The sequence below is a fragment of the Salvelinus sp. IW2-2015 genome, linkage group LG18 (assembly GCF_002910315.2).
Source record: "Salvelinus sp. IW2-2015 linkage group LG18, ASM291031v2, whole genome shotgun sequence".
In the NCBI taxonomy this organism is placed as follows: Eukaryota; Metazoa; Chordata; class Actinopteri; order Salmoniformes; family Salmonidae; genus Salvelinus; species Salvelinus sp. IW2-2015.
This window is the reverse complement of record NC_036858.1, coordinates 30,407,185-30,479,273: the sequence shown is the minus strand read 5'-3', so window position 1 is coordinate 30,479,273 and position 72,089 is coordinate 30,407,185.

Sequence of the window (72,089 nt, the reverse complement as noted above, 5' to 3'; positions counted from 1 at the left end):
ACCCTTTTTCACTTACGGTCAGTATGGAAGAGTTTTGTTTATTTTCTGAAGGGATGTAGTGTCTCCAACAAATTGTCAGTCAGAGTTCTCAAGTGGACAATTGGACACGAGAACCAGGCCCTTAGGTGGCCACTTCTCCGAATATTTCAGTATAATATGCTCAATCTGCAGGTTTTCTTTGAGTCTGAAATTCCTCTGTTGGCATAGTGGAGGCATTAACCCCAGTAAGACAGGTTCTTGTACTGCACCCTGGGAGTCGTAGGCCTATCTGCGGTTCTCTGCCCATGCAGGCCTTCTCTAAAGTTGCACATGCGCACWCTCATGCATGCACACAAACAGCAATGTAGTCCCTCATCACCATATCCTGTCTACACTTGTGGAGGCAGAGTATTGTATGCAAGCTCGTCTGTTCAGCATAGACAGGTTTGGATGGAGACATGCCAAACACACCATCATCACCACAATGCACTTGTCTGTCCAAACATTTCCAGGAATGTTCTTTTTTCTCTCGGATGTTTTATTTTTTCTCTCCTCTCCTCACACCACATTTCACTTCTCATTCAACTCAAATGTGCCCTTGGGTAAATTAGGCATGGGTTCTTCACTAACATATTGTAGCGACCTTCAGGAGGTAGGGTGAACCGACCCTGCTTCTGGCAGCACCAGTCACGTTCCTTGTTTATTATGTTGTCATGGTAATAGAAGAGGGGGAAGCTGCACATAGGATTGAGGATATAACTAGTTGGGAGAGCACCATTTTCTCTCTCGTTATTATCTCTCTGGGGAGATACCTCCTGCTGTAAAGTGATTTATGGGTAGCTAGTTCAGGCTAGGTTTGTTATTTTGTGCAGCTCCCCGCTACCCCATGCAGTGTAACATTAAAACGCCTGTGCAGTGTAACATTAAAACGGACGCAGAAGGCGTAAACACCACATTGGTTGTCAGAAGTGGGATTGTGCGGTGAGGCCATCAGAATGCACAGGTGGATGTGTGAAGGGGCTTGAAAGAAAGTCGAAGCATGGGGAACATGCCATCCTCTCTATATGAGCCACGTTACAATTCCCACCAAAATGGTTAAACCTATTGGTGTAATGTAGGGTGATTGCCTTTTATGCCAGAGACCTGAGTTTGTTTCTTGCTCCCTCCGTTCGCTACAATATTTTGCGTGGGTTGTGTAGGCTAAATGATGAGCAGGACTGTACTGAAGCACTGAATGTGTGTTTGTGTTGTTCATGTAGTTGTTTGTGTGTACTTCTTATGTGACACAGGTATGTGTTCCAGCGAACTGGCACACATAGTTTTCCCATTCCAGAGTTTTATCATGTTGGATGTTGTTCTGTCGCATTGATTTCACAAAGTCCCCATATATCAAAGCTAAATTCCTCTTAAAATCACTTTTCTCAGTCTGAGGACTAAATATGGAAGGATTTAGGCCTAGCAGCTTATGTAAAGGTTTGGTTCATCAATTTATTGGTATTTAATAAAATGTTACCTTTATTTCTACCAGGTTAGTCTCATTGAGTTTAAAAATKATTTTTTTAAGACAGACCTGACCAAAATACAGTAACAACACATTAAGTTTAATACAAAGACACATTTAAAACACAGAATACAAAGCACTACAGTTGAATAAAAACCTAAATGTACACATTGAGCAGGCAAGATGCTTTGGAGACATGTGGTGCATCCAGGGGTCAAACAGAAGCTCTACTCAGACCCTTTTCGGGGGTTAGACCTGTGAAAGGGCAAGACAGTGGTGAGACTTGAAAATAAACACCGTGTGAAGCGTTTTTTTTTTTGCGTGGTGGTTGGGCCTGTTTCTTTATCTCCTCATTCATCTACCCTGGGGTGACCGACCAATCATTCAGTGGAAAATCAATCACTCTTTCTTAGCCTACTCATCTTTAAAACCCTTTAACACTAAGAATACTGCAGTAGTGTAGTAACATAGTCATGGGGAAGACTGGATGCCGTATGACTGTATGTACACACAACGTTTAAGAAGAGACAGAGCAGTCAATATTAAGTTTCACATTTTTATTGTCACGTGCACTGGCGAAATGCCTTTCCTGCTAGTAATGTAGTGAAGCTTTGAACAAAGATGAAATCTTATTAGTATTTAGTTGTAGTTATAGATGCTGGAAATCCTTTAGATATAGTTGTTTAGTTTAGTTGTCACGATCATTCCTTTATTCGAAGAACAGATGGTTGAAATATGAATTTCCCGATTTTATCTGAGCCCAGCATCAACACTGGATTCAGAACAGCTGTTTTCACTGTGCGTTTGCCAAGACTAGTGAAGTAACCGTATAAAATGGATGTGGGAAATACATCCACTCTGTAAAACAGAATCATTATCGCATATTTTACAGTCAAATGAAACAAAACCCTTTGCCGTACAACAATGTCAGTCAGTTCCTCTAATTGTCGAGAGAAGTTGTCCCGCAACTCTGTGGGACATAATGCAGGRGATTCAATGTTTTTGAAAGGCCTCATGCAACTGTACGCCAATAATCTTTAGATCTCGGCCCCCTCGTGACTAACGACAGAGCTATGTGTCATGAGCTATAATTTACGTGTCTTTGCTTAGCACCGAGTGCGAGGCGTCTGGGAGCAYTGACAGCTCAAATAGCCCGGCTGTTATGTATAGTGGCCCGTGGGGCTGTACTCATTATGTGTGAAGGTATAATTATTATCATTATTTTGATTTCCTTCCCACAGAGCTCGCACCCCGGGCAGGTTGGTGATGAAGAGCCTGTCAGAGCGCCAAGGGGAAGTGATGTCATGGCGCTCTAGGCAGAAGAACAGCAGACTGGAGGTCAGAGTTTGGGGATTGTCAGATTGTCAGAACAAGTTTTCTCTTTTTGCTGTAACTCGGGGACAGGGAGGATGAGTGAGTTGTAGTGCGAGAGAGAGTTTCTGCTTAATTTCAGTTTCTCCTGAAATGTGAACGTTCTTGCTGAATTTGCTCGGTTCTCTGGTTAGACGTCCTCAGGTGTGTGCTGCCGTTGTAGATTCAAACTCAGCCCAAGTATGTTAGTCTTTAGTATAAGACTTTGGGAAGTTTATGGGTTGTGTGTCTCACTAACAACTTGGTCAAATGTAAAACCTAATTACACTGTATATGTGTTCCTAAATACAATAAACAGTATATGTTTCAAGCCTCAAACATACTCACAATAACACGAAAATAACAGTGTGTGTGTGTTTGTGTTCCTCTGTGAGCTAGATCCTAACGTGGCTATGAAGGCTCTCTGATAACGTAGCAGAGAGTAGCAGCGAGGCAGTGGTAGCTTCCAGAGGACTCTGAGCCTGATGAGCTCTCAGTGTTGAACACTGTGTTAAGATGGAGGAGCCAAGTACACTTTGGAGATGGATGAGGGGAGGGGGGTGTCCAGAGAATATAGGGTCCATTGGCTCACCTCCCCCTGCGCCTCGTTAACCTAATTAAACATCACTCCAACAGTCTTGCTTCTTTGCAAACTCAGTGGCGGTTCTAGACCATTTCAACTGGGGGGGGGGCCAAGCTGGGGCCAGTTGTACTGTTAGAGGGGCCAGTTTACATTAGACGTCATCGTTTTCTTCATTTTCTTCACTTCACTTTTAGCAGGCGAAAGACCATTTTCATAATCATCATCGTTGCCACTGTCTAATAACGGATGTAAAAAAAGAACGATAGCAAAAATTTGTTATGTAAAAATGATTTCATACTCCACATTTAGGGGGGCCACAAGGGGGTCCAAAATTGTTGTCACAGGGGCACTGGCCCCCCCTGCCCCCCCCCGAACCGCTAGTGTGCAAACTCCCATCACACACTCCACTCCCTCTCTCCTTGTCTCCTCCCCTTTCTCTTTGTCTCTCTTTCTGGAAAGTACACTGGATTGACAGGATTTATAGCACTTCAGACTTGCTTTACTACCCCTCAGGTCTCTAACAAGACCTCTTTGCGTGCATGCGTGTGGGTACGTGTGTGGGTATGTGCTTTCCTGTACAGTGCCTTGCAAAAGTATTCACCCCCCTTGGTGTTTTTCCTATTTTGTTGCATTACATCCTGTAATTTAAATGGGTTTTTATTGGGATTTCATGTAATGGACATACACAAAATAGTCCAAATTAGTGAAGTGAAATGAAAAAAAATTACTTGTTTAAAAGAATTCTAAAAGAATTCCAAACGGAAAAGGGGTGCGTGCATATGTATTCACCCCCTTTGCTATGAAGCCCCTAAATAAGATCTGGTGCAACCAATTACCTTCAGAAGTGACATAATTAGTTAAATAAAGTTCACCTGTGTGCAATCTAAGTGTCACATGATCTGTCACATGATCTCAGTATATATACACCTGTTCCGAAAGGCCCCAGAGTCTGCAACACCACTAAGCAAAGGGCACCACCAAGCAAGCAGTACTATGAAGACCAAGGAGCTCTCCAAACAGGTGAGGGAAAAAGTTGTGGAGAAGTACTGATCAGCGTTGGGTTATAAAAAAATATTTGAAACTTTGAACATCCCACGGAGCACCTTTAAATCCATTATTAAATAATGGAAAGAATATGGCACCACAACAAACCTGCCAAGAGAGGCCCACCCACCAAAACTCACGGACCAGGCAAGGAGGACATTAATCAGAGAGGCAACAAAGAGGCCAAAGATAACCCTGAAGGAGCTGCAAAGCTCCACAGCAGAGATTTGGAGTATCTGTCCATAGGACTACTTTAAGCCGTACATTTTCGGAAGAGTGGTCATAAAAAAATAAGCAATTATGTTTGGTGTTTGCCAAAAGGCATGTGGGAGTCTCCCCAAACATATGGAAAAMGTACTCTGATCAGATGAGACTAAAATTGAGCTTTTTGGCCATCAAGGAAAACGCTATGTCTGGCACAAACACAACACCTCCCATCACCCTGAGAACACCATCCCCACAGTGAAGCATGGTGGTGGCAGCATCATGCTGTGGGAATGTTTTTCATCGGCAGTGACTGGGAAACTGGTCAGAATTGAAGGACTGATGGATGGCGCTAAATACTGGGAAATTATTGAGGGAAACCTGTTTCAGTATTCCAGAGATTTGAGACTGGGACGGAGGTTCACCTTCCAGCAGGACAATGGCCGTAAGCATACTGCTAAAGCAACAATTGAGTGGTTTAAGGGGAAACATTTAAATGTCTTTGAATGGCCTAGTTAGTTTAAGCCCAGACCTCAATCCAATTGAGAATCTGTGGTATGACTTAAAGATTGCTGTACACCAGCGSAACCCATCCAACTTGAAGGAGCTGGAGCAGTTTTTCCTTGAAGAATGGGAAAAAATCCCAGTGGCTAGATGTGTCAAGCTTATAGAGACATACCCCAAGAGACTAGTAGTTATGCATGCTCACGTTTTKAAWTTTTTTTTGTCTTATTTCTTGTTTGTTTCACAAWAAAAAATATTTTGCATCTTCAAAGTGGTAGGCATGTTGTGTAAATCAAATGATACAAATTCCCCCCAAATCTATTTTAATTCCAGGTTGTAAGGCAACAAAATAGGAAAAATGCCAAGGGGGGTGAATACTTTTGCAAGCCACTGTATGTGCGTAGCTAGATACCTCAAATTTTGCACCTGGGAAACTTCAAGTTTTCTCTGTGTAACACTCTAGTTGCAGCACCACACATACAGTGCATTCGGGAAGAATTCAGACCCCTTGACTTTTTCCACATGTTGTTAAGTTACAGCCTAAAATTAATTAAATGTGTTTTTTTCCTTATCAATCTACACACAATACCCCATAATGACGAAGCAAAAACAGGTGTTTAGAAATGTTTGCAAATGTATAAAAAATTAAAAACAGAAATACAGTATTTACAGAGGTATTCAGATCCTTTGCTATGAGACTCGAAATTGAGCTCAGTTGCATCTTGTTTCCATTGATCATCCTTGAGATGTTTCTGCAACTTGATTGGAGTCTATATAAGGTCCCACTGTTGCAGTACATGTCAGAGCAAAAACCWAGCCATGTGGTCGAAGGAGTTGTCCATAGAGCTGCAAGAAAGGATTGTGTCGAGGCACAGATCTGGGGAAGGGTACCAAAAATGTCTACAGCTTTAAAGGMCCCCAATAACACAGTGGCCATCATAACTCTTAAATGGAAGAAGTTTGGAACCACCAAGACTCTTCCTAGAGCTGGCCGCCCAGCAAAACTGAGCTATCGGGGGAGAAGAGTCTTTGGTCAGGGAGGTGACCAAGAAACCGATGGTCACTCTGACAGAGCTCCAGAGTTCCTCTGTGGAGAAGGGAGAACCTTTCAGAAGGACAACCATCTCTGTAGCACTCCACCAATCAGGCCTTTATGATAGAGTGYCCAGACGGAAGCCACTCCTCAGTATAAGGCACATAACGGCCCGCTTGGAGTTTGCCAAAAGGCACCGAAAGGCCTCTCACACCATGAGAAACAAGATTTTCGGGTCTGATGAAACCAAGATTGAACTCTTTGGCCAGAATGCCATGTGTCACGTCTGGAGGAAACCTGCCACCGTCCCAAGCACGGTGGTGGCAGCATCATGCTGTGGGGATGTTTTTCAGCGGCAGGGACTCGGAGACTAGTCAGGATCGAGGGAAAGATGAACGAAGCAAAGTACAGAGAGATTCTTGATGAAACCTGCTCCAGAGCACTCAGGACCTCAGACAGGTGAAGGTTCACCTTCCAATGGGACAACGACCCTAAGCACACAGCCAAGACAATGCAGGAGTGGCTTCGTGACAATTCTCTGAATATCCTTGAGTGGCCAAGCCAGAGCCCAGACTTGAACCTGATCGAACATCTCTGGAGAGACCTGAAAATAGCTGTGAAGCAACGCTCCCTATCCAACCTGACAGAGCTTGAGAAGATCTGCAGAGAAAAATGGGAGAAACTCCCCAAATACAGGTGTGCCAAGCTTGTAGCTTCATAACCAAGAAGACTCAAGGCTGTAATCACTGCCAAAGGTGCTTCAAAAAAGTACTGAGTAAAGGGTCTGAATACTTATGCAAATGTGATATTTCTGTTTTTTATTTGTAATATATTTGAACAAATTTCTAAAAACTTGTTTTTGCTTTGTCATTTATAGGGTATTGTATGTAGGTTGATGAGGGGAAAAAACAATTTATTAAATTTTAGATTAATGCTGTAAAGTAACAAAATGTGGAAAAAGTTAAGGGGTCAGAATACTTTCCGAATGCACTGTAACTGTCTGTGGCAGTGCTGTTGCTAGGTTTACTACTGGCTTTTAGGGAACCGAATTTCCAGGCCATTTATCAATAAAATATTGTTTAAAACTGTGGGCCAGAGATTCTCTCTCCCACCCACACCCCTCTCTGTCTGGCCAGTGAGTCTGAACCGGACTGCAGACCACATCCTCTTACCGCCACAGCCCATCCAGATATATGTCACGAATAATGGGTTGTTCATTGGAAGTAGCTGCTTGTGATTTATGTGCGTGCATGGCCTCTGGCAGAGGATGTGTGTGTGTCCTGATGCAGGTCCAGGATCCTCCGGAGCATTTTTTCTCCTTTCCCGGAGTGTGTCGGTGCCAGCTCCCCCCAAACGGACCTGAGCTCATCTGAGCAAGGCCCCTGTTAAATCCTGTTAATACCCGGATGGCAGGGTGACCGTCGGAGCTACCTCACACAAGCATAGGTACACATACACACACACACACACGCACGCTGAGTTTGATTTTAAACATCTGCTTTGACTACGTCTGAGTGAAACAAACAGACCCCCTCTGGTCAGTATAAATTGTGTGTTTGCTGCTGTACCATTTACGTTTTGTGTTTGAAACTTTGTGAATGTGACAAACTTCCCGATCATCATTATGTCTTGCGCAGGTGCGTTTCGTAATTAAAAAAAAAAAGCTCAATATTATCTGAATGTATCATAATGTATCCATTGCATCCACATAAATATCACACAATGAAGTGAAACCAGATTAGGATGGTCTCACAGAATACAGAATGTGGTTCACGGCCATGTGTGTGAGTAGGAGAAGATGCAGTATCCAGACAACGGAGGCTGTACGTGCCAGCCTGGTAGTATACCTGTACACCCTTCCCAACTAGACTAGACTCTGGTAGTGACGCCAGAGGGGGAGGGAGGCAAGAACGATGGAATACTGTCTGTGTCTGTGTGTGTGTGTGTGTGTGTGTGTGTGTGTGTGTGTGTGTGTGTGTGTGTTGTGTGTGTGTGTGTTGTGTGTGTGTGTTGTGTGTGTGTGTGTGTGTGTGTGTTGTTGTTGATTGGGTCTATAGAATAGGTCAGGCAGGTTGGTACGGGGGGTAGAAAGAAGGCAGGCGGATCTTTCGGCGCCCATGCTTTCACTCTCCACAGGCACATCAAGGCCGGTATGGCGGTTGGGCCGGGAGCTGCTGACACCGCCCAGTTCAAAGAGATCCTCCAGTAAGATCCTGGCAGAGCAGAGCCGGCCCGGCACAGGGAACAACGCTGCCCATTCAGAGCTCGGCCTGGGAAAACACAGGGCTAAAACCTTGCACAGACCCCCCCCCCCTGCTCTCAGGGCTCTCAGGCAAGTGGAGTTACAGGTGCTGCACACCCCTCTCCACCTCCCCCCTCTCTCCTTCTCCTCCTCTCCGTCCCGAGAGATTCATCCAGTTGGAAGGTTCGGTGGCCCTGTGCTGCTGCTTTTTCCATTGGCTYCATCCTGTAATCGCCAGAGCATTGCTGTAACAGTGTTATTCCATTGGCTGGTCTAGCGCAGCTGTGCTGTTCTCTACTAATACCTGTTCTTTCTACCGGGACCATCAACTCGTGGTGTGATGTTCCGTGTTATTAGCACAAACTCGCGTTTTGGCGGCTGATACTGTTGCCGTGCCACCCTGTTCTCACCCAAAACGACTCCACAAATGTTTCACTTCTTGTTTCTTTCCACAGGATTATTTATAGGCTAACACCTTGGGTATGACGACTATGACAACACTTGTTATTGGATGTGGCTACAGTATGTATTGGCAGCACCGGTCAGGTGTCATTCATCCCCCTGCTGTTTTATTCATGCTCTTTTATTTTTCACACCAGTCCTACATGAATGGCCTATTCAGTACGCCCACTTCAGCCCAACTCGATCAGGCCCCCAGAGCAAAGTGAAGGAAGAGTGTGTGCTTTTAGTGTCTGCTAAGGTATCCCTCTCTCCCCACTGTCAGCGTGCCAGTGTCTGATCTGATCCACCCTGGCCGGTGGGGTGGAGGGGGGTTGCTGACGCCCTGGCCAGGGGTGAAGGGAGAGGGCTGACATGACATCACTCCTGCCACTGCTGTGGGGGATGTTTTCCCTGCCATACTGGGCCCGGGTGCTAGAGCTAGTGCAAACATTCTGGAGACTTCACAGGGGCTCTGTCATTATGCCGCCATGCCACACACAACACAAACACACACACAGACACACACAGCACAAACACACACACACACACACARAACGTGGGTTCTACATGGGCCCCTGCAGACTTTAATTACAGACCACATGGGACCTGTGGCTGACACTGTTGCATTATCACTCCAAGCAGAACCGCCAATTATGGCAGAGGATGAACTGTAAATCTCCTTGTCTTAATTAACCACTGCTGCTGGTACCAACAACCTGGGCAAAACATGCCTTTATGCGTTAATTAACCATACACACACTGTCACGATCGTGTGGAGGAGAGACGGACCAAAACGCAGCATGTGGAAAATAAGCCATCTTCTTTTATTTTACTACAAAGATGACCATGAAACGAAACACTATTACAAACTATACAAAAACAACAAACGACCGTGAAGCTATAAACATAGTGCACACAAACAGGCTACAAACGTTCAACATAGACAATTCCCCACAAACAGCTAAAGCCTATGGTTGCCTTAAATATGGCTCCCAATCAGAGACAACAATAACCAGCTGTCTCTAATTGAGACCCAATTCAGGCAACCATAGACTTTCCTAGATACCTACACTCAACCATAGACACAGCTAGACTACTATACTAAACATAAACCCAACTACTCTAATAAACCCCCTAAACCTTACAACCACCCTAGACACTACAAAAACCACATACATTCCCCATGTCACACCCTGACCTAACCAAAATAATTAAGAAAACAAAGAATACTAAGGCCAGGGCGTGACACACACACACACACAAGTAGGCACTTGCACATACTGTACGCAGGCACACGTTCAAGGAGAGCTAACGTCTTTATAAGCAGTCACGATTTCATGGATATGCTTTCAGGATAACTAAGTGAACCAAGCCCTTGCTCTCCTGGTACAGAGTGAGATCATCAAATCTGCTAATCATCCACAATGGATTTGAATAAAGGTTCAATTTCAGCACTCTACGTGGGAAGCGAAAGATGAGAGTTAAGATGAGAGCTATAGAGCAGGTGCCTGTTGAGCCGGGATGAAATAGGATGTGTGTCCTGCTATGGAGGGAGACTAACTGTCTAACCTTGTCATGCAAGGCATACCCATRGCTCAGTGATGCAGGAGAGCTGTTCCACTGTGCTCAGCTCCCCTCCTCTGACCTTGGCCCTCTGTCGCTATCTCCCTCTGTGTACTCGACGCTCACGGCGGAGATTACCCTGGCATTTATGGTTTGGATCAAACCCCTGGTCCCTTCTCCTCCTTCGCATTCCTCGCTAAACGTACGCAGGCACACACACGCATGTAAATCATACTCACACACACGCAAGCACACGCACACACACACACACATATTTTCCCCTTGGTCATGGCTTCCACCCAAGCCATGCCCCCTCTCGTTAGCGCAGAGAACCCTTGCTTCTACGCCCTGGGCACCATAAAGGGCCCCAGCAACATATCCCTCAGACCTGTTAAACCAACACTCTCCCGGGCCCCATTGTGCTCCGCTACGGGCCCGAGGTTGGTTGTTGGTTTGGTCCCGCCGCTTGGTTAGGACAACGTTTGGATAGCGTTTGATCCGACTTAATCCAAGAGAGGGAGAGCCCGGTTAGAGTCGTGTCCCCGGGTGGGAGATGTGGCCACATGAGTCTACACCTGCACAGCCCCTTTCACACAATTCATTTCAGCAGGGTGGTTTAGCCTACGTTTCAACCGTAGTCAAGACCAGTAACTAGAGAGTTGAACAGGTCCCCACTTTCTTTATAATCTGCCTAGATCTTATTCTTAGAGCCAAGGTAGGCTAAAACTAGGGCCCAGTGTTTTCCCTGTTCAGGTCACGTGGCCAAGAAAACTCCTGGCCCCACTGGACTTCTGAGTGATTGTTCTGTTACATGGGTATGCATTTACCATCGGGTGTGTTTTTCCCCCTGCTAGTGGTGTTCTATAAGCAGTGTTATGCCTTTTGTGACCTTACCTGTCATGTGACCTTAGTAAACAGGAAGTTTTTGTTTTATTCTGTATTCAGTAAATTTGTAATCTCCATCAATCTGCAAGCCCTTTTGCCTTTGATAGCATTGTTGTTATGTAACACACTCTTAAACTTCTTACCTGATGTGGATGGTTATTTTGGTGAACTTTGATTCATGGTTATTTTGTAGGGATTGATGGCATGATTAAACATGCTTGGCTCTATTGGTTTACAGGCTACACATATTTACCTATTTACCTTCTGTCTCCAGAGTCTTGAACAGTGATTCTGAATGTACTTTTCAATGTAGTCCATCTCTTATGTAATATGTTACTTTCATGGCTTAAAGGTCTTATGAACAGAAGGTTCTTTGAGAATGACTCCCCTCAGGCCAGGCCAAGAGCTACAGTAGAGGCCAGAGGTGGAGTCTGGGTGTTCACAGAGAGGACCTGGCCTGCATGCCATCCCGCTGTACTGCTCTGGGGAGTTGGTGGAATGGATAGATTGGCACACTGTGTGTGCCAGGATATGAGGAGTTCTTTGTATTATGTCAAATACTCTGGAAATCCTAGATAGATTACTGTGAAGTTAGAGTACGTAAATAGTTACAGATAGCAGAATATTTCTCCTTATGGCAGGGCTGCAGGTAGCCTAGTGGTTAAAGCGTTGGACTAGTAACCGAAAGGTTGCAAAATCAAATCCCCGAGCTGACAAAGTAAAAATCTGTCATTCTGCCCCTGAACAAGGCAGTTAACCAACTAGGCCATCATTGAAAATAAGAATTTGTTCTTAACTGACTTCCCTAGTTAAATAAAAATGCAGGGTCTACACTACTTTCAACATCCTGAGCCTCTCACTTTAACCAACTGTCATTCCTGTAGTGTTTTGTCTTGACAACGTAGTGGTGCGCACACTAAACGATGTGGCACAGTACGGAGGTCACACACTACAAGACCCTTCACTTGGTTGTGAGGATTCTCGATACCGCGCTGTGCCCCGGAAACAATAACGTGATTAGATAAGCTTTATGAGGCTGCCTTGAACTGTGGCTCAAGGCAGCCTCATAAACGTTTCAGTCAGGCCTTCACGCTTCCCGTCCAGAGTTGAAATATCAATCCAATAGTCTACATTTTGAATTGAATAACGTTGCTTGTGAACTTCAGAGCTGTAATGACTTTTGGCTTTGGTTTTGTCTAAAAAGGCATGGACAAACGCATACTAGTCGTAGTCATCGATCTTGCTCGAGAGTCTACACATTCTGGGTGATGTTATATAATAGAATTAGGAATCATTTATTAGGATTTCTCTGTGCTTTACAACGTCCTCGTCTCACTGGCTTCTTCTCTTGTCAGCTCTCATTGGCTATTGCTGACCACCATTCTCAAAACGTGTTGTTGCACGTCTCACACTGCAAGAGAGCATTGCCGATTTTGTGCCGATAAAATCAAAAGAGGTTTGAACATATCTGGACGTCTGGGATGGCTCAGAGAAGGGATCGGTGACGGATGCGCCATGACTTGGCAACGACATGGGCATCTTGTCTCTGATCTCAAAAACTTGCCTGGGACAGCTAAATCGTAGCCCAAATCGTGTAGTGTACACACGGCTTTACTTCCTCACATTATCCCCATTGCATATTGACTGAGTTGTGTATTTTCTGATGTGGTGCCCTATCTCTTGCTCCCGTCTCACCTTACCTGTACAGTACGTTAGTGTTCTTCACTCCTGGTACAACATGTATAAGTCTATGTCTCTATTCAACAGATTCATTCTCTTCTCATCCTCACTTCAGGTCCTATACACACCTCAGAGAAGAGGTCTACGGAGAGAGTTAAGACATTGTTCCTAGTAACGCACACTACCCAGTGGATTCTGTTTTGACAGAGGAAAGAGACCCAGAACGCGCTGAACGGTTCTGACTTGCGAGAGCAGACCACATTCGACATTCATTTCCGCAGCTGTGACCAGCTAAAAAAAAACAGCTTGCAAATAGACCGGTACCGACAATGGAACAGTGTAACTCTGTGTGCGTGAGTCATTCCTATTTCAGCAATGTTTTGGTCGTTTGCTGTAGATTTACGGCAGATGTTCCCCGTTTGACAGATGTGTGTGTATATGTCTATAATTATTAAAAACACCTTTTGGTTACTCCGTATTGCGAGGCTTGCCTTGTGTAATCGACGCTGCGGTTTTGAAAAGGGGTGTGGTCCCGGAACTTATTGAAAGCTAGCAAAACAGCCCCGCTATCAGGGTTTCCTGAGACAGAGGGGCTTAAAGAAATATGTTCATCCACACTTGACTGCTCTCTGGACCTGGAGATAGAGAGGGACCAGGAAGGAAGGAGGGATGGAGAGATGGAACAGAAGTGATGATACCCAATCAGATGGAGATTTGGTTGCCTTCAGATTTGAGGAAAGCCTTGCATGATTGCTCATTGTCTGTCCACCGTTTTTGTGCTATACTGTGTGTGTGTGTGTGCGTGCGTGTGTGTGCGTGTGTGCGTGTGTGTGCGTGCGTGTGTGTGCGTGCGTGTGTGGCTGTGATGAAACAAAGATGAAACAATATGATGAATCCTTCATGGACAGACTACCCACTATGTTTACTTTTCATCGGCAGAGGGAAATCTCATATAGCCTACCCCATAAGTCCACATAGCTTCATCTGGAAGCCTTTATCCTAGTGTGCATCTCTATGATGTTGTGTGATGTTGTGTGTGTCTTCCTGTACTGTACAGTCATGAAGCTCCACTATATAAAGTTACTTCTAGCTGGCCTGCTTGATAGTTGTTGAATTTGCGTATGGATATTCATTGACTTCTAGACGGGTTAGCTGTGTGTGTGTGTGCTTCAGTGTTGTGATTCTGGATGGCCAGATACTGTACCTGACAAGAAGCTGCCATGTGAGGAATCGTCGGTGGCTCGTTTCAGCTCGTTTAATATTTTTCTTGATACCTGGTCTTGCGTAGAGGCGTTTTGATTGATGTCAGGTCTATGCTAATATGGCAAAAAAATCCACTAGCTAGCTAACCAACAACTGTAACAATGTATTTGAGAGACTATACGTGCTCATTGTGCAAATGTGTTTATGTTTTCGATAAACATTCGAGACTAAATATAGTTTACATGTTGTCAACAATTTAAGCCAAACAACCAACCTGTCTTTATAATGTCAACGTTGTGTGTGTGTGGCTGTCTGTTGTGTGCGCACGTGAGTATGTGTGGTGTGTCTGTTTGTGTGTCTGTGTGTGCGCGCGCGTGTGTGTGTGTTGTGTGTGTGTGTGTGGTGTGTGTGTGGTGTGTGGTGTGTGTGTGTGTGTGTGTGTGTGTTGTGTGTGTGTGTTGTGTGTGTGTGTGTGTGTGTGTGTGTGTGTGTTGTGTGTGTGTGTGTGTGTGTGTGTGTGTGTGTGTGTGTGTGTGTGTGTGTGTGAGCGAGAGAGAGAGAGATTAGAGACGGGATGGGGGTTGACAGACTGGATGTGATTATGGGTGGAAAGGCGGGAGGGTTTGTGGTGAAGTGCTTTCTCAATAGTACATTCCAGTGTCAAAACAAAGCCGAACTGCTCTGCAAGCTGAGACAGGATCTGCTCTCCCTGGCCTGTACCAGAGGGATTGTGCAAAAGGCCCACCAAGGGTCACTAAGTCAGAAGAACTGTGCTACAGATGAGTCATTCACACTTGGGTTATGTGACACTGATCACAGATGGTTAAAATCTGAGCAGATATTTTGGGAAAGGGAACAATTTCAGAATAATTATTTGTTTTATAGTTTTTGGACAGCATCTCTGGTTAACTTTACCTGCCTTCTGATACTGTGAACCACAGCAAATTATTGGGAATCTCTGAGTGGAGTGGCTGTGTCTGTGCCAGTGTGAGATCATTAAACTGCTAACAAATGTAAAAAGCCATCTTTTAAAAGTCAACAGCTGCTTGCCAGCGGGCCACCCCTCTATCCTCTCTTCTCCCCTCTCGTCTCCTCTCCCCTCTCTTCTCTCCCAGGAGCCTCTAGTTTTCAGCACTGCTGCTCCTTATAGGCCTCACCCGAGCCAGACTCAACTCAACACCCGGCTCGCCCCAAACTGCCCTCCCACGCTCTCCCCCTGTCAATAGATGTCGCCCATGGCTCCCCGTCCTACTCACCTGCCTGTGGGAAATATTTACCGTCTCTCTCTGTCCCTGTCTCTCCCTCTAGTTACCTTTCCTTCTCATTACTACTCTACTGATGTTTGTCCGTCCGTCCGTCTGTCTGTCTCCTGTTCCTACTTGCTGTCAGTAAACGGCTCAACTGACTGTTTAACTCTTCTAATTTGGCCCTCCCTCTCTGTTCTCTCTCTCGTTTCTCTTTCTGTTCTCTGTTCTATGTTATCTCTCTCTCTCTTGCTCTCTCTTGCTCTCTCTCTTCTCAAGTTCAGATCCAGATTTTTACACGAGTCGGTGAACAACACAGAGTTTCCCATGCTGAAAGCTGATAAGGAGGCCTTCCTCTCCCCCATGCCTGTGGCAGGATGGTGTGTGTGAATGCGGGCGGCCATGCGGGGGAGGGGAGGGGGGAGGGCATGCCTTCATCTGGGCATTTGTTCCCTCACCGCTCCTGCTGGTAAATAGCTCTCCGAACTCACAAAAGAGTGAGTGCTCAAGTTTGATTTACTACGCCGAAGGAAATAACATTAACGTGTTCTTTTTTGAGTCTTTGTTCGCTAGGGTTTGTTTACTATACGCTGTATGGAAAATCCTTCAGGAATTTTGAGGAAGTGGGTGTTTCTTCCTGGAGCTGGCTCTTAATGGGGCTGGGGCTGGGGATAAGGCGGGGGGGGGAATCCCAGAATGCCCTCAGGTGTTCACAGTTTTGGGCGGGTGCTGTGGAGGAGCTTTGGGGACTGAGCCTATTTTTAAGATTCCTTCAGCTGCATTAATTACAGAACCGTGTTTAATAACAGAGTTTAATTAATGCCTACAGACTCGAGGAAAATCCCTCACGTCTTTTTTCCTTTAGTGGCCGGATCTCTCATTCCTTCCTCTGTACTTCTGTACTTCTCTTTCTCTCCCTGTACATTTACTCGAGGGCTAACAAGACAGACAGTTATTAAATGAGTTGCAATGCATTATGGTACACTGTCACTGCCTCTTTACCTTTGACCCCAACCTACCTGTAAAACACACCCTTGTGATGATTGCACAACTGCTGTCACCTGCAGCTCTCCTCTTGTTGAACCCTGTGACCCCTAGGGCAGAGACCAGTTTATATAGGGTCATAACCTTTGTAACAATCGACCTAGTGCTCTCACACCCACACTGTCTACTCTGTTTCTCCACTCTCGCCAGGTTTCTCCCCTTTTCTGAGCGTCTCTCTCTCTCAGCTCACCAACGGTCTTTCTGAAAGGGGCTGAATCATCTGTGCTAGTGAGGGCCTGATATTTCCACGCAGCTCTTTCTGACTGCATTTGCGTCTGGATTATAACCACTAAAGAGCTATAGCCGCCCGCAGAAATGCCTGCAAGGGAAATGCCTGGCTCTTTAGTACATGTGTAAGGCGGTCCCAGAAGTACACAGCGTACCTCTGGAGCACTAGGCTGCAGCAGCAGCTGACTCCATGGCGGCTCAGTCTGAATCATGTACCTCTGACTGCAGGTCATCAACTTGTATTCCCTGAGGTTTCAGGTTTTATATGTCTCCCATCTGTACCGTTCCTACTGTAGGTAAGCCTGGACTGTGTGTGTGTGCGTAAGTGCGCATGTATATCTCGGCCTATGTGTGTGAGGAATCCGGCATCTACTCTTCCACCTGCCAGTCTCTCAGCACACATTTAGCAGTAGACCAGAGTCCCCTCTACCACTGGAGAGTGATGCTGTGCCCAGTCTAATCCTCCTACACTTGCTGGCGGTACCTGCCAAATTGGTGCCAATGATAGCTCTACCCCCCGGACCATGACGTCCTACCACTGCTTCCACAGAAACGCTCTAGAAATACATGAGCACATATAAACTTGTTGCAAGCTATGTTGATTCACTTTCTGACATTTTTGTTTTATCATTTCTTATCTTTTCACGTTGGACAAAATGGTGTTTTTGACTGGGGATGCTGATGAGGAAATCAGATGCTTTTGCACATCCATCAGACAGTAAAGATTAAAAGAGGCCAGCAGGAGAACATCAACCCTGTTCATATGTAAGCTAGACAGCCGTACAGAACCACGGCTGAAATGTATGATGTCGTGTGTTTTTCACTCAAACCCAATCTTTATGGGGAGGAGGAGTCTGCAGAGCCATTGTGTACGGCAGTTAGCATTTTCTAATTGAACTCACGAGGCTTTTTCCAGAAACTGGTCATGTATTCATGCAGTATATACAGCCATGTTGGGTCAGGTAGTTTTCTGGAGATAACACTTCACGGTGAGATGAGGTGTCTTGTATTTTTACTGTTAACTGTAACTCAATCGGGAGAAAAACAGCCTGCGTGTCGTGATTGAACAATATGACCTAATGGATGATTGCGTTAAACATACAGTCCACATGTAGGCCTATGTTAGCAAATTGAATTTGGGGAAGGAGAAAACAAAACAACCTGTAATCCATTTTGGATCTAAAACACAACAGGTCATGTCCACGAGGGCGGGGGGTTCGTTGGAGAGGAAGACACATTGAAAACAGACGTCATAGTTTGTGTGTGTGTGTGAGTTCACATGTGTAGTCTGTCTCTGTGTGTGTTTACCTTTGTGTCTGTGTGTGTTTACCTTTGTGTCTGTGTGCATGTGCACGTGTGTGTGTGTGAGAGTTCACATGTGTCGTCTGTCTCTGTGTGTGTTGTTTACCTTTGTGTGTCTGTGGTGCTGCCGTGTGTGTGTTGAGAGTTTCACATGTGTCGTCTGTCTCTGTGTGTGTTTACCTTTGTGTCTGTGTGCATGTGCACGTGGTGTGTGTGTGAGAGTTCACATGTTGTAGTCTCGTCTCTGTGTGTGTTTATCTTTGTGTCTGTGTGGCATGTGCATCTGTGTGTGTGCTGTTCGTGCATGTGTGTGTAGAGGTAATTGGTACCTGGTCAGACCCCTGGGTGGACAGATGATAGCTGCTCTAAAGTGGCGGGGGGGGGGGGGGGGGTTGACTGTAGTCTATGGGGCATGCAGAAGGATTTTTCCATGCTACTGCCCCAGCCATAATGTTCTCAATGCTCTCATTAAATCATTACCCTGCCCACCAAAGTCCCCTTAGCCTAAAGCTCCAGGTGTAAAATGTTTGGCAAATTGAAAGGTCTCAGAGCCTGCAGGTTTAACATGGACATCCTCCCTCTCCTTTCCTCTAGGATGGGCTTCAAGGGATGATTCACTTAAACTACTAATGGATACGATTTTCCACTTTGGGTTGTTGTTGATTGAGTCAGACATTATTTAAAAGGATTGTTCACCCAAATTACAAAATTACATTTGGTTTCCTTACCCTGTAAGCAGTCTATAGACAAGGTATGACAGCAATCCATGCTCTGGTTTTGTTTACCACCAATTCCAAATGCTAAATATTTTTCATTTGTGTCACAAATCCAATGCAAGTCAATGGTACCTACAGTGAAAGTAGAAAGTATTCATATCCCTTGACATTTTCCAAATGTTTTGTGTCACCGGCCTACACACAATGCCACTAATGTCAAAGTGGAATTATGTATTATCATTTATTTATTTTTACAAATGAATACAAAACGGAAAGCTGAAATGTCTTGAATCAATAAGTCTTCAACCCCACTGTTATGGCAAGCCTAAATAAGTTCAGGAGTAAAAATGTGTTTAACAAGTCACATAATAAATTGCATGGACCCATATGTGTGCATTAATAGTGTTTAACATGATTGTTTTATGAATATGTCATCTCTATACCCCACACATGCTATTATCTGTAAGGTCCCTCAGTCAAGCAGTGGATTTCAAACACAGATTCAACCACAAAGACCAGGGAGGTTTCCCAATGCCTCGCAAAGAAGGGCACCTATTAGCAAAAAAAGCAGACATTGAATATCCCTTTSAGCATGGTGAAGTTATTAATTACACTTTGGATGGTGTATAAATACACCCAGTCACTGCAAAAATACAGGCGTCCTTCCAAACTCAGTTGCCGGAGAGGAAGGAAACCGCTCAGGGATTTCACCATGAGGCCAATGGTTACTTTAAAACAGTTACTTTATGGTGACTTTAACACAGTTACAGAGTTTAATGGCTGTGATAGGAGAAAACTGAGGATGGATCAACAACACTGCAGTTACTCCACAATACTAACCTAAATGACAGAGTGAAAAGAAGGAATCCTGTACAGAATAAAAATATTCCAAAACATGGATCCCGTTTACAATACCTCACTAAAGTAAAGCTGCAAAAAATGTGGCAAAGAAATTGACTTTATGTCCTGATTACAAAGCGTTATGTTTGGGGCAAATCCAACACAACATATTGAATGTTCCTGAGTGGCCGAGTTACAGTTTTGACTTAAATGACAAGACTTGGAAATGGCTGTCTAGCAATAATCAACAACCAACTTGAGAGAGTTTGAATCATTTTCGAAAGAATAATGTACAAATATTGTACAATCCAGGTGTGCAATGCTCTACGAGACTTACCCYCAAAGACTCACAGCTGTAATCACTGCCAAAGGTGATTCTAACATGCAAAAGACTCCAGCTTCTACCCCCATAAGACTACTGAACAGCTAATCAAATGGCTACCCNCCCCCCTTTCTTTACGCCTCTGCTACTCTCTGGTTATTATCTATGCATAATCACTTTACACCTACCTACATGTACATATTACTTCAATTACCTAGACTAACCTGTACCCCCGCACATTGACTCAGTACCGGTACCCCCTGTTTATATAGCCTCATTATTTTTATTTTATTGTGGTACTTTTATACAACTTTTTTAATTACATTTATTTAGTAAGTATTTTCTTAACTCTTATTTTTCTTAAAACTGCGTTGTTGGTTAAGGTCTACACCTATTGTAGGCGCATGTGACAAATACGATTTGATTTGACTCAGAGGAGTGAATACTTATGTAAATTTGATATTTCTTCAATTAATTTTCAATCAATTTGCCCAAAATCATTTCAAAAAATATTTTCACTTTGTCATTATGGGGTATTGTGTGTAGATGGGTGAGAAAAAAAACTTTTTTAATTCAGGCTGTAACACAACAAAATATGGAATACTTCAAGGGGTATGTATACTTTCTGAAGGCATTTTTCATCAAATGTATTGTGTTGCTCAATGAAGTTACTTGTAGATTAATTGATGAAAGCACAAAATTAAATGCTAACATGTACCATTGACTTGCATTGGATTTGTGCCACAAAGGCTAGAAAGTTAGCATTTAGAAACAGGGCCAGGTAAACAAAACCAAAGCATAGATTGCTCTCACACCTTGTCCAGCGATTGCTTACGGGGTAAAGAAACCAATATATAACTTTGGAATTTGGGTGAACTCTCCCATTTGGATTATTTAGTTACTTCAACAGCCTCGGCAAACCAAAAGCTAATAGAATCATTGGAGAATATTCTTCATATGGTCTTAAGAAACATAAAGACACAGACCAGAGAGTTCTACAATCCTCAATGCTCCCACCATCCAGAAGCTCTCTCTCACCATGGCCCCCAGCCCATAGTATAGTGGTGGTGGGAAGTTTAGGCTGTCTCTGTCCTGCTTTGTTTTCAACGCCGCTTTCCACAATGACATTAGAGAGCAGGAGAGGTGAAAGGGGAGAGAGGAAGCCAAACCAGCTGGATATCGGTGTTCCACCATGCCTACTTCCTCTTTTAAAATAAAAATATTTCACTTTTCTCCTAACTACTCAATATCATAACAATAACAACAGAAACATAGCTTTCGGCACAATGCCCGGCCGCCATGAACCACAAACACTTTCTCACATTCGTGCGAGTTGTTGTGATTGCCAGTTTTCACCGGCCCATTTCAGGGAAGTTCATGTTCCATTCAGATGTGTCAGTAGTCAGTACAGCCTCATGTGTATGTGCTGAAATGTACCCGACTTCTTTGTTTTGTGCACGTCACTGTGGTTAAGGGTGTTCCTGAGGAAATAATGAGGTGACAATATCAATGAGAAGCAGATGGAAACAAGATTCCAATGCTGGATCTAACACTGAAAGATCTGACACAGCCTCAGCTCTGACTGACTTACATTGCCTTCAGAAAGTATTCATACCCCTTGACCTATTCCACAATTTGTTGTGTTACAGCTTTAATTCAAAACTGATTACATAGCTTTTGTTTCTCACCCATCTACACACAATACCCCATAATGACAAAGTGAAAACATGTTTTTAGAAATGTTTAGAAATGTATTAAAAATGGAAATACAGAAATATCTCTAACATAACTATTCACAACCATGACTCAACACATGTTAGAATTACCTTTGTAAGCAAATACAGTTGTGAGTTGTTCTGGGTAAGTCTCTAAGAGCTTTGCACACCTGGATTGTACAATATTTGCACTTTTTTTTATTTTTTATTCTTCAAGCTCTGTCATGCTGGTTGTTGATCATTGCTAGACAGACATGTTCAAGTCTTGCCATTAAAGTCAAAAATGTAACTCGGCCACGCAGGAACATTCAATGTTGTCTTGGTAAGCAACTCCAGTGTATATTTGACCTTGTGTTTCAGGTTATTGTCCTGCTGATAGGTGGATTTGTCTCCCAGTGTCTGATGGAAAGCAGATTGAAACAGGTTTTCCTTCTAGATTTTGCCTGTGCTTAGGTCTATTCTTTTCTTTCCATCCTATAAAAATGTCCTAGACCTTGCCGATGATAAGCATACCCATAACATGATGCAGCTACCACCATGCTTGAAAATATGAAGAGTGGTACTCAGTGATACATTGTGTTGGATTTGTCCCAAACTTCAGGCTTTGTATTCAGGACATACAGGATAGCCCTATTTGGTAAAAGACCAAGTCCATATTATGGCAAGAACAGCTCAAATAAGCTAAGAGAAACGACAGCCAGTCATTACTTTAAGACATGAAGGTCAGTCAATACGGAAAATTTCAAGAACTTTAAAAGTTTCTTCAAGTGCAGTCGCAAAAACCATCAAGCGCTGTGATGAAACTGGCTCTCATGAGGACCGCCACAGGAAGGGAAGATCCAGAGTTACCTCTGCTGCAGAGGATATGTTCATTATAGTTATCTGCACCTCAGATTGCAGCCCAAATAAATGCTTCACAGAGTTCATGTAGCAGACACATCTCAACATCAACTGTTCAGAGGAGACTGTGTGAATCAGGCCTTCATGGTCGAATTGCTGCAAAGAAACCACAACTAAACGACACCAAAAAGAAGCAGAGACTTGCTTGGGCCAAGAAACACGTGCAATAGACATTAGACCGGTGGAAATTTGAGATTTTTGGTTCCAACCGCCATGTCTTTGTGAGACGCAGAGTAGGTGAACAGATGATCTCCGCATGTGTGGTTCCCACCGTGAAGCATGGAGGAGGAGGTGTGATGGTGTGGAGGGTGCTTTGCTGGTGACACTGTCTGTGATTTATTTAGAATTCAAGACATACTTTACCAGCATGGCTACCACAGCATTCTGCAGTGATACGCCATCCCATCTGGTTTGCACTAAGTGGGACTATCATTTGTTTTTCAACAGGACAATCACCCAACACACCTCCCAACACAACTGGGATGAGTTGGACCGCAGAGTGAAGGAAAAGCAGCCAACAAGTGCTCAGCATATGTTGTAACTCCTTCAAGACTTTTGGAAAAGCATTCCAGGTGAATCTGGTTGAGAGAATGCCAAGAATGTGCAAAGCTGTCATCAAAGCAAAGGTTGTCTACTTTGAATAATCACAAAAATGAAATATATTTGATCTGTTGAATACTTTTTTTCATTACTACGTGATTCCATATGTGTTATTTCACAGTTTTGATGTCTTCACTATTATCCTACAATGTAGAAAATAGGAAAAATAAGGAAAAAACCCTTGAATGAGTAGGTGTCCAAACTTACTCTACTCTAGGTTAGTATTGTGGAGTAATTACAATGTTGTTGATCCATCGTCAGTTTTCTCCTATCACAGCTATTAAAATATGTAACTGTTTTAAAGTCACCGTTGGCATCATGGTGAAATCCCTGACTGGTTTCCTTCCTCTCCGGAGTTACAGTATGAAGGGTGCCTCTATCTTTGCTCTGACCGGGTGCATTGATACACCATCCAAAGAGTAATTAATAACTTAATAACCATGCTCAATGTGATATTCAATATCTGCTTTTTTCTTTTTTTATCTACCAATAGGTGCCCTTCTTTGCGAGGCACTGGAAAACCTCCCTGGTCTTTGTGGTTGGATCTGCGTTTGAAATTCACTGCTCAACTGAGGGACCTTACAGATAATTGTCTTTGTGGGGTACAGAGATTAGGTTGTCATTCAAAAATGATGTGAGTCCATGCAGCGTATTATGTGACTTGTTAAGCACATTTCTGTTACTCCTGAACTTATTAGGCTTGCCATAACAAAGAGTTTGAATACTTTCATTTTTAATAATAACAACAACAACAAAAAACAGGTGTCCTGAAAAAATAATTATATTTAGAAATGATGGAGTATTGTGTGTAGACCAGTGACACAATATCTAATTTTAATCCATTTTAAATAGGGGCTGTCACACAATTTGGGGGGGGGGGGTCAAGGGGTGTGAATGCTTTCTGAAAGCACTGTATCTGTGTTGGGGGATTTCAAAATGACCGACACCTAAAGACCCAACAGAACCTGTTCTATATACCAGAGAGTCTTCCAAGAAGCAGGAGGTGCTGTCAAGGTTATTTTGATTTAAGTTAATTCACCCTGGGCTTGTTATTAAAAATTATTGACTCACACCTCAGTGTGCCAAGTACAGGTCTGATCAGGCCTGTCAGTGTCTATTGAACTGTGAAAGTCAGTTATGAGCTGTGCATGTGAGCCGAAAAACACACACACATGCACGCAGACGCGCACACGCACGCACTCACACACACACACACACACACACATATACACACTGACAAAAGAACACACACCCCACACAAACACACACACATACACTATCCCTCACTTGCAGTCAACCCTCCCCAGAGACTTCGAAGTTGCTGACAAAAGCAGCAAATACCTAGCGATATGGGGTTTCACCCACTGAGCCGGCCAATCACAGTTGACTCTAAAGGTCAACATGTGCCAGCAGATTATCTTGCTGCTCCTAGAAACACCTAATTTGTGCAGGGGAGGAGCAAGAGTTTTTAACCCCTGAGTTATGACGTGAGAATTCCACCATGTTACTCTTCTGATTGATGGGCCAAGGAGGGGAGCTCCTCAGGACGCAACACAGGCCTGGAGCCACCCCTCTGCCCCTCAGCCCCCCTGCCGAATTTACTGCCCTAGGGCTTCGGCCATGAGTTACCCGCTCTCTTCCCTCACCCACTCACCCAGAAAACTACAGGCAGGCAGGCAGGTAGGCCCTTGGAGTGGTAGTCAATCGCATTACGGGGCTGGTGAAAGGATACAGAGTTCACTGAGAAAGAGAGTTTGTGACAGCACTCACTTTTTCACCTTTGTGACCTAACCTGCCCAAACGCCATCAAACTTTGTAACTAGCATAAGTTAAAAACATTGTTCCTCTTGTGCTATGAATTTGTATATTGGGATTCCAGAGCAAAAAAAAATTAGCTGGGTGGTCTGCAGTGGAGGAGGAATTGTTTATTTAATTATTAGCAGTTCTCGGTTTTGACTGAACAGGGCCCTTGGACTAGAATCAATCAACATCTTTGATTTAGCTAATACCTTCTATTTAAGTAAAGGCTTTAGGTTTTTCCCTAAAACAGTTTTCTTACTCTCTACATGTTTCATCATAATATTGTGACCAACATGTTTGGCATAGATCCTAATCTTATAGAACCTCTAATTAAACTAGGCAAATTCAGTCATGTAGTAATTATTCATAGTTTTATCACGTCCAATCTTGTCCACTTGTGGCCTAAAGCAGAGCTCAAGACCTCTAGTTGCTCTGTACCTATGTCTTTTCCACCCTCTTGAACATACAGTAGCTGAGCGCTAGAAGTTGGGTGTGGGGCTCAGACAGACAGGTAGACTATTATATCTCAGGGCAGGGGATGTAGGGTATAGGGTGGAGACTAGTGACTGCATGTGGAGACACACTTTGCCAACGGTGACAGAATCAGTCCGCGCTAGTCAAGCCGACAAGGAGAGGATCAGTCAACGCTAGCTAAGCCCAGAGAGAGATCAGAGATCCACGGCAGCAAAAAACGTCTCCACTAGTAAATGCAATGCAATGTTTCCAACATGTTTCCAACATGCTTCCACTTTTTTTCCAATAAAAGGCTTCCCATAGAGGCAAATACCCATAGAGATCCTATTATATTACTAGAGGGGCTATGTCATAAACCCTCAAAGTTCCAGAACGGAGTGAAAATGGCAGCCATATTGGTCAGGGAGAAATCCAAACTAGTCTAAATGGAATGAATGGCAGTAGAAGCATACTCCTGACTTTACTTATGCAGGAAAATAAAAGTTCTGTTGTTACTGTTCCAATCACATATTTGCAATGGTACACTGCATTTTTTCTATAAGTAGCCTCTAAATATATGGCATTAGACTGTGAGTGTTAATATATGATACAATGTCAGTACTTGTTGCCTTTTACAACTTGTCTAAATCCTATCATCAACCCATTTCAGCTTGTGTTGGAATGTTGGCATATTGGCAGTTAATTTGAAAAATGTATGGAGTAATTCATCTAAAACTGTCTGGCTAGCTGGCTAACAAACATACAGTGCAGATAAATTCTTTCAAATTCATTATTTTACACAATATCTTATCACAGCAATGGCAAACCATGGTTGATCAACTCCCTGACCAAAATGGCTGACCTTTATCGTATTATAAGAAGGTTCATGGCCATTCTAGTATTCTAATTTGTAATTCTATGCAAATATCCGACTTTTGGTTGTAGTTTGTGATTCATGTTTTCTGGACCCAATTGAGCTATTTGATGACATTTATCAAAGTTGTATTAGTGAGAAGTAAACCCTAACCCGAACCTTAACTCCTACCCTTACCATAACCCTAATACCATTTAGCATTAACTGTGTGTGTATGGGGCGGTTTGGATGGAGCAGCACCCGAAGTTAACCGCTGGTGTGGCTGACAGCCCAGCCATGAAAAGCATGATGACATCAGAGGACAAACTGTTCTCATAACAATTCCCGTTGCCATGGAAATGGACCGATTGGCCGGGTCTCCTGCTGAAGAACCAATCAGTCCACGGGGGCATCCAATCAGATTACCCCACCAATTTCGGCATCTCTCCTGTCAGTTCTATCTCAATTTRGCTCTGTCTCCCCCTCCCCTCTTTCTCTCTCCTGTTAGTGATGGTTATTTTGTATGTCTAGATCTAGGAAAGGCGTTGTGCTGTGGTTTCAGTGACAGTGCACTTTTCCCCTCTCTCTCTCTATTCCCTCTGTCTATTCTTGGCCCTTGTGTCCATGTACTCAGCTGCTTAGGCGTTGTTTCCCCAAAGTATCAAACTAATTGTGTTCCATTTCCCCGTCACTACATCACTGCATCTCTATGTTGTGTGTGTGTGTTTGTGGTTTTGGTTTTACTATCCTTGTAGGAACCAGAAGTCCTCACGAGGATAGTAAAACAAGAAAAYRTGTGCATCTCGCCATTCCCCACAAGAAAAATGGCTATTTTAGGCTCAGGGGTAKMGTTTAGGGTTAGGGTTACAATTAGGGTTAGGGTGAGAATTAGGGTTAGGGATTAGGGTTAGGTTAAGGTTATATTAGGTTTAAGGTTAGGGTTAGTTTTCAACCTAGGATAGACATAATAKATMTAAATCTGTCTCCCTCCATTTACTATGATATGTCACGTTTGTATGGTATGCATTCATTTGTGGATGTCCATCCTACAGTATATTTCGTATGATATGTTACGAATTACAATTCATATGATATGTTATGAATTTGCAATACGTATGATATGTTACAAACTCCTGGCTAACGTTAGCTAGGCTAGGGGTTAGGGTTAATGTTAGGGTTACGGTTAAGGTTACGGGTAAGGAGTTAGGTTAAAGGTTTAGGGGAAGGGTTCGCTAACGTGCTAAGTAGTTGCAAAGTAGCTAAAACGTAGTAAGTACTTGCAAAGATGCTAATTGGGTCAAATGCTAAAGTTGTTTGTGATGAGATTCAAACACGCAACCTTCGGGTTGCTAGATGTTCACATTAGTCTTAGGGGTTAGGTTTAGGGAAAATAGGATTTTGAATGGAAATCAATTGTTTTGTCCCCACAAGGATAGTAAAACAAACGTGTGTGTTTGTGTGTTTGTGTGTGTGTGTGTGTGTGTGTGTGTGGGTCAAATAAAATACAATTTTATTGGTCACAAACACGTGCTTAGCAGATATTATTGCGGGTGTAGCGAAATGCGAGTGTTTCTAGCTCCAACAGTGCAGTAATATCTAACAAGTAATATCTAATAATTTCACAACAATACACACAAATCCAAAGTAAAGAAATGGAATTGAGAATATATAAATATTTGGACGAGCAATGTTGGAGCGGCATAGACTAAGATACAGTAGAATAGAATATAATACAGTATATACACATGAGATGAGTCATGCAAAATATGTAAACATTTTTGAAGTGACCAGTGTTCCATTATTAAAGTGGCCAAGTGGCCAGTGATTTCAAGTCTATGTACATAGGCCAGCAGCCTCAAAGGTGCTACTGATGGCTATTTAACAGTCGGATGGCCTTGAGATAGAAGCAGTTTTTCCGTCTCTCGGTCCCAGCTTTGATGCACCTGTATTGGCCTCGCCTTCTGGATGATAGTGGGGTGAACAGGCAGTGGCTCGGGTGGTTGTTGTCCTTGATGATCTTTTTGGCCTTCTTGTGACATCGGGTGTTGTCGGTGTCTTGTAGGGCAGGTAGTTTGCCCCTGGTGATATGTTGGGCAGACCGCACCACACTCTGGAGAGCCCTGCGGTTGCAGGCGGTGCAGTTGCCATACCAGGCGGTGATACAGCCCGACAGGATGCTCTATTCGTGTGTGTATCTGAGTGCGTCTGGATTGTCACTGTAGCATCCTGCTCTCTTGAATTAGGTAAACCTGGTGGGAGCTCCACTGTTCCGTGGAGAGAAGCTGGTGTTATGTAATTAGGTCTTCTTTCTGTGGATGCTGCACAAATTCACTTTGTGTGGGATGGCTCCAGGGCATCTGGCCTCCATTTGTGTAATGACTGTCAGATAAAACCGATGACAAACGGACACGCATGCCTGAGTGAAACCCCAGCAGTCCCACGGGGGGAGCCAGAGACACGCAATGCAGAGCCTGAAGCACCTCTCTCCTTTCCTTCCTTCTCTCTCTCTATCTCCCCCTCTCCATCTTTCCGTCTCGCCCTTCCTCTGGATCAACTGTAAGCCATGGAGATGCGCGCACACACACACATTCACCCACACCCTGGATCAGTTCTCTGCCATGCAGATGCACATATCACATGGACGATTTACAGCTCTTTTGATTCACACTCCACCCATTCATAGTGCTGGAGAGAAACTAGAGGAAGTTAGGCCTATGTGGGATATTGTGAGATTTGTGACATGCTGGGCTCCCATGGCACTTGATCCGCCCAATAGAAATAAATGGGAACAACAGGTGAAAGTTCTGAGGTGCAAATCCTGCAGAGATAACAGGGCCAGGAACTGGGTCAGCAGTCTTTCTCTCTCCCTCTGTTCCTCGCTTTCTCTCTTTTCCTCTTTCTCTCTATCTGTCACTTTCTGTTCCTCTGTCTGTCCAGAGGAACAGAAAGTTCTCTCCCTCCCCCCTCTCTCTTTCCCTTATTCTCACTCTGTCTCACACACACACAATCCATTTTCCCTCAGTCTGTTTCTCATTCTCCCTCTCTGTTGGATTGCCAACATGCGTCAGAAATTCACCCTGGGCTCTTAGAATAGAGATCGTAATGCATATGACATAAGCGTCTAAAYTAGTCATCCAGACCACCTGATTTGACACAAAAAAAAGTATTTTGAACAGTTCAGGCTATGTCCTTTATTACAACCCTCGTTGAGACTGTCAACCTGGGCCCTGAAAACAATACCATTTATGACTGGATACGGTTTGAAATGGAATACCATTTACGGAGAGTGTATATCTTTTCATGTGCCTAAAACTATGAGAGTTTCCTCGAAGTGTGTGTGAGTGTGTGTCCATGTGTGGAGTTGAGGGAGAGGGATAGGGTGTAGTTTTGCAAGAGTGTGTGTGCGCGTGTGCGTGTGTGTGTGTGTGGTTGTGCCTGAAAATGTGTGTGTGTGTGTTTCCAGCAGGTCCTGTCCTGTGTAATCAGTGCAAGTCTCTGTGTTTCACCGTGGGGAGGAGGCGGAGGTGGGGGAGTGAATGGAGCTCCAGGCACTGACAGACACCTAATCCTGCAGGCAGGCCAGACTGGAGCACAGCCAGGGACACAGGTAACCAGAGAGAGGGAAGGGAGGTTACAGTAGGCTTACCAAGGAATCCTCATCTAGGACCCTTTTTCTTGACTAGGAAAACTCTTGGCCCTTCACAAATCCTACAATTACTGTGTACCCTGGAGTTTTCCCTGATTAGGTCACATGGTCAGGGAAAACACCCAGCCCCTTACTCATGACACAAAATACATCCAGTTTCTCCAGTGTCCCATATCAGTGTATCCCCACACTTGCACAGTACATAGGAAAAACTCCTGGCCTTACTCATATCACAGCATGATGTATATCTAGTGCATCCATTCTACCAGTGTGTCCTCACCCACTCCCAATAACACAGTGACCCAGATAAAGCAGGACTGTGCCTGCCTGTGTCTGTGACTGCCTGGGCCTAGCCTGTGTTTCATCTAAAGGTGGACATTCATCCCTTGTCTCAGGCAGTGGTAAATTCAGAGTTTGATGGGCAGAGCATGAAGTGAACTCCTAGAGTGTTTATAAAGGGGTTATAGGGGATTTATAAAGGATTATGTGGGATTCTGACAGAATTTTGATTGGCTAATAAGTGGAGGCAGGTTGAGTCCTGTGTTGCAGACACAGCCTGCAGGGTAACTCCTCCGTAGTTTGGTTCAGTAGGAGTGTGTGGCTTAATGCCCTCTGTATGCGTGAGGGAGAGTGTGTGGGGGAAGGCAAAGGGGAGTGTGTGAGGAAAGGTGGAAGGGAGGGTTTGGCAGGTAACACACACTCCCTGGTCTGCAGGTAGCCTCTTTCAGGCGAGGGAGTGAATGTGGTGTGCGTGTGTGTGTAAGGTAGAGAGATAAGACCTGCAGCATTGATTTAGGAGAGTTCTCTATGTCATAGGCCTGCTCGTAAACAGAGTAACACACCGCTATAAACCATCATGACTCTCGCACATATATGGCTGAGCATACAGTCACACAGAACCATATAAACACGCAAATGTGTGCACGCGCGCACACACACACACAATCACTCCCCCCCCTCCCTCCCCACACACACGCACACATCTGTAAAGTATTACAGCACCCCCACCACTGTAGGGAGCTATTGCTGGGCCCTCTAAAAACAGACAGCAATACCATTGGAGAGAATGAAAGGCAACAGAGCGTAAAAAAGAGAGGGGGAATCCAACCAATGATAGGAAAATAATAAGTGCTTAAGAAGATATGGATTGGAGAAGAGAAAGGGAGACAGAGCATGTACTCTGCATGTTCAACAAGAGTACATTAGTCCTTAAGAGCACCCGTGCGTCAATCTAAGTAACATAATGAACAAATCTCCATCAAAATCCATTAGTTTAAGCTATCTTTTTTTTTGCATGGGCTGCGTCTTAATCCACCGCATCCGCCTATGTCGGCCTTCCGCATCGGCAAGTGGCGGAGCTACAGGTGGCCGAGCTACAGCGCCGTTTGACTGACTATGAGACATCCCGAAAATCGGTGTTCTCACAAAAACGTCAGTAGCGTCCGAACGGTTTGGCCTAAAAACTCATGTTGACCACTCTATGGAAAGATGATGCTATTACGAACATGTTCTCTGTTTTGCTCTAAGACTCGTCTGAAGGTAACACATATAAATTAATTGAAGTATGTAGGTAGTTTTATGACAACAAAAATAAGGGGTTAAATATGTGTAAAAAAAAAAATATATATATATATATATATATACACTACTGTTCAAAAGTTTGGGGTCACTTCGAAATGTCCTTGTTTTTGAAAGAAAAGCACATTTTTTGTCCATTAAAATAACATCAAATTGATCAGAAATACAGTGTAGACATTGTTAATGTTGTAAATGACTTTTTCATGGAATTATCTACAGTACATAGGCGTACAGAGGCCCATTATCAGCAACCATCACTCCTCTGTTCCAATGGCACGCTGTGTTAGCTAATCCAAGTTTAGAATTTTAAAAGGGTAATTGATCATTAGAAAACCCTTTTGCAATTATGTTAGCACAGCTGAAAATTGTTGCACTGATTAAAGAAGCAATAAAACTGGCCTTTTTTATCTGGAACATCAGCATTTGTGGGTTTGATTACAGAATCAAAATGGCCAGAACAAAATAACTTTCTTCTGAAACTCATCAGTCTATTCTTGTTCTGAGAAATGAAGGCTATTCCATGRGAGAAATTGACAAGAAACTGAAGATCTCGTACAACTCTGTGTCCTACTCCCTTCACAGAACAGCGCAAACTGGTTCTAACCAGAATAGAAAGAGGAGTGGGAGGCCCTGGTGCACAACTGAGCAAGAGGACAAGTACATTAGAGTGTCTAGTTTGAGAAACAGACGCCTCACAAGTCCTCAACTGGCAGCTTCATTAAATAGTACCAGCAAAACACCAGTCTCAACGACAACAGTGAAGAGACGACTCCGGGATGCTGGTCAACTTTCATGTGTCTTAAACTTATATGCCAAATGTAAATACTAATAACATTTGCCATGATTGGCTGAGATAATGGATGGGCTGGACATGCCGAGAGATGAGTTTGGATTGGTCTTCCATGTAGCTTCTGTCTATAACATGAGCGGGTCAGTATGTGTAGGTAATCCTTTCTAACACCGCTTTTTTTGAAAGATATCACTTAGTAGAACTGCAAAAGTGTTGCTCTCCACTTTGCCCGGTGGAATTATAGTATGATAGCTAAGGAGATGGAGAAAAATCTGGCGTTTGATTGCAAATATGCAGAGGGAGTTGAAAAGAGAAAACACAAGGCTGTTGTATAWAACAACTTCTGCAGATTACATCTTTAAACTAAGGGCAACCATGGCATCTGTGACAGAGAGGGATAAGTGTCCATCCATGTATACAGGTAAGATTGTCTAGCTAGCTACAATTTCAAATATTATACATACATGTCTTGTGTTAGAAAGTCATTTTCATTTAAAGTTAAAGCATACTGTTGGTTAGCTAGCTAACGTTAGCTGGCTGGCTCGCTAGCTAACGTTACGTATATGATCTGTGTAGTAATATTATTAGTATATCAGAGCCATTTTCATTGCTAGTTATAACCTAATGTTAGCTAGCTAGCTAGGTTGCTACCAGTAGATTCATTAGGTTGCTACCAGTAGATTCATGCAGGGTAGTAATGTTATGAGTTGGAGTTATGGTTCATTGTTTAGCTAGCTAGCTAGCTACATGTCTAAACAAAAGACTCCACTATGCAAGTAACCTTTTTTCACTACACCTTCTGTATCCTGTGTATGTGACAAATAAACGTTGATTTTGTGTTTACCAGAGACGGTAATGTGAAGAACATGACCTGCACTAAAGTTAAATTAGGATATAGGGTTAGGCCAATGAGACAGTGTCCAAGTTCAAAAATTGTACGGAAGCTATTTTCTGCAATTGACTCGCCATTAACTTGTAAATAATGATCTTGTTGTGAGTTTATTTTCCTGTAAATAATGAAGACAAATGAGCTAAAATGAAGACGTTGTCAGCTATATGATATGGTCATTATTTGAACTGCCTAGRCAGCTAACTTAACATTAGCTAGCTAGCTAACAAGCTAGAAACTAACCAAAACATTGTTTAGAAAGTTGCTTTTAGTTGCCTGGTTTGCTCAATTAACATATACTAAATTCCTTTTAAATGGGTTGGTTTACTGATGTTAAAATACACTAGTTATGCTATTTTGGACCACCAGGTTGATGTCGTACGACAATAGAATGTTCATGATGTCACTGCGACAACTGTTTATAGACGTAGTATAAACCAGCCTTTAATCTTGAAATCTTTATTTGTTTAGTACATGGCKTCACATGCAAGCTCCTTAAAGAGATGGGTGCAAKTAAGGCTTAAGAGGGTGTGAACAATGCTGAATGGGTGTAGACCAGGGCTGCCCAACCATCTTCCTGGAGAWCTACCGTCCTGTGGGTTTTCAGTCCAACCCTAATTGAACACACCTGATTCTACTAGCTGCTCAACAAGACCTTAACTAGCTGAATCAGATATGCTAAATTAGGGTTGGAGAAAATGCGTTGTCCGGGTTAGGGAGGGTTTGGCTGGTAGGGATATCCTTGTCTCATCGTGCACTAGTGACTCCTGTGGCGGGCCAYGCGCAGTGCARGCTGACCAGTTCGCTAGGTGTATGGTGTTTCCTCTGARGCATTCGTGCGGAAATAGCCTAGGCCTACGAAATAGCCTAGGCCTACTGCTGAAATGCGCTGAATTAATTGAGGAACATGATAATGCTCTGAATTTATGAACGACCTGTTTTGCAATTTACAATAATGTCATCGGTTATCAAACTTCTTAAGGCTAGGCGTTCCCGCTAGCGAGACACCTGTCGACGACATCCGGTGAAATTGGAGGGAGCGCAATTCAAATAAATAATCGTAATATTAAACATTTATGAACATACAAGTATCTTATATCGGTTAAAAGCTTAAATTATTGTTAATCTAACTACATTGTCCGATTTATGATAGGCTTTACAGCGAAAGCATACCATGCGATTGTTTGAGGATGACACCCCACATCAACATATTTTTCAACCAGCACAGACTTCATAAAATCACAAATAGCAATTAAATAATCACTTACTTTTTGAAAATCTTCCTCTGTTTGCAATCCCAAGGGTCCCAGCTACAACTTCAATGGTCGTTTTGTTAGATAAAATCCTMCTTTATATCCCAAAAAGTCTGTTTAGTTGGCGCCATCGATTTCAGTAATCCACTCGTTGAACATGCAGACAAAGGATTCCAAAAAGCTACCGCTAAACTTTGTTCAAAKAAGTCAAACTACGTTTCTATRTAATCCTCAGGTACCCTAAAATGTAAATAAACTATAATATTTCATACAGAAAGAAGTATGTTCAATAGAAAAGTAAAATTAGCAAGTGCGTGTCCTCTTCCTTGCGCGCCCACAGACTGATTTTCCACTGTGACTCTTTGTACCAAAACTCCAAATTCTTCCTCGTTTTGGAAGAAACAAGCCTGAAACCTTGAACAAAGACTGTTGACATCTACTGGAAYTCATAGGAATTGCAATATGGGAGCTGGAATTACATAGGACCCGACCCATAGCTTTCCAWTGAAAGAGCATGGGATCTCGAAAKAATAWATTTTCCGGTTGGTTTTTCTTCYAYTTTTTGGCTACCATATCACTTWTGTTATAGTCTCATACATTATTTTAACATTTCTACAACCTTCWAAGTGTTTTCTATCCAATAGTACCAATTATACGCATATCCTGGCTTCTGGGCCTGACTATCAGGCAGTTTACTTTGGGCACGTCAGTCAGGCAGAAATTCTGAAAAYGGGACCCTAACCTGAAGAAAGTTACTCTAACGTTAATACGTTTCAGTTTAACTTCCTGTGAAATCTTTAGATTGTGGCGCAACCAAGGCGGCAATGTGGCGCAGCGACAATCTTACTTTGGGAGAACTTTGACATATTGACCATATCTTGGTTTTAAATGCTTTAAATGGGCACTTCCGATTTTTGCAGTATTTCCGGGATTCTCTGGATAAATATGAATTATTCCCGGTATTGAATCTTGGTGGATTTTTGGGAAAATATTCATCCCTATTGTGTGGTCCGCAGAGCACAAAGGACTGTGGGGTCGTTCTGATTGGCTGCAGCAGGACAGACTGATCGAGCTCAATCCCACTCAAGACTCAGGGGGAGAGAATGAAAAAAAATATACAAAAAAAGGATAGAAAGAAAGGGAGAGAGATAAAGGGAMTGGATTACCCCTATTTGCTCGTCTCCAGAACAAGCATGAGTGCATTCTTGGTTTTATAGTATATGATGTAAGCCAAGCTTGTGGTGCTATTTACCCTGCTGACCCTTTGTACTACAACACCTCTACACAGTACACACACCATGAACCCCTCCTTGCTATAAAGAAACTCTCATATAACCTTTTGTCTGGCACAGTTAACTCAAGACAAACATTCATTGATGAGTCAATCATATCACCTCTTGGCTATCCCTGTTGACAGTTCTTTAGACAGTAAGCCCCAAGGCGTTTTACAGTAAATGTTGAGTCTGTGATTTATTAGTCCTATATATAGTCCTGATGTATAGAGCCTGTAGGCTGGGTTAAGGATGAGTGCCCCACACCCTCTCTGCCATAAAGCAGCTCTATCTCACCCACATAATTAGGGTCAGATCTTATTCCTCGCTCCCTCCCTTCATCCCTCTCTCCCTCCATCTCCTTAATCACTCGAGCTCTCTTTCATCTCCTCCAAAGAATGTTTGTTTATCTTTCTTTCTCCCCTGACCACTGAGCAGATATCCTGAACAGATTCTTTGTGTGCTGCTGCCGTGTTCCAACCAAGAAAATCACAGACTTTCGACTTCGGACTTCAACTTGAAATGTTCACGCTTAGTACAGTGCAAATATGCAAAGGAACACATGTGCACAAGTATTGAACGTATAAATGTGACATTGTATGTGGGAGAAACGTTACATGGAATAGAGTAGTGTGCGTCWGTGTGGATGTGGAGGCTGCATACTGGAATGAGTGGCTTTTGGTGTATGTGTGCTAATGTGCTAGTTTCTGTGTATCTGTGAGTGTTTGTTGCTGTGTTGCAGCAGTGAAAGGTCCACAGAATGTGTGGTGTGCTATAGTATACGGTACAATATCATTCTCAGTCTCACTGACACAATGACAGAATGTAATGGAATCTGTGAATGGCTGGATACAGTGGACAACATTGATCTGTGCTCAAAATGAACGAATGAAAGACACATACACATACACACACATACACAGCCACACACAGCCATACACGCACAGTAAACACAACTATTACAGTACATGCTTTTAAGGCTTTATTTTTACTAGGTTACACTTCAGCAGCCCACACATGGTCTCCCTCTCACCTCTGCGAGCAGAACATATTTAGAGACAGACTCTTTTTAAAGCCTGCGACCGTTGGTGAGACTGCCCTGTTATTGGCTGCCTGCAGAATAGAGAGAGAGAGAGAGCTCTTTCAGACATGTGCATGCTCTACACAGAGAGAGCAATGTTCAGCTCATGCTAGCTGTATTTGTTAGTTGTTTACTCGTGTGTTTACCCAATAAACCCAGAGAAAACAGCCTTAAGTAGTGTTTTCCTTGTCAGCAGTTAAGTGGATATTGGACAACCAGAACTCCCCCCCACTACCTAGCTCAACAGCTCCCCTGTTCGAAGGAACTGGTGTGTGATGGGCTCACCTCCYCTGACACACACTGTGAATATTGTATGGAAAAATAAGTCCGCATTTTTGTGGAAGTTAGTCTGTTAGTTCGATGGGAGTAGTAGTGTGGGTGCAGGGCATCAGCCAATCCAATCACCACACTACACCACCAATCCCAGTGGCAGGCCAATCAAATGTGCTCTGTTCACCCCCACCCTTCCTGTGATCCAGGGGATCCAGGGGATCAGGTACACTCTCTGGCAGCTCGCATGTGAATAGTGTTGAGTGTGGGGGGGTGTGTGTTTGGATGGAGGGAGTGGTGGTGTAAGTGGTGATGGGGAAGGATGAAGGGGGGAAGGGGGCATTTGGAAGAAAAATGTGAAACAGCTGGTGGTGTTGAGCTGTTGCCTTCCAAAAAGATTCAAATGGTGAGAGAGAGGCTCCAATAACAGCTCTAATACTCACATAGCGTCCGTGATTACACATGCTCAATGGATTGGTCACAGCACTGCAGTGGAGGCACGTCCATTACAAAAATCACATCCCCGAATCCCCTATTATGTGTTTTGAGCATTGTAGTCTCAGTACTGGATTAGGGCTCTATTCAATCCGTATCGCAGAAGTTCAGCATTTACAGCGTGATTGAAATTTGAAGGCAATGTTTAGACTGCGTTCATGGTAAACGCTGCATTTGTCGGCTCAATCGGAAATGACCTTCACATTTCTATCACGCGATATGTAACGCTTCAGCGATAAAGATTGAAAAGAGCCCTTAATTGTCTTAACCTTTCCATAGAATACAGGGTGTGGTGGTGGGGTCATCCCCTCCCAAAAACAGATTGACCCCTGTATTTCTGGGAGCCCCTACTGTGGCTCTAGGCCCTGGGGACACCCCACTTCCTTAACCTCTGGCTAGGGTCCACAGAGCAAGATTGAGGAGAGGTRATCTGTCGGCGGGGCGGAGGTGTAGAAGGGTGGAGGGTTAGAGTGGACGAGTGGTACTAGGTCCCGGGATCCAAAGGAATGGAGTCTTAACGACACTAAACCCTCACAAATCAAACCAGGATTCCGATCAAGAGCGAGCAGTGTCCATTAGTGGTCACTGTGCGGTCATAARACAGGGTCCAGAAACCATACTTTCCCCCGTTCCCACCCTCCCTATTTTTAGGGGCTCTCCCACCTCCCCAATCCCCAGCAAATTATTTTTATTGAATTCCCAATAATGTGCTGTGATTGCTGTAAGTGGTGCAACTGGGGCTTTGGGCRCTGAGCTGGAGCCATTTTGGGCCCAGTAGACACTGAGCTCAGTGCCAGGAAGGGAGGTCAGGAGCCTGGTTTAAAGAGCACAGGGGAAATGCAGGGCAACAATCATCGTCTTTATATGCTCCCTCATGCTCTCCTCAGCCCCTCACAGCCACAGCCAGCATCAGCCAGCCTCAGAGCCAGTGAATGTGCTGCCCACTAATAAAGAGATTGACTCTATGGGGAGTTGTAAAGAAACCCTTCTCACAAACACACACATCCCAGGCAAGCGAGATGTGTTTGTGTGTATCGGGATGTAGGCTTGGGCGGTGTACTGTATACCGGGGTATTTGGAAATAGCCACGGGATGGTTTTTCAATACGGTCAATACCGTTCAATGAWTTAATATTTGTAGCTACTTTTTAAATACATGCAGTCAACGTGTGCAAAACGTTAGAAGATGAAGCAGATTGCGTTCTACATTTTAACTGTCACATTATTTTTAAAGATGAAGCTTACCGTAGTTCCCCAGAAACAGTTGAGCCAGTCATGTGTTTGTTTGTAAATAGCACAATGGAAGAAAGCGGGAGCAGGTGAGTCCTGCTGTGTATTGGCAGGGGTCACTATTTATATTGAAAGTCGTGTTTCTTTCCTACAATACAGTGGTCAGGGACATGCAACTATAGTTTTTCTTCACAGAAAATACATTAGTGCAACACATTCGGAAGAAAATTGCTTCGTTTTCATCAGATGACAWCAMYAGTGCAARMCAATTTGGCTGGCAGCCACACAAGTAAATGAGATTACAATGAAAAAGCAAGCTCTTTTTTGCATAAATGATCCATGGCCATCATATTTCTAATGTTATTCATATGTGATGGACCGGCTCGATTCGGTCTTATGTAGCAAAATGTTTAATTGTGTGTTTTACATTGGATAAAAGTAGAGGCTCAGAGCTAAACTATTTTATATCATACACTACAGTTGAGGAAATATGGGAAAGTAATTCTGCTTTGAAAGTTGACAAACTTGTAACCCCGCTTTTGAGAAAATGTCCCTTGAATTATTTGGTACACCTACTGGAGAGCTCTTCTTTGTCTACACCCATTCAGCATCGTTCACACCCTCTAAAGCTTTAACCCATCTCTTTAAGGATTCACATATGAGGCCATGTGCTAAACAACCAAAGATTTCAAGACTAAAGGCTGGTTTATACTACGTCTATCGACATGTCAGTTGTTGCAGTGACATCAACATTCTATAGTCGTTCGACATCAAACTTGACATTGTCTTTATGAAAAAGTTTAAACACACAAATGACCGGCTAAATGACATCAGTAGCCTGTTGGTCCTAAATAGCATAACTGGTGTATTTTAACACCAATAAACCCATCCGTTTAAAATGGAATTTAGTATATGTTAATCGAGCAAACCAGGCAACTAAAAGCAACTTTCTAAACAATGTTTTGGTTAGTTTCTAGATTGTTAGCTAGCTAGCTAACGTTAAGTTAAGTTAAGCAGTTCAAATACTGTTGAGGTTGAGACTGTTGTTTTGCGGGTACTATTTAATGAAGCTGCCAGTTGAGGACTTGTGAGGCGTCTGTTTCTCAAGCTAGACACTCTAATGTACTTGTCCTCTGGCTCAGTTGTSCACCGGGGCCTCCCATTCCTCTTTCTATTCTGGTTAGCGCCAGTTTGCGCTGTTCTGTGACGGGAGTAGTACACAGAGTTGTACCAGATTCTCAGTCTATTGGCAAATTCTCACATGGAATGACTTTCATTTCTCAGAACAAGAATAGACTGACGAGATTCAGAAGAAATTCCTTTGTTTCTGGCCATTTTGAGCCTGTAATCGAGCCCACAAATGCTGATGCTCCAGATATTCAACTAGTCTAAAAAAGACGAGTTTTATTGCTTCTTTAATCAGAACAACAGTTTTCAGCTGTGCTAACATAATTGCAAAAGGGTTTTCTAATGATCAATTCGCCTTTTAAAATGATGAACTTGGATTAGCTAACACAACATGCCATTGGAACAGAGGGGAGATGGTTGCTGATAATGGAGCTCTGTTACACCTACAGTTGAAGTCGGAAGAGTCATTAAAATTCGTTATTCAACCACTCCACAAATTTCTTGTTAACAAAATATAGTTTTGCGAAATTGGTTAGGACATCTAATTTGTGCATGAAACACGTAATAATTTCCAACAATCATTCACAGACAGATTTTTTCACTTATAATTCACAGTGTCACAATTCCAGTCAGACGTTTACATACTGTACATTAAGTTGACTGTGCCTTTAAACAGCTTGGAAAATTCCAGAAAATTATGTCATGGCTTTAGAAGCTTCTGATAGGCTAATTGACATAATTTGACTCAATTGGAGGTGTACCTGTGGATGTATTTCAAGGCCTACCTTCAAACTCAGTGCCTCTTTGCTTGACATTATGGGGAAATCAAAAGAAATCAGCCAAGACCTCAGAAAATAAAGTGTAGACCTCTACAAGTCTGGTTCATCCTTGGGAGCAATTTCCAAATGCCTGAAGTTACCACGTTCATCTGTACAAACAATAGTACGCAACTATAAACAACTTTGGACCACGCAGCCGTCATACCGCTCAGGAAGGAGACGCGTTCTGTCTCCTAGAGATGAACATACTTTGATGCGAAAAGTAATATTCAATCCCAGAACAACAGCAAAGTACCTTGTGAAGATGCTGAAGGAAACAGTTACAAAAGTATCTATATCCACAGTAAAACGAGWCCTATATCCAAAATCGCCATAAAAAAGCCAGACTACGGTTTGCAACTGCACATGGGGACAAAGATCGTACTTTTTGGAGAAATGTCCTCTGGTCTGATGAAACAAATATAGAACTGTTTGGCCATAATGACCATTGTTATGTTTGGAGGAAAAAGGGGGAAGATTGCAAGCCGAAGAACACCATCCCAACAGTGAATCACGGGGGTGGCAGCATCATGTTGTGGGGGTGCTTTGCTGCAGGATGGACTGGTGCACTTCACAAAATAGATGGCATCATGAGGTAGGTCTTCCAAATAGACATTGACCCCAAGCATACTTCCAAAGTTGTGGCAAAATGCCTTAAAGCCAACAAAGTCAAGGTATTGGGTTGGCCATCACAAAGCCCTGACCTCAATCCTATAGAAAATTTGTGGGCAGAACTGAAAAAGCGTGTGCGAGCAAGGAGGCCTACAAACCTGACTCAGTTACACCAGCTCTGTCAGGAGGAATGGGCCAAAATTCACCCAACTTATTGTGGGAAGCTTGTGGAAGGCTACCCGAAACATTTGACCCAAACAATTGGGTTGTTTGCCTTAAACAATTTAAGGCCAATGCTACCAAATACTAATTGAGTGTATGAAAACTTCTGACCCACTGGGAATGTGATGAAAGAATTAAAAGCTAAAATAAATCACTCTCTCTACTATTTTCTACATTATTTCAGATTCTTAAAAAATGTGGTGATCCTAACTGACCTAAGACAGGGAATTTTTACTAGGATTAAATGTCAGGAATTGTGATAAACTGAGTTTATATGTAATTTGCTAAAGTGTATGTAAACTTCCGACATCAACTGTATGTAGATATTCCATTTAGAATCTGCCGTTTCCAGCTACAATAGTCATTTACGACATTAACAATGTCTACATTGTATTTTTCATCAATATAATGTTATTTTAATYGACAAACAATGTGCTTCTCTTTCAAAAACAAGGACATTTCTAAGTGACCACAAACTTTTGAACGGTAGTGTATAATCTATCCTGTGTGTGTGTTTATGTAATTCTGTGTGATTATTTAGTTAGTCAGTAAATAAATAATTAAGCCACTTTGGGTATCGCTGAATCATCATTTAGACTAGGGTTCATGCAGATTTGAAGTCAACGAAGTTCAGAATGAGACTGATATGAGGTAATAATAATTAATGGAGGAATAATATGATAACAATATATTCTGATATTCTTGAGTTCATTCCGGAAACGGTAACTTGTTAAAAACCTTTTTTCCGTGGTGCCCCAACATTGCTAWTGAGTTAATTGTTACATGATTAATTTAATCACGAATAATTAAACATAGTTTATTGATAAGATAACACTCATCGCATTTATGATAGTCACGTCACAACACCCGAAAAAGGTTATAACCAGCAAGGTTAACATTAGTACTCAAAACACTCTTCCTTAACCACGTCTCAGTAATGACCAACTGAAGCACAAAATGAGGCTGATGCCGAGCAAAAATTAAATAAGAGCATTAGTTCTCGGCCCGTCTGCTCCTCTCCCATTTTCTCCTAGCAGAGCAGGCAGGCCCGTTGCCCAAGTGACTCTAGACTCCACACAGACACTATGTGTACACATGCTGCTCCAGAGCCAGTCTTCCTTCAGACAAGCATGTGTCAAAACTTTGTTCATTTGCAGTGTCTCTCTTTCACATTCGCTTGTAAATGTCCAAACTCATCAAAAATTACATTCGGTAGCTCCTGCCTATATATGTATCACTTTATGAGCTTGATTGCCTGTCTTTATCATTTGTTTATTTTCGCTTGCACCTGTTAGCATATGTAGCTAGCTAATTCTGTTTATAGACCCTCAATGGGCTTTTTTTGGGCTCCCCGTTATGTACTTAGCTGGTAATACCGTCAATCTTGGGAGAATGACGAAACGATGAGCTGAAAACCTGGATTCCGCCCAACCCTAATTGGACGGTGTGTGTGTGTGTGTGTGTGTGTGTGTGTGTGTGTGTTCGCGTGTGCGTGTGTGTTCGCGTGTGCGTGTGGTTTTGGGGAAAAACCAGCGTTATGGATGTGACATTTGCACATAAAATGAGAAACAAAATGTCTCACAGAATTGACTTATCAAGCATAAATGAAAATGTTAATGTGTATATTTGTTGAACCCTATAGGGTAGGTGTAGACACAAAATAAATAAAAGTAATACCACTTTGAAGTAACGGAACCACAAAACTTGTGTTATGGATGTGACGGAAATTAACAGGCAATTTTMGGAGAATGGACACATTAGAAAAGTCTGTGAATCTCAAAGTCTTAGGATAAAATATTAATAGCCACTTGGAAAGTAAGGCTTGGCTACACACAAAAACAACAATGATGAAACTATAAAATTGTCATATATACTGTAGGGTTAGGAAAATGTACCGTTATGGATATATGACATTCTCTGTTATGGATGTGACGCTGTGCAAAGTGAGTGTTAATATATGAAAGATTTCTTCATAATAATGCTGTTGTCATCTGAAAATGCAGTGTACCTCAAAGATCCAAGAAATCACCAGCATCTTGAATAGTTATTGCATAGGCTATCAAAGTGGACTCGTGGGTCCCATCTTAACCAACCATAAATGCACAAAATTCTTTCTTTGAACATCTCTATTTCCATTGCGAAGTAGAGTGCTGCATACCTCAGCAATTATATCAATATTTGCACTTTCATAATAACACTAGAGGAAAATAGTGGTATGGATGTGACATTCTGCATTATGGATGTGATAGGGTCCAAAAAGACAGACAGCAAATGATGACACACAACGTTTTAGTAATTTTATTCTAGATCATTAATGACAGATGTTTTATTTAAAATATGAAATGGTAGGGCCTCCCGAGTGGCGCAGCGGTCTAAGGCACTGCATCACAGTGCTAGAGGCGTCGCTAACGATCCGGGTTCGATCCCGGGCTGTGTCGCAGCTGGCCGCAACCGGGAGACCCATGAGGCGGCGCACAATTGGCCCAGCGTCATCCGGGTTAGGGAAGGGTTTAGCCGGCCGGGATGTCATTGTCCAATCGCGCTCAAGCCACTCCTGTTGCGTGCCGCATGCACGCTGACGCGGTTGCCTGTTGGACAGTGTTTCCTCTGACACATTGGTGCGGCTGGCTTCCGGGTTAAGCAAGCAGTGTGTCAAGAAGCAGTGCGGCTTGGCAGGGTCGTGTTTCCGAGTAGGCATGGCTCTCGACCTTCAACTCCCGAGTCCGTACAGGAGTTGCAGCGATGGGACAAGACTGTAACTACCAATTGGGGAGAAAATGTAATGTTATTATCAATCACCTACTGAGTAACAGATTAATCAAACTCAATTCAGTCTTTTTATAAGCTGATGCTTTGTATTAATCTCACACCCTTTAACAGGCTCTATGAAATGGTACCTCCTCCCCCTGTTGTCCACAAAAGGACACATGGACAACTTGACCGGCAGCCACCCAAGCCTTTTCGTCCTTGGCTGGCAAGATGTACACACATCCTGTGTGGCCGTTTCTCCTCAAGAACTTAATTTTAACAGCATCAATCATTCTTAGTTTACCAAACATTACGAACACCTTCCTGATTAAGTCCCTCCCCTTCATCTACACTGATTTGAAGTGGATTTAACAAATTACATCAATAAGGAAGCATGGCTTTCACCTTGATTCACCTGGTCAGCCTGCGGCTTTTGAACCCTGACCTGTTCACTGGATGTGCTACCTTGTACTGGACCTGCTGTTTTTGATTCTCTTCCTTTCCTGGTTCCTCTAGGTTTCTTCCTACTGTAGTTTCCTCCCTTTCTAGGGGGTTAATTCCTGGCTACCGTGCTTCTACATGTACATCTGCATTGCTTGCTGATTGGGGTTTCAGTCTGGGTTTCTGTATAGAACTTTGTGATATCTGCTGATGTAAAAAGGCATTTATAAATACATTTGATTGATTGATTGATGTCATGGAAAGAGCAGGTGTTCTTAATGTTTTGTAGATTCAMTGTATACCTCTAAGCCTAGACTCAGGGATTGATACACCCATTTCATTCCCTTGTTTATTTGAGTTAGCTGGACTCATTCCTCACTCATCCCTTATCATCTCTACTATATCTTGACATACAGTACCAGTCAAAAGTTGGGACACATCAAAACTAGGAAATAACACATATGGAATCATGTAGTAACCAAAAAAGTGTTAAACAAATCAAAATATATATTTTATATTTGAGATTCTTCAAAGTAGCCACGTGGAATGGTTGTGATGTCTTCACTATTATTCTACAATGTAGAAAATAGTAAAAATAAAGAAAAAACTCTTGAATGAGTAGGTGAGTCCAAACTTTTGACTGCTACTGTATYTCTTTTTTTTAATGTCTTCACTATTATTCTACAATGTTGGTGCTCATATAGAATACAGTGTTGATTTACATGATTCAAACATTCTCTTATACACCATTTTTTTCTAGGATTTTATAAAAACATGGTAGTACAGATATTGGGTGATAATTTGTAACAGATCTTGGATCCCAGATWTAAAGAGTGGGATAACTTATTATAGAATAATAGTGAATACATCAAAACTATGAAATAACACATATGGAATCATGTAGTAACCAAAAAAGTGTTAAACACATCAAAATAGATTTGACAGCTTTGCACACTCTTGGCATTCTCTCAACCAGCTTCATGAGGTAGTCACCTGGTCTGCATTTCAATTAACAGGTGTGCCTTCTTAAAAGTTAATTTGTGGAATTTATTTCCTTCCTAATGTGTTTGAGCCAATCAGTTGTGTTGTGACAAGGTAGGGGTGGTATACAGAAGATAGCCCTATTTGGTAAAATACCAAGTCCATATTATGGCAAGAGCAGCTCAAATAAYCAAAMAGAAARYASAGTTCATCATTACTTTAAGACATGAAGGTCTGTCAATCAGGAAAATTTCAAGAACTTTGAAAGTTTCTTCAAGTACAGTAACAAAAACCATCAAGTGCTATGATGAAACTGGCTCTTATGAGGACCGCCACAGGAAAGGAAGACCCAGAGTTACCTCTGCTGCAGAGGATAAGTTCATTTGAGTTACCAGCCTCAGAAATCGGCAATCAACTGCATCTCAGATTGCAACCCKAAAAAATGCTTCACAGTGTTCAAGAAACAGAAACATCTCAGCATCAACTGTTCAGAGGAGACTGCGTGAATCAGGCCTTCATGGTCAAATTGCTGCACAGAAACCACTACTAAAGGACACCAATAAAAATAAGAGACTTGCTTGGGCCAAGAAACACAAGCAATTGACATTAGACCGGTGGAAATCTGTCTTTTGGTCTGATGAGTCCAAATTTGAGATTTTTGGTTCCAACCGCCGTGTCTTTGTGAGAAGCAGAGTAGGTGAATGCCAAGAGTGTGCAAAGCTATCATCAAGGCAAAGGGTGGCTACTTTGAAGAATCTCAAATATAAAATTTGTTTAACACTTTTTTGGTTACTAAATGATTCCATATGTGTTATTTCATAGTTTTGATGTCTTCACTATTATTCTCCAATGTAGGAAATAGTACAAATAAAGAAAAACCTTGAATGAGTAGGTGGTCCAAACTTTTGACTGGTACTCTATGCCATTATGTTTCATTTTCGCTACTTGAAATGGTAAAAAAAAAAGTTTAATTGAATTATAACCTAACAGTGGCACAGGGTTTGCACTTTCGTAGACATTTATTGTCAGACCGTAAATCACCTCAGGCTTGACAGCTGCAGTTCATAAGCACGCGCAAGCATACGCACGGCTGACTTCACAGGTATAGACCAATATTGTCACTGCGGGGTACCAGTACTTACTCAAGGAAGTAAACAAACAGCATGACTGGTGAAAGTTTGCTATGGATTTTTAAGACCTTTATTATGCCATGCAATGCTCCAGTAAATAGAACAAGGCATGATTGCAGTTCATTTGATAACGTGAGTACACCTGAAATCGATCACACAGTTAAAGTTTGCCACGAGCTTGTTTGTTAACAAAAACTCACTACGGAATTAGTAGGAAGGGCGTGAACATTTTATCATGATCGAGTTATGCAGTGATGCTGACTAGTGAGTCATTGATCATGTTATGAAGCGTCTGTAACGGTCATGAAAGTTAGTTTGATGAAAGTTAGCTTTGCACAGAAAGTTTGCATACGGTCATACTCGAAATGCGTCCACAATAAAAGCATTTCCTCAAAAACATTACAGATGTTTGATTGTAGATTGTAGAATTCAAAACTAGCACTCAATGGACATTTTTTGTTGTTGATATGCTTTCATTATTAACCTTCCGACTTGGTCAGAAACACAACGGGACAGATGTGAGTGCCAAAACAAGTTCTGTGAGCCATTGCCAAAAGCTATGAAATCTGGTGTACTGAAAATACTTATTTTGAGACTAACATTCAATTTGGCAAATATAAAGGCCAAATGTAGTCTTTACGACAAAATACACACATTCAAGGTAAATATGATAGTAGTTTCATTATTCATGCTCAGGTTGACCTTACTACGGAATTGCTATTTTACTATCCTTGTGGGGAAATCCTCACAAGGATAGTAAAACAAAGAAAATTCAGACAAGTTGGTACATTTTGGCAGTCCCCACAAGGAAAAAGGCTATTTTAGGTTTAGGCGTTAGGGTTAGGGTTACAATTAGGATTACAATTAGTGTTTTAGTGTTAGGTTTAGGTTTTGGGGTTAAAGTTAGGGTTATGTTAAGGGTTAGGTTTAGGGTTAAGGGTTAGGGAAACTAGGATTTTTAATGGGAATCGGTTGTGTGCCTCAGACCTGGTTCCAAATACTACTTTGAGCGTTTGGTTTTGCCTGCCTGGAGTGCCGGCAGGTTTGCACTTTTGGGACTTTTTTATTGGTTGCATTGCTACAGGCAAGCTCAATCAAGCTCAGATAAGTTATTTAAAACGTTTACAATTAAGCAATAAGGCATGAGAACCCAGGGATTATCGTGCGATAGCTCCCGACTAAGGAGAGTGAACACACAATCACTTCTGTTAGGAGGGAGTTATCACACGGTAAATGCCACCAGACGATATAGTCCGGGCAAAAGCCAGTTGTTAGTTCTGAGGTTCTGGAGTTGCTAAACAAATAGGCTGGTCGTTAATTATTTTGGGATGGTTTCACCCAGTCGTTCATTCTATTCATTCCATGTTGCTATGCTAAACAAATCATTGGCATGTAGCTACTTGCTAGCTAGCAGAGGTTCAATGATGACGAGAGACAAGAACGCCAATAAAAAATGATTGAATAAATAATTTATAAATAGAAAACAAGAACTCCAGCAAATAATGATTTGATAAATAATGTATAAATAGGAAAAAAACTGCTGATTGTGAAGTCAGTAATATAGTTATGGAGGATAACTAGGCTAACGTTATTTCTCCTTTAATCGCTAGCCAACTAAAGGCAAGCTAACACAATCACATCAACAGCTGAAATGTTTTACCTTCTTTTCCATATTGCCATTACTTTGGATATACACTGAGTGCACAAAACATTAGGAACACCTGCTCTTTCAATGACATAGACTGACCAGGTGAAAGCTATGATCCCTTGTTGAGGTCACTTCAATCAGTATATTTGAAGGGGAGGAGAAAGGTTAAAGAAGGATTTTTAAACCTTGAGACAATTAAGACATGGATTGTGTATGTGTGCCATTCAGAGGGTGAATGGGCAAGACAAAATATTTAAGTGCCTTTGAATGGGGTATGGTCGGCGCACCGGTTTGAGTGTGTGAAAAACTGCAACGCTGCTGGGTTTCTCACGCTCAATAGTTTCCCGTGTGCATCAAGAATGGTCCACCACCCATACGACAACCAGCCAACTTGACACAACTGTGGGAAGCATTGGAGTCAACATGGACCAGCATCCCTGTGGAATGCTTTCGCCACCTTGTATAGTATTGTATAGTCTTTGGCTTTCGCCACCATGCCCTGATGAATTGAGGCTGTTCTGAGGGCAATATGGGGTGCAACTCAATATTAGGAAGGTGTTCCTAATGTTTTGTACAGTCAGTGTACCCATTATAATGATCCTGATAAATGAATTCGCTTGACTCAGAGAAGCTGTCAGTCTCTTCACGTTCACATGCATGGCACGGTGGATATAAAGAAAAATGCAACATGTTGGACAGGTCAGATAGGCACACAGCGAGGCTTAAATTAACCCCCTGCTGTACCAAACCAAATTTGGGGCTAGTAGCATGGGGGAAAATTGTCTTGATGCTTTTTTCTGGGGGAGATTAAGTTTATAAATTGACTGGCTGGGCTGTGGGACAGTGGATGTGCATTGATAAATCTAATTAAACTGTTAACAGGCATTACCCTTGGAATGCGGGGATTGTGGCGCTATAAATCCCTGCTATCAACCAATCAGCATCCAGGATCCAAACAACCTGTTTTATAAATAATATGCGAACCTAGGTCTGGTGTGCATGTTTAAAGGCTTTGGTCAAGGACTCTATCCACCGCACTGATCACGAAGCACACTCCCCGAATGACCTAGTGATTATATTAAAACTAAATAGTGTGACAATATTCAAGGACTCGTGTTCCCATTTTTTATGTAATCTATACACATTGACCGATTTGTTCCGCAGGACTGTGTTGTTGTRGTCGTCACTAAGCAACCAGTACAAAAGCAAGTGTTGTGAAATGAGCCTCTTGGTGAAACTGAATGAGTCTGACGTCAAACAGATCCAATTATTAATCTCTCTCTCTCTGTCTGTCTCCGTCTCTCTCTGTCTCTCTCGTTCGCCGTGTATCTACAGTACCCTATGTATACATCCGTCCTATGATGTAATGTGTCTCTGTGCCTTAGGGTTGCCAACTAGGACCAAACTCATTCTGAGAGATTATAAAGGTCATTGAACATTGGATACATTTCATTTATTGCGTACATTTCATTTATCAGTTTCATTCAGGCATTAAAGAGACCTCCGTGCCAAGTTAGGAGGTTTGACCACCCTACTGCGCTCCCAAGACCAGACTTGGTGTGTCTGATGCCTGTCTAGGGTCTGCTCAGTGTTAACCCATCAATCCCTCCTCATGATCCTCTCTTCCTGTTCTAAAACTTTCTCACGTTCCTCAGTGCCCACACCACTGACACCACGGTCTCCTTTCCCACCGCCAAGATAGACACAGCAGCAGTTGCCCATTCTTCACCAGAGACGGGCTTAGTTACAGTGTTCCACAATGCCCCACAGTGACACTTTAGACGCCTGGGTCTTCTGGAGGAGGCATAATGGCCTCCCCCATGTCCACTGTCCTCTCAGACACAACACTGGCCTCTGGGGGGTGTGGGGTGTTCCAGCTGAGCCATTGGGTTCCCTGAGTAGGCCACCCCAACCCCTGTCCAGCACAGCTGCCTGCTGTGTAAACCCTGGATGATCCCCTGTACTAATCCATCTGTAATGATCCCTCCGTCACTGGGCAATACCACCTCCCAGGCCCCCTCAAGATCCAGCTCCTGGAGACTCAGCCTGGTATGGATGGATGCTAGCTGGAGACCGGATCAGGGGGGTGGGTCTGTGCCAAGTCTGACACTGTAAGGTCAAATATGTTATGAATCATGGGCATGTTGACAAAGCTACAGCTGTGGGTTGATTATGATTAGGGCCAGGAGTTTTTCCTCTCCATGTGATCTGACCAGGAAAAACTCTGGGCTCTAGTTATAGCCAGTCACTTGGGACCAGAGTTTTTTCTGGTCTAGTCATGTGTTCAGGTAAAACTCATGGACCTTATTCTGTGATGGCAACTATCCTGGATCACATAGGGTCTGTATTTGAGGTCCTTGACATACTTTATAGACTATAGTATATCTATATTAAGTGCATTGAGTTAATTTGTATCCATGTGCTGAACCAATATCATATAACTGTATAAATACCCTTTGATTTTAAAGCATTGTAAAGTCCTGTTGAGATACAGAGGACAAGAGTAATACTACTTCAATACTAGAGCTGATTTAATCTGTTGACTCCAGCCAAGAGTATACACCGAATATAGTTAAATGTGTCATTGGCAGAAAGAGATGTCGGATTCCTGACTGTGCTTCAGCCAAGAACATCTCCCCCTCCTCATAAACATACACACACGCACAATGTCTGCCTGGGCTGAACATGTGTTGTGGCTCATCAAGCCAGGACATGGAAACTGTGAGGGGCTGCAGATGTTAGAGTAAGAGTAATTGGTTATTTGTACTGCAGGGACGGAGTTTCAGCATGCCGAGATGCCCCCACAAACCTCTTATCCCCAATCAGTAATGCTTAAGGGAGACTTCATGTACACATACTTCTCACTTCCAATCTCAGCTCATTGAGCCCAGGGATTAGGGGCTAAAGCCTTACTTGAGCTTCCCACCTATGGAGAAAGGGAGTGAGGGGAGAGATAGAGGGATGGTGAGAGAGGGAGACATGTAGGAAGGCGTGAGGGGGGAGTAAGTGAGAGCAACAAGTTTCCTTAAAGGCCCAGTGCAGTCAACAACAGGATTTTCCTGTGTTTTATATATATCTCCACACTATGATGTTGGAATAATACTGTAAAATTGTGAAAATTATGAGAATGCCTTTTTAGCGTAGGAGCTGTTTGAAAGACCACCAGAAATGTCTCCTTGTTTTGGTGGGATGGAGTTTTGGCCTGCGAGGTATCATCACAAGGCAGTAAATTAGTTAATAGACCAATAAGGAAGAGAGTTCCAAACCTCTCTGCCAATAACAGCTAGTTTTCAGTTTTCCCCCACCAACTCAGACGACTGACTCCCAGACAGTCCTATCAAAATTCTTACTTGAGAAATTGCTCTTTGCTAAGAAGCAATTCTTGTTTCTTTTTGAGTATTTTAATTGAAAACAATCACAGTAAGGTACTTCATTGTTACCCAGATAAAAACATCTGCATTGGACCTTTAACAATGAACTAGATGAGGGTAAGTCAACAGACAGGACCGTCCATTAATAATGCAATTATGAGCTGTTCGTACTGTCATGCATCGTGGCTAATCCACTGATGTCATTACGGCTGCCACGGAGCCATGTGGAATCCAGCGGAGTATCCCCGTGATAATTACACAAGCATCCGGACGGACGACTGTACACCGGGGGCCTGGGTGTGTGGGAGACAAGGCTGGACTGATTTAATACATCTATTCAATAAGCTGGTGGTGTTAGCAATCTTTCCCCCATCGCCTACACACTTTGGGCTTAGGCAAGTATTCACACACACAGGCACACGCATGCACGCACGTGCACACAAACATGGCCTTGCTGTCTGGGAGTGTGCATGCTGATGATGTTTTGGGTTTATACGGTCATTTCATGTGGACGTTGTGAAGATCCAAGTTCCTAGTGTGCAGACTAGAGGACCATGATCTTGACTGTTTGAGGTATCAGTGGACTGAATCACGATCTTCTTCAGTGACATTCAGACTAGATTTATCTACACAAGGTCACAGACTTTTATTTCTGTCAGCTGCAATTTTAGGTTGATTTTGGACATGCTGATTAACTCTGTGGCCAAATATCTGCAAAAATATTTTTGAATGTAACCAGTGACGGAAATGCCTCCACATGGTCTCTGGTTTCCTCCTTTCCCATTCGTTCTTTTAGAGTTTAGCTCCGTAAACTTCCAGCAGTGCTTTGAGAGTTTATACATTTCTTGAAGAGTTTAAACAACAGTTTACTGTAAGTAATTTACAAATGTCTTACAGTTTTGACAGACTAGTTATAAAACTCACTCCTTGGCTTTTGTGTCCAAGATTATTTTGTGTGACTCCAGGGCCTTAACGTCTTGTATTCATGTAGACTACCTCCTAGGAACAAACTGGTTGAATCAATTCTGTTTCATCGTAATTTGTCAACGTCTTTTGATGTCCTAAAGGAATACTTTTCCCTTCCCTGAGGGAATTGTTTAAGGGCATTGCATAGAGACCCTCAACGTTTTTCTTAGGTAAGGGCATAGTTCAGGGTTTTACGGTAGTTTGAAGGCATGTACAGCAGAAAGAGTCTCTGGTTACCATGGAGATGGCCTGATTCACTGACTAAATGTCTCGACGTCTTGTCGAAGAGATCGTATTTATTTTGGGAGATCGCAAAATAGAACTTCAACATTCAAGACAAGAGAAGCAAATTGTTTCAGATGATAATAAAACACTTTTCCCTTTTAGTGAAATGTTTCTCAATTTGTTTCTATTGCTTTCTTTCACGTCAAGCTAGCTTACAGAGAGTAGTTAGCTTGCTAGCTAAACAACTAGCTTTGAAGCCAATATTGTGCAGTTTCCATTATTTAGCTAAAGTTAAGTAGCTAGCTAGCTTGGTGGTAATGCTAGATGTTTTGCTTTTGCAAACAGGGTGGAGGAAAGTAACATTCACCTCCACAAAAATSCTTTTTAGATTTATATTCATACTGAATGAAGCACTTAAGGGACCATTTCAACATTGTCACACCCTGATTTGTTTCACCTGTCTTTGTGCTTGTCTCCACCCCCCTCCAGGTGTTGCCCATCTTCCCCATTATCCCCAGTGTATTTATACCTGTGTTCTCTGTTTGTCTGTTGCCAGTTCGTTTTGTTTCGTCAAGCCTACCAGCATTTTTCCCACGCACCTGTCTTTCTCTAGTTCCTGTTTTCTAGTTTTCCCGGTTTTGACCATTCTGTCACGCCCTGACCATAGAGAGCCCTCGGAGTTCTCTATGGTGTTTTAGGTCAGGGCGTGACTAGGGGGGTTCTAGGTATTGTGTTTATATGTTGGTGTGTGAGTATGGTTCCCAATTGGAGGCAGCTGAATGTCGTACTTAGTGTGTCCTTTTTCCCACCTGCGATGTGGGATATTGTTTTGTGTTAGTGCCTTTGTGCGCTACGTATACTGCACGTTCGTTAATTCTTTGTTGTTTTGAAGTTTCACTGTAATAAATATATGGAACTCTAATCACGCTGCGCCTTGGTCCAATTATTTATATAACGATCGTGACAGAATATCCCACCATGTCAGGACCAAGCAGCGTGCCCAGGAGGTGAAGGAGAGTTGGACATGGGAAGAGATAATGGGTGGATGCGAGACCCTTCCTTGGCGGGAGTCGCCGAGGAGTAAAAGAGGACAGCGACGACGCCGGGGTCCGCAGCCACAAACAGCCCAAGGGCAACCCCAAGATTTGTTTGGGGGTGGGCCACAAGGGGCGGTCGGCCGAGCCGAGGAGAGAGCCAGAGACAGTCTGGGAGTCGATGGAGCAATTTGAGGAGGGATACCGGACAAAGGTGTTGGCTAGAAGTATGCTGCAGCGCAGGCGTTTTAAGGAGCGCAACATGTGCTGGCTCCGAGCACCAGGCCTCCAGTGCACCTTCCCAGCCTGGTACGTCCTGTAACGGCTCCCCGCACTCACCCTGAAGAGCGTGTCATCAGTCCGGTGCAACCTGTGCTGGCTCCATGCACCAGGCCTCCATTGCGCCTCCCCAGCCCGGTACGCCCTGTGCCGGTTCCCCGCACTCGCCCTGAAGAGCGTGTCATCAGTCCGGTGAAACCTGTGCCGGCTCCACGCACCAGGCCTCCAGTGCGCCTCCCCAGTCCTGTATGTCCTGTGCCGGCTCCCGTCCCTCGCGCTGAAGAGCGTTTCATCAGTCCGGTGAAACCTGTGCCTGCTCCACGCACCAGGCCTCCAGGGCCGCTCCCCAGTCCGGTACGTCCTGTGCCGGTTCCCCGCACTCGCCCTGAAGAGCGTGTATTAGTCCGGTGAAACCTGTGCGGCTCTACGCACCAGGCCTCCAGTGCGCCTCCCCAGTCCTGTATGTTCTGTGTCGGCTCCCGCAACTCGCCCTGAAGAGCGTGTCATCAGTCCGGTGAAACCTGTGCCGGCTCTACGCACCAGGCCTCCAGTGCGCCTCCCCAGTCCTGTATGTCTTGTGTCGGCTCCCCGCACTCGCCCTGAAGAGCGTGTCATCAGTCTGGTGAAACCTGTGCAGGCTCCATGCACCAGGCCTCCAGTGCGCCTCCCAAGTCCGCTACGTCCTGTGCCGGGTCCCCGCACTCGCCCTGAAGTGCGTCCGGAGTCCGGAGTCTCATGCGATTGTCTACAGCCCGGAACCTCCAGCGACGGTTCACAGTCCAGAGCTTCCAGCGACGGTTCACAGTTCAGAGGCTCCAGTGACGGTCCACGGCCCGGAGCTTCCTGCGCCGGTGCCCAGTCCAGGCACGGTGTCAAGTCCCACTCCATGGCCGGAGCCTTCCTCTGCGCCGGTGCTCAGTCCAGGCACGGTGTCCAGTCCCGCTCCATGGCCGGAGCCTTCCTCTGCACCGGTGCCCAGTTCAGGCACGGCGTCCAGTCCCGCTCCATGGCCGGAGCCTTCCTCTGCGCCGGTGCTCAGTCCAGGCACGGTGTCCAGTCCCGCTCCATGGCCAGAGCCTTCCTCTGCGCCGGTACCCAGTCCGAGCACAGCGTTCAGCCCAGCTCCATGGCCGGATCCGCGGTCTGAGCGGGTGCTACATTCCGCACCGGAGCCGCCACCGACGCTAGTTGCCCACCCTAACCCTCCCCATCTGGTTTCAGGTTTTGCGGTCGGAGTCCGCACCTTTGAGGGGGGGTACTGTCACGCCCTGACCATAGAGAGCCCTCGGGGTTCTCTATGGTGTTTTAGGTCAGGGCATGACTAGTGGGGTTCTAGGTATTGTGTTCCTATGTTGGTGTGTGAGTATGGTTCCCAATTGGAGGCAGCTGAATGTCGTTGCCTCTAATTGGGGATCATACTTAGTGTGTCCTTTTTCCCACCTGTGGGATATTGTTTTGTGTTAGTATACTGCACGTTCGTTAATTATTTGTTGTTTTGAAGTTTCACTGTAATAAATATGTGGAACTCTACTCACGCTGTGCCTTGGTCTGATTATTTATATAACGATCGTGACACTGCCTGCTCTGAGCCTGCCTTCCATCTGTACCTTGTCACACCACCCTGGATTACTGACCTCTGCCTGCCGTGACCCTGAGCCTGAGCCTGCCATTCTGTACCTTTCGGACTCTGTTATGGATTACTGACTCTGCCTGCCCCTGACCTGTCGTTTGCCTGCCTCCTTGTTTTTGTAATAAACATCTGTTACTTCGAATCGGTCTGCGTCTGGGTCTTCTCCTGAGCCTTGACAAATATAGGATTATCTGATAAGGCAGTCTCATGGTTCAAAAGGTACCTATTAGATAGAACTCAGTGTGTCCAGTTTGATGGCAAGTCATCTGATATGTTAACTGTCCAGAAGAGGGTGCCACTGTTTACTATCTACATTAACAATGTTGGTCAAAATGTGTCAAATGCTAGTTTTCATATTTATGCTGACGACACAGTTATTTAGTGTTGTAATAAGGCCTTTGAAGAACTATAGTCCGCCTTTACTATTGTCCAGACTGAAGCTGCTTTTAATTGCTGAAAAGACAAAGTTGATGGTTTTCACGAAATCTAAAATGAAACCTCAGACTCTTCCACATGTCACCAAACCCACTGGCTCCAGGTCATCTATAAGTCTATGCTAGGTAAAGCCCCGCCTTATCTCAGCTCACTGGTCACCATAGCAACACCCACKCGTAGCACGCGCTCCAGCAGGTTTATTTCACTGGTCATCCCCAAAGCCAACACTTACTTTGGCCGTCTTTCCTTACAGTTCTCTGCTGCAAATGACTGGAACGAATTGCACAAATCACTGAAGCTGGAGTCTTATATCTCCCTCTCTAACTTTAAGCATCAGCTGTCAGAGCAGCTTACCGATCACTGTACCTGTACACAGCCAATCGCTAAATACAACACCCAATCAGTAAATAGCACACCCAACTACCTCATCCCCATATTGTTATCTATGCTCTTGCTCTTTTGCACCCCAGTATCTCTACTTGCACATCATCATCTGCACATCTATCACTCCAGTGTTAATGCTAAATTGTATTTATTTTGCCTCTATGGCCTATTTCTTGCCTTACCTCCCTACTCTTCAACATTTCCAAACACTGTCAATAGATTTTTCTTTTGTGTTATTGACTGTACGTTTGTTTATGTATACCTCTGTGTTGTTGTTTTTGTCACACTGCTTTGCTTTATCTTGGCCAGGTCGAAGTTGTAAATGAGAATGTGTTCTCAACTGGCCTACCTGGTTAAATAAAGGTGAAAAAAAACATATACAGTTGAAGTCTGAAGTTTACATATGTCGTGTCTTTGACTATGCCAGATTGATTGCTATGACATGCTATTCTATAAAATTATTTCTCCGTAATTAATATTACCTGATTGAACTATCAATGTAAATATTAATTAACTAGAGAGGGACACCACGAAAGAATATTTATAGAGCTGTTATCTTTCGAATAAACTCTTAAAGATTTAGTAATATTTTACTAAATCAGCGTCACATTAATGTCATTTTATCAGTCTCATCTGAAAGTTGTAAGTCTTGATTATCTGCAAGAATCCTGGCTAACAAGTTGAATCAGCAATACAAAATTGGGTTTAATTATTTATTATAAATACCTAACTAATCACACAGAATCACACATATACATTAAATCATAACTTGATCACAAATTACGTCATACAGAAAACGTCCTAGCGGCGGAATAGATATGACAGCTTGTTACACAAAGGGAATGGTGGGAGTCTTAGTGAAAGAGCGGGAGATTGGAACATAGGCGAGCTGTGCTCTGTAATCAGTATCTGATGCATTCTAAATTACGCCCATTTGAGAAAGAATGCAATACATATTTACTCTGAGCTGCGCTTCAGTAGGTTGGTGGTAGATGGAAGAACGTATCGCCAACCCGAGTCCTCTGTCTTTGGAGATGTCTCTGGTTGTCACGGGATACTTTGTAGTAACGTTGTGTGTGGAAGACGGGATACTCGGACTGTCCTTCTAACCTGCGTTTGTAGCAGCTGTTGCCAACTCAACGGCTAGGAGATATCACTTCTGTAGTGAAACGAGTTCAAAGTTCATACCATTCAAATCAAAGTCCATGCTGATGTTGGCTAGTTCTGTAGTTATTGTCTGAACCATCTTGACATCGGATCGTCATCCAAAATGTACCCGGAACAGGAAGTTACATTTTTGTCACTGGCTTTATATAGTGGAGGTAGAGGGGTGTGTCTGAAAAGTCTATTACCCAGGTCTCTTCACAGGGGCGGCCTGGTTGAGCAGAAGCCAAATTTATGAAAACACAGATCTCATTTGGAAGGTAAAATTACATTTCACCTCTTCACAAACAATGTCATATTCAAACATTTGAATTAACAACAATTCCATGTAATCCGAGATACCTCTGACGTTTAGACTTTTCACAGTAGCGTTTGTCATTCTATCATTGATGAGAATGTGTCAGAGGGCAACCGAACTGACATAATATACCTTAAGTACCACGCATATGTACAGTTGGTTGGATTACCAGAATATAGTTATTTCCCTTCTGATGTTACCCAGAATTTCTATGTTAACCCATGGGTTTCCTTATGTCACATCAGTTATAGTGGGGAGAGAGAAAAAGGGGGAAGAGGTATTTATGACTGTCGTAAACCTACCCAACCAACGTCATGAACATACACCTTAGCAATATACATTTAAACTCAGTTTTTCACATTTCTGACCTTTAATCCTAGTAAGGATTCCTGTCTTTAGGTCAGTTAGGATCACCACTTTATTTTAAGAATGTGAAATGTCAGAATAATAGTAGAGAGAATGATTTATTTCAGCTTTTTTTTATTTCTTTCATACATTCCCAGTAGGTCAGAAGTTTACATACATCAATTAGTATTTGGTAACATTGCCTTTATTTGTTTAACTTGGGTCAAACGTTTCGGGTAGCTTCCCACAGCTTCCACAATATGTTGGATGAATTTTGGCCCATTCTTCCGACAGACCTGGTGTAACTGAGTCAGGTTGTAGTCTCCTTGCTCGGCATGCTTTTTTCAGTTCTGCCCACAAATGTTCTATAGGATTGAGGTCAGGGCTTTGTGATGGCCACTCAGTACTTGACTTTGTTGTCCTTAAGCCATTTTGCAAGTAGCTTGGGGTCAAGGTCCATTTGGAAGACCATTTGCGAAAGCTTTCCTTCTGACTGATGTCTTGAGATGTTGCTTCAAGAAATCACATAGTTTTTGCCTCATGATGCATCTATTTTGTGAAGTGCACAGTCTCCTGCCAAGCACCCACAACATGCTGCCACCCCCGTGCTTCACGGTTGGGATGGTGTTCTTTGGCTTGTAATCCTCCCCCTTTTTCCTCCAAACATAAAAATGGCCATTATGGCCAAACAGTTCTATTTTTGTTTCATCAGACCAGAGGACATTTTTCCAAAAAGTATGATCTTTGTCCCCATGTGCAGTTGCAAACCATAGTCTGGCTTTTTTATGGCAGTTTTGGAGCAGTGGCTTCTTCCTTGTGGTGCGGCCTTTCAGGTTATGTTGATATAGGACTCGTTTTACTGTGGATATAAATACTTCTGTACCTGCTTTCTTCAGCATCTTCACAAGGTCCTTTGCTGTTGTTCTGGATTGATTTGCAGTTTTCGCACCAAAGTACGTTCATCTCTATGAGACAGAACGTGTCTCCTTCCTGAGCGGTATGACAGCTGTGTGGTCCCATGGTGTTTATAGTTGCGTACTATTGTTTGTACAGATGAACGTGGTACCTTCAGGCATTTGGAAATTTCTCCCAAGGATGAATCAGACTTGTGGAGGTCTCCAATTATTTTTCTGAGGTCTTGGTTGATTTCTTTAGATTTTCCCTTGATGTCAAGCAAAGAGGCACTGAGTTTGAAGGTAGGCCTTGAAATATATCCACAGGCACATCTCCAATTGACTCAAATAATGTCAATTAGCCTATCAGAAGCTTCTAAAGCCATGACATAATTTTCTGAAATTTTCCAAGCTGTTTAAAGGCACAGTCAACTTAGTGTATGTAAACTTCTGACCCACTGGAATTGTGATGCAGTGAGTTATAAGTGAAATAATCTGTCTGTAAACAATTGTTGGAAAAATGACTTGTGTCATGCACAAAGTAGATGTCCTAACCGACCTGCCAAAACTATAGTTTGTTAACAAGAAATTTGTGGAGTGGTTGTAAAACAAGTTTAATGGCTCCGACCTAAGTGTATGTAAACTTCTGACTTCAACTGTAGTCACTATGCAGGACAAGCGAATAAAAAGAGTAGCAACTTACACATACTTGGGTTTGTTGATAGATGAGTGTCTCATCTTTAAACCCCACATCGAAAGTCTTGTGAAAAAGCTGAGGCTCAAGATGGGTTTATATTTTTGCAATAAGTCATGTTTTTCTTTTGAAGCGAGAAAGAGGCTTGTTTCTGCTACTTTCGTGCCTGTAACTGATTATGGTGTTATCTTGTTGTATACCCCTGTGGGGCCATTACTTATACTGGACACTGTGTACCATGGGGCATTGACGTTTGTTACTAACTCCAAAGCCCTCACTTACCTTCCTTAGCTCTTCGAAGATTAAGTCATTGGTATGTTTTTTTGAAATATAAGGCCATATTGAGAGAGCTCCCGTTTTACTTGTGTAAGTATGTTGTCCAGCAGACAAATGAAAACTATCATATGCGCTCACGATTGTATTTTGTTGGTCGTGCCTAAGGCCCATACAGAGCTAGGGGGAAAAAGCTTTACAGGTCTCTACCCCGTCCGCTTGGAACAAGCTTCCAAATGTCCTGAAATTATAGGAGCTCGTCCCGTTAAATTAGTTTAAAGCTGGATTAAACACTATGATCTAAAATGAAGTGGGGGGCTGTCAATGTTTTGACCCCTAGTTGCACCACACTTACATTTACACATTCAACAGCAAGATGGTTTGGGTATGCTTTTTAAATTGTAGTGCTTTGTTGTAAATGTGTCTGAGATGATGTGTGCTGCTATTTTGGCCAGGTCTCTCTTGTAAAATAGATTGTTAATCTCAATGAGACTAACCTGGTAAAATAAGATTAAAAAAGGTACTAAAATGGGCACTCTTAACTTTTTTACTTAATTTAAGGGAAAATGTCACCTTAATATGTTGTGCAACTGCTTTACATTTAAGAGGAAACTTTAAGGGAAAAGAATAGGAGAATATTAATTTAAGATGTTTAATGCAACCAGGCCCAGACCTTCAACGTTATATCCACTATCAGAAGAAACAATAGGCTAGGCAGCACCTCCTACTGGATAATTGATCTACAGGTAACTGCCAAAATAAAGGAAACGCCAACATAAAGTGTCTTAATAGGGCGTTGGGCCACCACGAGCCGCCAGAACAGCTTCAATGCACCTTGGCATCCATTCTACAAGTGTCTTCAACTCTATGGGAGGGATGTGACACCATTCTTCCATAAGAAATTCCATCATTTGGTGTTTTGTTGATGGTGGTGGAAAATGCGGTCTCAGGCGGCACTCTAGAATGTCCCATAAGTGTTCAATTGTGTTGAGATCTGGTGAGTGAGACACACACAACCAACACATATCCTTTAAACCCCCTATGCTCCTTTGAGACCCATCTTTCAAAGTCACCGAGAGCTCTTCTAGCCATCGTAGCCAAAACATTCGGCAACTGAGCATTTTATACATGACCCTAAGTATGTCGTGATGTTAATTGCTTAATTAACTTAGGAACCACACCTGTGTGGAAGCACCTGCTTTCAATATATCCCTCAATTACACAAGTGTTTATTTAGGCAAATACCTGTATCTACAGTTATCCCTTCGGTTTTAACCAAGCCCTGCTTAGCTTTGACAATTGTCATGAACTTTTACCATTGTGCTATCGTGAGAATGATTGTTGAAAGATCTCCACAAAGGAATAATCCACTCAAACTTGCCACACATCATCAAGATGATGCAAAATGCATAATACGATGCAAAACACATAATCATGATGATGTAGCAAGTGACACAGTGGTTGCGTTCCACTGCTTAGGTGTTGCATGCGTCAACCAATGGTGGCGTGCCGTGTCATTGACTGTGTCATCGACTGACAGTTGCTATAACACATGATTGGTTAGCTGATAGGTTAAAAGCTTTCCAGGTGTTGTAAGATCTGGCAACATGTAAGGAATGGAGCGCAACCTTTCTTTCTTAAAAGTCCAATATCTGGAAAAGTTGACTGCATTCAAAACAACTGGGGACTCTGAAAAAAACTCTAACTGTGAAAAATAATTTTGAACGGTCATCCAACTCGGAATTCCAAGTCGGAAACGTGGGCATCTTTCTAGCTCCCAACTTTCCGACCTGGAGATTACTGACGTCATGATTTGAAAAAAAATACCAAAAGATAGTTTTTGAATGGATTATTCCTTTAAAAACTAAATGGCTGCTCTGTTGCTATCGATGTAATTGTCACGATCGTCTTTATGTGGAAGAGAGGACCAAGGCGCAGCGTGATACGAATACATCTTCTTTAATTATAACGAAGACGAAACAAACACTCTTACAAACTAATACAAAACAACAAACCTACGTGCACACATGCAACATAGACATAGACAATTACCCACAACCTGTCTAATGCCTATGGCTGCCTTAAATATGGCTCCCAATCAGAGACAACGATAGACAGCTGTCTCTGATTGAGAACCACTCAGGCAACCATAGACATACCTAGACACCTACACTGAACACAACCCCATAAACTCTACCAAAACCCCCTAGACACTACAAACACCCTCGACTAGATAAAAACACACAAACATCCCCCATGTCACACCCTGACCTAACTAAAATAAAGAAAACAAAGATAACTAAGGCCAGGGCGTGACAGTAATTCCAAAGGGTAGGTTTAACAGAGCAAATTAAATGTACTCATACTTTATCACTCATATATCATCAACGATGCTATTTAGGCCTATGTAGAATTTGCGAAGTCATCAACAGCTATGTTTTCAATTCAACACAGGATTCAACAAAAAGTAGACTACATATAGGCCTTCAAATTAAATCCCAAGTTCAAGAACATTGGCAAACGGGGTCACTCCAATGTTTTTAAAAAGTACAAAAATACATTACCTCATTTCACTTTTTTATTTTCGGCCAGGCAGGCTAATGCGTTTTTTGACAATTATGCCTTCATTAGAAGCACCAAAATGTTTTTAAAATAGACCAAAATACGTCATTCACCTCATTTCACATTTGTATTTTCGGCAAGGCAGGCTAACGTGTTTCATAACCAAAACGTGTTAGCCTGCCTGGCCAAAAATAAAAAGGTGAAATGAGAAATGGGAGTGCTGACCTGAGATTACTCATCTGCCAATGAGGTGGTTTCTGACCTTAAGTTCTCCAACTGATAACTTCAGCCAGGATGAGGTCCTACTGCTGTTGCTCCTGTAGGTCCTGTCCCGTATTGTTCTTTCTGCTGTTGCTCCCATAGGTCCAAGGTAGAGGAACCTTCAGGCTGAGGTGTCTCCCTTGTAGCTGACTGAGGGTTTTGTGGCTCAGATGTAGTTCTGGAAGTCTGCTAAATGGCAGTGGTACACTCGTAGCTGTAGTAGTGTGGTTGACTGGTGAGGCTTGCTATGTTGACCACCGGAGATCTTGACTTGTCAACAGGGGAACCAGTGGTTTTAACTGCTGCTGGTGTGGCTACCTCTGGGCGACGTGACTAAGCATCTGCGTTCTGATGTCTGTGTCCTTCTCTGTGAATGACAGTCCGCTCAAAATTATCAAGCTATAGAGCACAACGTGCATGTCAACCAGTCCTGTCACCATCAATGGGTYAGTACAGTGAGTAAGTTCTCCACCTTCTCTCTGTTTATCATACTGGTGCATGTGTGATCAAGTGTGTGTTGTGTGTTTGACATTTCACTGGAAGAGCTTGTTTTTGSGAAGCGGGTGTGGGTTGTGTTCACAAACTCATTTTAGTTCACAGCAAGAGGAATACGTATCAAGCACTACACAACACGAACTACTCGATCAACAAAAGAGTTCTATAAAGATCTAATAGATCTGCAGGAAAATKACTTTAAGTCCTTCCTGCAACTCTGTATGGATTCTGCCAAGAAAAGGGTTGATGATCTGTTTAAGGACGTAATGGAATTTAAACACAGTTTACGCAGTCCGAGGTCAAGTAGCTAAAGGGCCCGAATGTGCCCAGCCAGACCGCATTCAAAACAATGTCTGAMGTTTTGACAGGCACTCTTCCAAAGGAGACTACCTCGAAAACCAATCGAGTTGCAATAACATTTTAATCGATGGAATTGAGGACGTAAAGGKTGAAACTTGYAATGGCACAGAAGACAAGGCCAAGAAACTCCCGGCAGATAAACCCAAACTGGACCCTAAACTCATCGAGATGGAGAGGGCACATAAGAATGGCACTTTCTTCCCCGACGGTTGGCCCAGATCTATAGTGGTGATACAGCTCAGGTTCAAAGACAAGGAGGAGATTCTCAGGAGAGCCAAGTGACTGAAGGGAACCAAAAAGGTACATCTCTAAAGAAAGGAACTGCTGCCACGACTAATTGAAGAATGAAAGAAAGGCAACATTGCACACCTGAAGTATGATCAGTTGGTCGTTCACGCCTCCTCTCATAGGCCTATGGCAAGTGACTCCGCTATAGTCAACTGATTTGACACACACACACATACTGTATTTATTCTACTTTGTTCGTGTGTTTCACCTAACCTCATGACCAAAAACCCACATTGCTCTAAATGTCATAACCCTCTGAAGTCTTCAGTGGTGTTATGTGGACTGTGTCAATGTGCATTCCATAGGAAGTGCACCCTTATTGATAAAACAAACACAAATGTGTGGTTGTATTGGACATGTGAGGAAACATGCACTTCTATGTTRCCGTTCCACTCTCTGGATGATTCGACTGTGTATCTCTCTTAGTCGGGCAGGATATCAGAGCAGCCGAAGGGTTCTGGAAACCTTGGTTTACAACCGGTCTCAAAACATCCTCAGATAAATAAAACAAGTTGTATAAAAAAAATCTCACAGATCCCTCTCCCCTGAGTATAAGAACAAATGTACTCACCTACTTCAGATATCTCCAAACATATATTTTATTAACACATTTCAAGGATCCTTAAATAATATAAACTCAACTTGGAAAATGATCAATCAACTGTTGAATAAGAAAAAAGGCATCTACAACTATCCCATCTCAATTTATTGATGGAAATAAGACCTATAGTGATCATGTTATTTCATGTGAATTTAATAACTTTTCTGTGAATGTGGGTGCCTCTCTGTCATAGAAAATTGAGAAAATTAATGGAAATCCCWTGGATTACATTAAGGGACATTTCCATTCTCTGCTTCAGTTTGATCCTCCTGATGTAATGGAGGTAATGGGGGTATTTGGTAATTTAAAGATATCAGCAGCAGGTCATGACGAGATTGGTGCTTCTTTGGTGAAATCAGTGTCTTCCTTGACTACTGTGCCTCTAACGGATAGTACCAGTCAAAAGTTTGGACACACCTACTCATTCAAGGGTTTTTCTTTATTTGTACTATTTTCTACATTGTAGAATAATAGTGAAGACATCAAAACTTTGAAATAACACATATGGAACCATGTAGTAACCAAACAAGTGGTAAACTAATCAAAATATATTTTCTATTTGAGATTCTTCAAAGTAGCCACCCTTTGCCTTGATGATAGCTTTGCACACTCTTGGCATTCACCTACTCTGCTTCTCACAAAGACACGGCGGTTGGAACCACAAATCTCAAATTTGGACTCATCAGACCAAAAGTCAGATTTCCACCAGTCGAATGTCAATTGCACGTGTTTCTTGGCCCAAGCAAGTCTCTTATTTTTATTGGTGTCCTTTACTAGTGGTTTCTTTGCAGCAATTCGACCATGAAGGCCTGATTCACGCAGTCTCCTCTGAACAGTTGATGCTGAGATGTTTCTGTTTCATGAACTCTGTGAACCATTCATTTGGGTTGCAATCTGAGATGCAGTTGATTGCCGATTTCTGAGGCTGGTAACTCAAATGAACTTATCCTCTGCCACAGAGGTAACTTTGGGTCTTTCTTTCCTGTGGCTGTCCTCATAAGAGCCAGTTTCATCATAGCACTTGATGGTTTTTGTTACTGTACTTGAAGAATCTTTCAAGGTTGTTGAAATTTTCCTGATTGACAGACCTTCATGTCTTAAAGTAATGATGAACTGTTGTTTCTATTTGCTTATTTGAGCTGCTCTTGCCATAATATGGACTTGGTATTTTACCAAATAGGGCTATCTTCTGTATACCACCCCTACCTTGTCACAACACAACTGATTGGCTCAAACACATTATGAAGGAAAGAAATTCCACAAATGATCTTTTAAGAAGGCACACCTGTTAATTGAAATGCATTCCAGGTGACTACTTCATGAAGCTGGTTAAGAGAATGCCAAGAGTGTGCAAAGCTGTCATCAAGGCAAATATAAAATCTATTTTGATTTGTTTAACACTTTTTTGGTTACTACTTGATTCCATATGTGCTATTTCATAGTTTTTATGTCTTCACTATTATTCTACAATGTAGAAAATAGTAAAAATAAGGGAAAAACCCTTGAATGAGTAGGTATGTCCAAACTTTTGACTGATACTGTACATTTTCACAAAATCTATGCAAACTGGTATAGATTTGGCACAGATGGAACTATTCAAGCAGAAGATACATCTCCTTCAAATGCTGATATTTGGTTGAGTTAACAACCAACCACAATTCAATATCACTTTTGCGATACATAAATAGCCTATTAATTTGTCGACAAGTTAACATATTATATGTTGGACTTCCAAATCAACCCAAAATTACTTTTGTATTCCCATTTGAACTTTGCTGTGCTTTAAATTGTTTATAGTGCAGTGATACACATTTAGGTGACAAATAAGCCAAAACCAATACATTGTTTTTCCAATGGAATTTAGTTGTGATTTGAGATGGTTGAATTCTGATAACACCATTGGAATTCTAATAACTTTTGMCTGTCTTTTTGAGTGGGTGAATGTAGGTTGTAAACTCATTGATCAACATCTCAACCAAATATTACCCAATTGTCCATGTTGAAATGACGAGATTGTGCCCGGTGGGTAGGGTAATGGAAGAGCTTCATTCCCGGTCCACTACAAACCACCCCACTCTATTATTCCATCCCTCCATCCTTCCACCCCTCCCCAGTCTGCAACCACCCAGGCCGTGGAGGCCTTATGCAACCTAATCAGATCCTATTTAAGGAAATCAAGTTAAATCAACTGTGATGTGAACTCCTCAAATGTGTCCCATTATATAACGATGAGGTTGCTTCATAGACGAGTTGTTCTTGGATGGACGTTGATTCCCAAGGCCAGTGTTTATTTTTATTACTCTTGGAATAGCATTTCCAAAAAAGCTTGAAACAGAGAGCAGAAATGGGGGACAGGGGGAGACGAGGGGGAGAGAGGAAGAGCGAGAGCGAAGGAGAGGAGAAAGGGAGAGAAAATGGGGATATAGAGATTGAGAAATAGAATGAGAGATAGGGGAAGAGAGAGAGACAGAGGAGGTGTGCAAGAGACTGGATCAAACTGTACCTAGTGTCTATTTGTCCCTAGTGTCTATTTGAAAGCTTATTCTATTGCCAACATGACTATCTAAGTTATCAAATAGGATCTTACAGTGTTAGGCCTCCACAGGGCACATTAGAGAAACACATAATTTTTGGSCGCAGAGAATTGAGTCATGAGTGCATTCAGGTGCATCTTCCGCAGGAGTTTTTCTTAATARAGCAAACATAGACTCATTCTGTTCAGAACAACCCGGACTATGATGCCAGGTCATTCTGTACATCAAACATAGTGATCATAAACTTTAATACTGTAAATGGCATAAGATTTGTTATATGGAGATGTGAAGTACAGATATGGACTTATGGTTGTGTGMTTTGCTAATATTATAATCCTATATGTCCAGGGCAAGATTTTTTTTTTTAGTAGCAATGGTGCTCCCAAATAAAGGATGTTAGGGAGACCACATACAATGTTTTAGTAATTGTAGAATGGTCTGCGACATGGTTTATGAATGTAAAATGCATCCGCTAATCCGCGAAAAAAAACGAAAAAAAACTTTGTGCTGGCAATATGGGCCATACATTTAGAACGGTTTGGGRATCAAGCCATTTTCTCTGTAGTAAAGGTATAAGGGCACAAGGCGAGACCCAGATGCAGACACGGGAGGCAGATGGTTTGAGTCTTGATATTTATTAAACATTCCAAAAGGGGTAGGCAAGAGAATGGTTGTGGACAGGCAAAAGGTCAAAACCAATTCAGAGTCCAGGAGGTACAGAGTGGAAGGCAGGCTCGAGATCAGGGCAAGCAGGTACGGAGTCCAGAAAACAGGCAAGGATCAAAACCCGGGAGGACTAGCAAAAGAGAATAGAAGCAGGAGTACGGGCATACAACTGGCACAGAGAGACAGGAAACACAGGGATATATACACCAAGGATAATAAGTGACACCTGGAGGGGGTAGAGACAATCACAAGACTGGTGGAACAGATCAGGGTGTGACAGGGGCGCCACCTGGTGTCCTACCTGGGCGCATACCTGGTTGACCGGGATGACGGTGGTGGAAGTCGGTAATGAGGGCTGGGTCTAGGATGTCTCCAGCGGGAACCCAGCACCTCGCCTCCGGGCTGTAACCCTCCCAGTCAACCAGGTACTGGAAACCCCTGCCCCATGGTCGAACACRCAGGAGACGTTTCACCGTGTATGTCGGATGGCCATCAATGACATGGGGAGCGGGGGTGGGACTGGGGACAGAAGACAAAGGACTGTGAAACACGGGCGTAATCCTAGACACATGGAACGTAGGGTGAATACAGAGGGTACGGGGTAACAAGAGACGAACAGCAGTGGAACTAAGGACTCTAGAGATGGGAAACGGACCAATGAAACGAGGGGACAGTTTGCGGGACTCTACCTGAAGGAGCAGGTCCAGTGTAGACAGCCATACCCTCTGCCCAATGCGGTAGCGGGGAGCTGGAGTCCGGTGGCAGTCCGCTTGTTGACGATACCTGGAGTTGATCTTGAGAAGTGCTATCCGAGCTCTTCTCCAGGTACGTCGACAGCGACGGACGAACATCTGGGCCAAGGGTACYTTGACTTCCGGTTCTTGTTCTGGGAAGAATGGAGGTTGATACCCCATGGAGCACTCAAACGGGGAGAGTCCCGTGGCTGAGCAGGGAAGGGTGTTCCGGGCATACTCCACCCAGACCAGTTGCCGGCTCCAGGTAGTGAGGTTGGTTGAGACCAGGCATCTTAAGGTGGTCTCCAGGTCCTGGTCAGCTCGCTCCGACTGGATGTTCGACTGGGGATGGAACCCGGAGGACAGGCTGGCCCACGCCCKAATAAGGGTGCAGAACGCRTTCCAGAACTGAGACGAGAACTGAGGACAACGGTTGGAAACCATATCCACRGGGAATCCATGGATCCTGAAGACGTGCTTCACCATGAGCTGGGCCATTTCCTTGGCAGAAGGAAGTTTGGGGAGAGGGATGAAATGAGCGGCCTTTGAGAATCGATCCACCACTGACCTATTGTGGCGGTATGCAAATTGCAGTGAGTCTAGGGTGACAGGTAAGGTGGAGGTGATATGATCCTTGACTAGTCTTTCAAAGCACTTTATGATGACAGAAGTGAGTGCTACGGGGCAATAGTCATTCAGTTCAGTTACCTTTGCCTTATTGGGTACAGGAACAAGGGTGGCKATCTTGAAGCATGTGGGGACCGCAGACTGGGATAGGGAGAGATTGAATATGTCCGTAAACACACCAGCCAGCTGGTCTTTGCATGCTCTGAGGACGCGGCTAGGGATGCCGTCTGGGCAGGCAGCCTTGCAAGAGTTAATGCGTTTAAATGTCTTACTCACGTCGGCCACGGAGAAGGAGAGCTCACAGTCCTTGGTAGTGGGCCGTGCTCGGTGGCACTGTGRTTTCCTCAAAGCGGGTAAAGAAGGTGTTTAGTTTGTCTGGAAGCAAGACGTCTGTGTCCGTGACGTGGCTGATTTTCTTTTTGTAGTCCGTGTTTGTCTGTAGACCCTGCCACATATGTCTCATGTCGGAGCCGTTGAATTGAGACTCCACTTTGTCTCTCTACTGACATTTCACTTGTTTGATTGCCTTGCGGAGGGAATAACTACACTGTTTGTATTCTACCATATTCCCGGTCATCTTTCCATGGTTAAATGTGGTGGTTCGCGCTTTCAGTTTTGCGCGAATGCGCCATCTATCCATGGTTTCTGGTTAGGGCAGGTTTTAATAGTCACAGTGGGTACAACATCTCCTATGCACTTCCTTATAAACTCACTCACAGAATCAGCGTATAAATCTATATTATTCTCTGAGGCTAGCCGGAACATGTTCCAGTCCACGTGATCAAAACAATCTTGAAGCGTGGATTCCGATTATSAGACCAGCGTTTAATGGTCCTTGTCACGTGTACATACTGTTTGAGTTTCTGCCTGTAGGAGGGGAGAAGCAAAATGGAGTCGTGGTCAGATTTGCTGATCGGAGGGCAGGGGAGGACCTTGTATGCACCCCGGAAGTTAGAGTAGCAGTGATCCAGTGTTTTTCCAGCCCGGGTACTACAATCAATATGCTGATAGAATTTAGGTAGCCTTGTTCTCAAATTTGCTTTGTTAAAATCCCCAGCCACAATAAATGCAGCCTCAGGATATATGGTTTCCAGTTTGCATAGAGTCCAGTGGAGTTCCTTGAGGGCCGTCGTGGTATCGGCTTGAGGGGGGATATACACGGCTGTGATAATAACCAATGAGAATAATACAGTCGGCATTTAACTGAAAGGAATTCTAGGTCAGGTGAACAGAAGGACTTGAGTTTCTGTATGTTGTTACAATTACACCATGAGGGGGGCCTCCCGAGTGACACAGTGGTCTAAGGCACTGCATCGCAGTGCCAGCTGTGCCCCTAGAGATTCTAGGTTCGAGTCCAGGCTATGTCACAGCTGGTCGCGACCGGGAGACCCCTGGGGCGATGCACAATTGGCCCAGTGTCGTCCAGGGGAGGGTTTGGCCGGCAGGGATGTCCTTGTCCCATCACGCACTAGCGATTCCTGTGGCGGGCTGGGTGCAGTGCAGGCTGACACGCTGATACAGTGTTTCCTCCGACACGTTGGTGCAGCTGGCTTCCGGGTTAAGTGGGCATTGTGTCAATAAGCAGTGCCACCGAGCACGGCCCACTACCAAGGTCTGTGAGCTCTCCTTCTCTGTGGCCGACGTGAGTAAGACATTTAAACGCGTTAACCCTCGGCTTGGTTGGGTTGTGTTTCGGAGGACGCYCGGCTCTCGACCTTTGCCTCTCCCGAGTCCSTACGGGAGTTGCAGAGATGAGACAAGACTGTAGCTATCAATTGGATACCACGAAATTGGGGAGATTTTTTWWAATAATAGTTAAAAACCATTACACCGTGAGTCGTTAATCATGAAACATACACCCCTACCCTTCTTCTTCCCGGAGAGATGTTTAWACCTGTCAGCGTSGCGCCTACACAACGTCATGATTAAAACAGGAAGTCAAAAAGAACAGAAAAGTAGCAAAAAAAAAGGTCAAACAACCCAACTTAGACAACCTGACACAGACAACCTGTCTGCCATCTGCTTGGTACAGTTTAAACCGGGATTCATCCGTGAAGAGCACACTTCTCCAGCATGCCAGTGACCATCGAAGGTGAGCATTTGTCCTCTGAAGTTGGTTACGACAACGAACTGAAACCAGGTCAAGACCCTGGTGAGGACGCAGATGAGACACAGTTTGTGCGGAAATCAGACTATCCTACAGGTGGAGTAGCCAGATGTGGAGGTCCTGGGCTGGCATGATTACACGTAGTCTGTGCTTGTGAGGCCGGTTGGAATTACCGCCAAATTCTCTAAAACGACTTTGGAGGCAACTTATGGTAGAGAAATTAACATTAAATACTCTGGCAATCAGCTCTGGTGGACATTCCTGTCATCAGCATGCCAATTTCACACTCCRTCAAAATGTTAGACATCTGTGGCATTGTGTTGTGTGACAAAACTGCACATTTTCGAGTGGCCTTTTATTGCCCCCAGCACAAGGTACACCTGTGTAATGATCATGCTGTTTAA